Source organism: Pipistrellus hanaki (assembly GCF_964339955.1).
Source record: "Pipistrellus hanaki genome assembly, chromosome: X".
Classification (NCBI taxonomy): Eukaryota; Metazoa; Chordata; class Mammalia; order Chiroptera; family Vespertilionidae; genus Pipistrellus; species Pipistrellus hanaki.
This window is the reverse complement of record NC_140524.1, coordinates 30,029,051-30,101,139: the sequence shown is the minus strand read 5'-3', so window position 1 is coordinate 30,101,139 and position 72,089 is coordinate 30,029,051. Positions and strand designations below refer to the sequence as shown.

Below are 72,089 nucleotides of genomic sequence, written 5' to 3'. Positions count from 1 at the left end.
ACAGAGGTGGGTTCAGAATAGTTAACAGTTAACAATTAATACCATAACAATAGCAGTAAGGAGATTTGTGATCTCTGCTGTGGAGGGAAATTATGCCAAAAGGGGTCTGGAAAAAGGAAATTACCCTGATTTTCCAAAGGTATGTTATTATAGATGCAAAAATACTATAGACAGACTGAGTTTATGTAAAGATTGATCTTTGTCAAGGAAGATACTGGCCTAGGACATAACTACCCTCCATAACTCACTTTTAGTTAGGACTTTGTTTTGTTTTGTTTATCCTCATCCTAGGATACTTCTTTCCATTTATCTTTTAAAGTGGAAGAGAGAGGGAAAGACAGAAACATCAAAGTGACAGAAACACATCTGTTGGTTGCCTCCTGCATGTGCCCAGACCTGGGCCAGGGCCAGGGAGGAGGCAGCAACCAAGATAAGTGCCTTTGACCAAATCAAACATGAGACCCTTTGGTCTTTAGGCCAAGGCTCTATCTCCTGAGCCAAACTGGCTAGGGCTAGTTAGAATGTTTTGACATCAGACCATCTTAAAATATATATTTTATTGATTTTTTACAGAGAGGAAGGAAGAGGGATAGAGAGCTAGAAACATCGATGAGAGAGAAACATTGACCAGCTGCCTCCTGCAAACCCCTCACCAGGGATGTGTCCAAACCAAGGTACATGCCCTTGACTGGAATCAAACCTGGGACCTTTCAGTCCGCAGGCCGATGCTCTATCCACTGAGCCAAACTGGTTTCAGCAACATCAGACCATCTTATGTGGTTACTTTAAGTCTCAGAATTTGTAAGACCCACTTTTGCAGGCCTCCCATGAGTTTGTCAAGGTTAGTATGCGACCCCTTTTTCATCCATAGACCATTTGGTTATGTTCTTTTGTGAAGTGTCTATTCAAGTGTTTTATCCATTTTTCTCTTGGGTTGTTTGCTTCTCTTGTTGATTTGTAATAGTTATTTATGTATTCTAGATACAAGTCTATTCTGAGGTACTTGAATTGCAAAAGTGTTTCTACTCTTTTGATTACCTTTGTATTCTCTTAAGAGTCTCTTAATAAATAGAGGTTTATTTTTTTCTTCTTGTTTCACTCTTTTTGTATTCTTTTGAATAAATTATCTAATATATTTATGCTTCACATTTAGTAACATAATCCATATGCAATTTATTTTTGTGTATGACATGTTGGAGGTAAGATTAATTTTTTCATATGAGTAATCAAGTTTTTTGTTGAAAAAATTTAAATATTTTTATTGATTTCAGAGAGGAAGGGAGAGAGAGAGAGAAAGATAGAAACATCAGTGATGAGAGAGAATCATTGATCGGCTGTCTCCTGCACACCCACACACTGGGGATTGAGCTGAAACCTGGGCATGTGCCTCAACTTGGAATCAAACCCTGACCTCCTAGTTCATAGGTTGAAACTCAACCACTGAGTGGCACTGGCCAAGCCTATTTGTTGAAATTTTTATCTTCTGCACATTTTATAGTTATTCATGTATATGTGGTTCTCATTCTGGACTCATGTTGTTCCACTGTTCTATATTAGTAATAGCAGGTTGTCTTAATTATTGCAGCATTATAATGATTTTTATATATAGTAATGCAAGTTCTCTAGCTTTGTTTCTCTTATTCAATTACTTGACTATGCTTGTTCCTTTTTATTTCCACATAGATTTATAATTAGATTGTTGATTTCCCAAAAAATAAATCTAGGATTATTATTGTGATTCATTGACAAGATCAATTTGTTGGAAAAGTGACATTACTTTCTATATAAGAACATAATGAATTCTTCTACTTATTTGGGTCTTTAATTTCTTACAGAAAATGTTTTCTAATTTTTGTTTTTAGAGGCCTTACACATATTTTATGATGTTTTCCGAGGGAACTGATATTTCTGCTTTACTAAAAATGGTTTATTTTCAACTTTATTTTCTATTTGTAGTTGTTATATAATACAGTTTTTAAAATTCCAACCTTGTATCAAGCAACATTGTTCAATTAACTTATTAATGCTAATTATAAATTATTTTGGATTGTCTGTGCAATCATCTGAAATTAATTCTTCAAATAAGGGAAGATTTATTTTTTCCCATCTAATTCTTATTTCTTTTATTTTTCTTCTTGCCTAATAGTATCTATTAGGATCTCTAGTACAATGTTTAATAGAAATGATAAGAACATCCATGTAATGTTCCTGTTTTTAGGAGAATTGAGTTTGATTATTCATCACTAATTTTAATGTCTGCTGTGGTTTTTATTGTAGATTTTTTTTTTAGATTTTAGTAAGTTCTTTTCAATCCCTATCTAAATAATTTTTATCAGGAATAAGGATTGAATTTTATCAATTATGTTCTGCTTCAATTGAGATTATCATAGTGCATTTTCTCTTATTTATATTACTATAAGAAATTATCATTACTCTTTCTTTTATCCAGTGATAATTGATTTTTGAATTTTAAATGCATCATGCACACCTGGCACAAACCTCATTTGTTTGTGTTGTATTATCTTTTTTCATATATCAGATTCGATTTGCTAATATTTTGTTTAAAATTTTTGTATTAATAGATAAAAGAATGATTCAAATATCTGGTCAATAGAAAACACAATTTAAACACACAAGTTGTTTTATTATAAAAAGATGTAAAGAGATATACTATGCAAAGGGTATTCAAAAAAAGAGCTGAAGTGGGCATAACAATACAAAATAAAGTAGACTGGAAGGCAAAAAATATTCCTAAAGACAAAGAAGAGTGCAATTTTATAATGATAAGAGAAACAATTTTTCTACTAGACATAACCATTAAAAACATAAATTTACTTAACAAAATAAATCCAAATATAAGAAGAGGAAGCTGAAATAATTTAAGGGAGAAATAGATAATTCAGTAATAACAGTAGGGCACATAAATACCTCACTTTGATAAATGGATAGGAAAGCTAGAAACAGGGAAATAAGAAACTTGAACAACACTATAAACCAACTAGACCTAATACACATCTATAAAACAGTCCATTCAATAACAGCAGAATAAACATTCTTCTAAAGTAAAGATGGAATATTCTCTAAGATATATGATATGTAAAGTCATAAAATAAGTGAAATAAATTTAAAATGATTTAAATAACATGTTCTCTGACTACAATTGAATACTGACTTTACAGATATAAAAAGAATTGCAGGAAAATACTATGAACAAGTACATGTAAAAAAATCAGTTAACTAGATAAATGGACAAAAGTCTAGAAGGATAGAAATGACTAAAACAAACTCAAGAAGAAAGTGTGAGAGGAAAACATTAAGAGGATCTAGGATAATCAGTTCAGGTGGCCTAATATCTAATGCGAATCTACAAACAGAAGATGGGTAAGATAGAAGAGAGGAAACTATGAAAGTAATAACCAAATTTCTAAAACAATCAAACAAAAAAATAGTCTTCGGATTTTAAGGGCTCATTATATATTTAGCACAATAAATAAAAGAAATGAATAATTGCTAAACAAAAACAAACAAAAAGATTTAAACCTAAGTGCACCCCATTTAAAAGTTTGGAATCCAAAGATAAAAATAAGCTTTCAGAGAACAGTATACAAGACAAAAAAGCAAACAGATCATTTACAAAGAAGCAGTACTCAGACTAGCATCATACTTTTCATCAGCACTACTAGACAGTTTAACTAGACCAGCTTACATGACCAGCTTTGTATAAAAGATCCCCCACAATGAATAGACTTTGGGTCTCCTGGTACCAAAGAACTTTGCATCCAGCTGGTTTGATATCTGGAGTCAAAGTACATCCTTGCATGATCCAACCTCTGAAAGAAAAAAATTCAGCACCTAATATCTTTAGACATTTTTCAGTGCATATACTCAGGCTAGTGCTGTATCAGATCCATTGCCTCTTATGAAGCTCTGTGTAAGTATAAACAGGATGAATATCATGAGTCCTTTCAAGAGCTGAAACCTAAGGTGATTTATGTACAAGTAATACAACATGAGATTTAGAAAAAAAAAATTCTAATCTTCTACCTCTTCAGTTGTTAACTGTGTAGATGTGTGACAGACCTAGAGTTCAACCAGTAAAGCTTGAAACAACTGGATAAATTGAAAATTCTGGAAGTCAAAGAGGATTAAATAATGTGTTAGTGAGTGCATTAACTTTCCTATTGCTGCTTTGACAAACTACCACAAATGTGATAGCTTAAGATGACACAAATCTGATGTATTATAAATCTGTAGTTCAGAAGTCTGATGCAGATATCAGTGGGATGAAATTAAAGGGTCAAAATGGCTGTATTTATTTTTGGAAGCTCCAAGGAATAATCTAATTTCCTTCTTTTTTCATCTGGTAGAGGCTTTCCACATTTCTTATATCATACACCATTCTTCTACTTTCTTTTATTGTTTTTGTAGTAATTTAAAAAATTATTTTAGAGAGAAGAAGGGAGAGAGTGTGTGTCTAAGAGAGAGAGAAACTTTGATGTAAGAGAAAAATATTGATTGGTTGTCTCCCGCATGCATGCACCCCAAACTGTCGGTAGAACCTGCAACCTGGGTATGTGTTCTGACCAGGAATTGAACCCACCACCTTTTGGTATAGGGGATGATGCTCCAACTACCTGAGCTACACCAGCCAAAGATCCATTCTTTCATTTTCAAAGCCAGTAATGGCTGGTTGAATCTTTCTCATATTGCATCAATCAGACACTGACTTCTCCTCTGCCTTATAGTTCCACTTGTAAGGACACCTTTGATTACATTGTAGCCAAAGATAACCCAGAATAACTTTCCTATCTCAAAATCTACAGATTGGTAACCTTAATTCTATTATTATACATAAAACATCATATATATATATATATATATATATATATATATATATATATATATATATATTACAACAACAATTATTTCACATCTGAAGGCATAGGACAAATGGGATAACAATCAAGGAAATCCACTAAATCATAAGAACAATGAGAATCTAGCATTTGAGTTAGCAGAAGATAGAATAAAAAAACTTGAAGTTAGATCAATAGAAAATATATACAGTCAGAAGAATAGTGAGAAAGCATAATGAAGAAAAACATGTCCTCAGATAAAAGTGGGACACATATGCATAATGAGAATACCAGAAGGAGAGGAGAGAATAAGAAAGAGGCAGAAAGAATATTTAAAGAAACAATGACTGAAAACTTGCCAAATTTGATGAAAAATATTCATAGAGTCATCCAAGTGATACATAAAATTCAAACTAGAATATAAACAGAAAATGATCCACATGTAGACACACCATAGTTAAAATGTTGAAAACTGCATGAGAAAAACAACTCATGACATACCAGGGAATCCCAATTGATAAAATAAACAGCTGAAGTCTCATTAGAAACAATGGAGGCAGGAAAACAGTGGCGTGACACATAACAACTTCAGGGGAAAAAACTGTCAAACAGAACATTGTATTCAGCAAAATTATCTTTCAAAAATGAAGGAAAATTAAGGCACTCTCAAGTAAACAAAATCTGATATAGAATCAGTCACTAGCAAACATGCCCTATCAGAAATACTAAAGGGAATAATTTAGGCTAAAATAAAATGAAACTAAATATCAACTTGATCAAGTGAAGAAATAATTAGCACCAGTAATGTTCACTACATAGAGAAATATAAGACGGCATAATTGCATATTTATTCCCTTTACTTCTCTTAAATGATTTAAAAAGTAGTTGAATAAAATGATAGTAAATGGTTGCATTGTTGGGCTTATAACACATTAAATGTAATTTATTTGACAATAACAGAATAAAAATAGCAGATGGGAGAAAAGCATTATTGGAGTAAGTAAATGATACTAAATTGTAACTCAAATCTATGGAAAGAAATGAAGAGAATTAGAAAAGATAAGTAAGAAGGTTAGTATAAGATGGGTGGCATCAGCAAAATGGCAGAACAGGAGTTTTCTACTATCATTCCCACAAAGAACACCAGTTTTTTTTTGTTTTTTTTTTTAAAATATATTTTATTGATTTTGTACAGAGAGGAAGGGAGAGAGATAGAGAGTTAGAAACATCGATGAGAGAGAGTCATCGATCAGTTGCCTCTTGCACACCCCCTACTGGGGATATGCCCTCAACCAAGGTACATGCCCTTGACCAGAATCGAACCCGGGTCCCTTCAGTCCCCAAGCCGATGCTCTATCCATTGAGCTAAACTGGTCCCGGCAAGAACACCAGTTTTGATCTTAATCCATAGATGAGAGTACATTTGTAAGAGTCTGGAAGTCCACTGTAGAAGTTTCAGCACACAACTGGAGCAAAAAATCTGAGAATTATTCAGTTTCACTTAATCCACATCAGCCCTCTCCCAAGGTGCCACAATTTAGTGACAAGAAAAAAGCCTTTGGCTTGAGATTTCTTCAATGGGGTAAAAAGCATAGTGAGTTTCTACCTTTTTTTTAGCACTGTGGGATACTTCCAAAATTGTCCATTTCTTTTTCATTTCACCCAGAATAGTGAGATTATGTGCACAAATGAGGGGCTATAAAAGGCTGGCAGTACCACAGCAAAGGTTCCAAACTCATTAAAGGAGCATATATTGTACTAATTGCTTTATAGACTTCCATCCCTAGGTGCTGAGGCCATTTTGGGGCAGCCCAACTGGGTCCCAGATAATCCTAATATGTAAAAAGCCAGGGGCCATCACAACCTAAACAACCAGATGCATGACCAAACAGCAGGCTGCATGGGGCAATCAGGCCAGCAGGGGGGTTAGTGAGGGACAATCAAACAATTGAAAAGCAGGCTGCATGGGGTGACCAGGATGGCAGGTGGGAGCAGTTGGGGGTGACTAGGCCAGCAGGGAGGGCAATTGGGGGTGACAAGACTGGTGGGAGGACAGTTGGTGGTGACCAGCCCAGCAGAGGGAGGCAGTAAAGGGTAACAAGGCTGGCAGGGGGGAAGGGCGGTTGGGGATGACCAGGTCAGCAGGGGGGAAGAAAGAGGAGACCAGGCTGGGATGGGGGGCAGTAAGGGGTGACCAGGCTAGTGGGGGGCAGTTAGGAGCAACCAGGCTGGCGGGGGGCAGTTGGGGGCAGCCAGGCCAGCAGAGGGGGAAGTTAGGGGTGATATGGTCAGCAGGCAGAGGCAGTTAGGGGTGATCAGGCTGGCAGGAGGGGGAAGTTAGGGGCAATCAGGTAGGCAGGCAAGCATTTAAGAGCAAGCGATCCCAGATTGGGAGAGGATGTAGGCTGGGCTTAGGGGAGCCCCTCCCCCATGTACGAATTTCGTGCACCAGGCCTCTAGTAAATTTATAATTCTTTACCCTTTTGGCCTCCTGTACTCCTCCTTTGGTGACCCTAATCCCCCCCTCCAACAAACCAGCTGCATATATTCGGTAAGACAAAGGTAACATAGGGAAGTAGGCAAGAGGAATAAGAATGGGTATAATGGTTACAGATTACAGGCAATGCTGGCTGGGGGACAGGAGCCTCTGGGACTCCATTGTTTGGGCAACAAGACTGTTAATTGTTCCATGATACTAGATAGTTCTTAACTCCCAGGTACCAGCCAGATCAGAACATGCTTTTTAAAAATCAGAACAAAACAAACATGGTTAACAAGCATGATTAATATTTCTTATAATTATAGTTAGTCCCCAGTATTCTATTTCTACCCCTAATAGTTACAGCATACAGCTTGGTTGATGTCCTTTATGTTCCCATACTAATGTAAACACTATCTCTTATTTCTAACTTTTAGAATAATGTATAGACAAAGTCTGGGCAACTTAATTCTGTTACTGAAAAGTTTGTAAATGCTCTAATCATTTGTAATGAAGTATAGGCATAGAAAACAAATGTAAGGTAATGGAAAGGAGTAAGAGAACTGAAGTGGAAATACAAGTATTAATGTCCTTATCCTAAAAAGTGCAAATTGAGAGGTCCTGTTTATATTTGATGGAGGAAGACATGAGAACTTAAGTATATTATTTATAAAAACAATAAATAGAGGTATTAAAAATAGACATCTATACTAGTAATAGAAGAATATGCAAATTGTCCAGGACACCATCACAGTTATAGTAATGACTGAACAGCAGGCTGCTTGGGGCGACAAAGCCAGCAGGGGTGTTAGTGAGGAATGACTAAACAATTGAGCAGCGGGCTGTGTGGGGCCACCAGGCCAGCAGAGGGGTTAGCGAGGGATGATCAAACCACTGAACAGCAGGTTGCATGGGATGACCAGGTCAACAAGGGTGTTAGTGAGCAATGACCAAACAACTGAACAACAGGCTGCGTGGGGCAACCAGGCCAGCAGAGGGGTTAGTGAGGGATGACCAAACAACCTAACAGTAGGCTGCATGGGGTGATTAGGCTGGCAGGGGGGACATTTGGGGGCGACCAGGCCAGTGGGGAGCCAGTTAGGGGAGAGCAGGCCTGCAGGGGGTAACCAGGTCAGCAGGGGGGGCAGTAGGGAGTGACCAGGCGGGCAGGAGGGACAGTTAGGGGCAACCAGGACAGCAGGGGGGTGGGCAGTAAGAGGATACCAGGCCAGGGGGGGCAGTTGCAGTTAGGAGTGATCAGGCTAGTAGGGGGGCAATTAGGAGACGATCAAGCTGGCAGGGGCGGGGGGGCAGTTGGGGGCGATCAGGCAAGCAGGCAGGTGAGCAGTTAGGAGCCAGCAGTCCTGGATTGGACCTAAGCCGGCAGTCAGACATCCCCCAAGGGATCCTGTATTGGAGAGGGTGCAGGCTGGGCTGAGGGGACACTCTCCACCCCACCATGCATAAATTTCATGCACCGGACCTCTAGAGTAATTATATTTTTATGGTATTTATTTGGTGGGGTATAAGTAAGCTTATTTCTAATCTATTAATATTATATAAGGAAGTCAAAAGATTAATGAGCCAAGATTTAGCAATATAAGCATATTGCTTACTAGTAGAGACAAAGAAGTAATGATCAGAATGAGTTAAAATATTTAAGAATGGTTCCTTTAGGGGAAGTTTAGAGCCTACGATTGTTTTTATAATAAGTTCTTCTCTATTATTTGATTAAAACGTACCATTTGGTTTAAAAACAAATTTTTATTATATAAGTTTGAAATTTCTTTTAAAAAAGAAGCCAACAGTCATTATTGAAATTTTATCATTACAAATAAAATTAAATGCTGAAACTACTTTGAACAAAGAGAGGTTCCAGAAAGTATGTACTGTAGTACCACCTCCATGGATGGTGCTAAATGTATTTCTTATTTTTCTTTTCTTCTGAGGTAGAAAAATCTGAGTTCTAATAAGAAAAAAATTTTAAGACTTAAAAAGTACCTTGATTTACACCCCCTCAATTATGGATAAGTGAATATCAGTAGCCACAATTCCTCAGTGACTTGAATATATTTAGAAAACCAGGAGACAATTGATGGGAAGGAAAGGCAGCTAATTTGAAAAGCATAAAAGGAATTGACTCTTTACAATGGATATGGTTGACCTGTGAAATTCTCTGTCATTCCTGTGTTACTAAGAAGAGTCATTTGCGGCTGAATTGAAACTGAATTCTAAATTTTCAGTCATGTTAGATAGCAGGAAGGAAAGTAAGCCTTGAAAGGAAGTGTACCAATATATAAGCTTCTTCTGTAAACATTGCTATTTGAAAGTTATTTAATATTGGGTATAGAAACCTTTAAATTTTTATTCCAAAAACTAATACATATTGAGGTGCTCTGTTTCTCCTCCCTCAGACTTAGCCACAATATGTAGAAAGGTACCAATACACAAAAAACTAAATATTTTCCATTTACTAACAACTATGCTTGGTAAATACAGGAAATACTAACAGGGAGGTTATGTGTGTCTTATTAGACTATACAGTATTTTAAGGTAGTTGCTGTGGACCTGTGTCCTTTTGTAGGATTTTATAATAGGTCCTCAAGAAAGAATTTATAGCAGTGCACCCTCTGAAGACCAGCTAGATCTGGGAGGACTGTAATGCTCTCTGAATATGCAGTGCTGGGGGGATAGGGTCCTCTGTGCTGAAATAGGTCAGTGACTAACTGATTAGATTGTGATCTGTGTACTCAAAACTGAGGTGTTCTGAGTGAGAAGAAATCCATGGTCAGGTTCCACAAATATTATATCCATCAGAGAAAAAATTTCCTCCTGAACCTCATATCCTTCCATTTCTTACAGGAAATTCAATTCCATTATAAATTTATGGAATTACCATCATAAAAAATTACCATCATTTGTCATTGACTGAAATGTTGTTATGTGGCACATGACTGTATATAACCCTGTAATTTCACCCCTAATTATATACCCAAGATAACATATGAACATATGTTAGCTTTGAAAACATGTGCTAACATAAAAACATATACCTGAATATTTATAATGGATTTATTCATATTAGCCCAAAAGTGAAAACTACCCAACTATCCAGAAATAAATGAATTATTGATGTTGCAACTTAGATTAATTTTGAAAACATTATGGTAAGTGGAAGAAGCTAATAGAAAAAGATCACTCATTGTGTAATTCCTTTATAGGAAATGTATAGAATAGGAAAATCCATAGAGACAGAAAGCAGATTAGTACTTGCCAGGAGCTGGGAACAGAGGGTAGGGGGAGTGACTATAGTTAGTATAGGGTTCTTTTATGAGTGATGAAAATTTTCTAAATTTAGGTACTGGTGAGGTTACACAATTCTGTAAATGTATTAAAAACCATTGAATAGTACACTAAAATGGTGAGCTTTGTGTTATGTAAATTATATTGCAATAAAGATATTATAAAACAAAGTGAATATTCAATATGTATATATATGGATTAGTAAAAACAAGTAAGGGGCTATGTATTTTAAAGCTAAGATCTGAACAAATTAATAATATCGTTTCTACCGGAGCAATCTCTCAGGGCTAAGATAATTTTATGAATTACCAGTGTGTTAGCAAATTATACTAAGAAGGAATTTGTTTATGTGCAGAATATATTCACTGGCAGATAAATGGTATAAAGCAGCAATAGCTGTTAGAGGAACAAATTGCAGAATTATCTATTTATAAATGCATATCTTCACATACATGCAAACACATTCTACTCTGCAATTAGAAATCAACAGATTTTACAATATATCCATTATACAATTTAGGGGATAATTGAAGGATGTAACACATGCCATGTGATTACTTAGAGCCATCCGAAACATTAATTAAAGCATCTATATAATAAAAGCGCAGTGGTTGTGATGCCGTAACGACCAGTCACCAGGAGGCTGAGTGCATGGCGAGGCATGCATGGGTGGGTGGGGCCAAGTGATTTTGCACACTGGGCTTCTAGTCAGTAATGTGTTTTTGAGATACCAACCTAAAATAAATGATTATTATAATGATAATATGAAATTATAGAACTTGGATCAAAAATACTATCACACAGATATCTCAGTTGATCAGATAATCACTAAGGTGGAGTTATGGGAAACATTAAGAACATAATGAAAGTTGCTTCACAAAAAAATGTCATTAGAGAAAACACCTCAGATGGTTAACAAGTAAAACAAGTTATATTTTGTTATTACTTTTAATTTGGTGCCCCAACTCTGAAATCTTCATTTTATTATCAAGTTGTAACTCAACATCAAAAGCTCTGTTTTTTAAAATGCTAATTACTATAATTTTAAAATTATTGATACTCCTTCTTGCATCCTGCCCTAGTCAGGTGTATATGGCTAATCATATACTTTCTCTATTCCAGTCAAGCAATAAACCATTTTAACAGGGAGACATAGTCCTTTTAAATTAGCAACCAAGTTGTGGGGACTAGGTGTGCACATTGTTACTGGTGTCATTGATTTGAGGCCTTCAGTCCTGAGCAAGCTAGGCAATATATTGACAGCAATAAAGAAAGCCATAAGTTCTCAAGTATATTCTCAATTAAAATTAAACATAAAATTAAACATTACATCAATTATTCTCTTCTTAAAATGTTCATTTTTTTTTTTTAATTCTCATCCTAGGATATGTCTTTATTGATTTTTAGAGAGAGAGAAGGGAGGAGAAACATTGATGTGAGAGAAAAACAATTTGACATGCAGTTAAGTTTGCTTATTTAGACCTATATTCAATTTTAGATTTCTCTGTTTCCCTGATTTAATTATAATTTGAATATATGAACTATTTATATGGTTCAAAATTAATAATACATGAAATTGTGTATTTATCACCTCAGTTCCATATATATTTCATAAACTCCATTCCTCCAGCTGAAATGTAAAAGTGACCATTTATGGATGACTAACAGAGATCCAGATATAATGTCTAAGTATATTGAAATACCCTAGTCACATAAATAGGAGGAATCATTGATTAAATTAATGCAGAAACAAGGGAAGAATCATATATGTCAAAATAGGCTGGAAAAAATCAACAAAATTTAGGGGTATCAAGTAGATATACATGATCCCCTTTTCATTATATAAAGTCCAGTTGATATCATAAAGATTAAAATGGATTTCCTGTTCTCCATTAGCCGTTCTAAGTGATTTGTTTCTTAATGTTTCATAGTGAAAATGCATAAGAGATAACAAGTGACCTGATAGTAAAGCAAAGTCTATCCATGTTCTGTCTGCTGCTTTTAGGTATAAATAGATCTGGGCCCACAAAAGTTATTTGTTGTTAGAGAAATCTGAGATCCATGTGAATATTAATCTGCATCAGGAAAAAGAGATACTGTATTTATTGAATATTATTTTTTTCCAATTAACAATAGAGGAGAATATTAACAAATATTGGCTACATGAAATGAGAAAAATGAAAATGTTTTTTAATGATTAAATATATGATGATCTAAAGTATAAGACAATGAAAACAAAGAGGTGGGAGCAGTAAAAAGGACCTTAAATTTTTGAGAAGTGATAAAAACACTAATATATTAATACTCTAATAACTCAAATATACATTTTGTTATTTTTATGGTAAATAACAAAACAATAGTAAAAGGATGTATAAATAATAAAAATATTGACACCAAAGAAGACAAATATATTTAAGAAGAGAAATAGTCAAGGTGGTACAAATAGAACATAAAGATGAAGATGATGGCTATACCTAATTATTCCAGTAAATATGGTGATAGGTGGTTACTATAAATGTCAGGGGAAACACTTTGTAAAGTATATGATTGTCTAACCACTATGCTATCCACCTAAAACTGATTCAAGATAATATTGAATGTAAATTCTAATTGAATAAATATTCTGATTATAAAAGAAAAATTGTCAAAATGAGTTTTCAAAAAGGAAAAAACACACCTCTAATATTATACTTTTAAGAATCACACTTAATATAAATACACAGTAAGAGGGTGCAAAATGATATACCATAAAAACACTAACCAAAGAAAAGTGATCTTTTATTTTATTAAAACCAGACAAACTGGAAGTTGAAGTTCTTCAATGACAGTTAACATTTAATATATATATATTTTTATAGAGGAAGAGAGAGGGAATAGAGAGTTAGAAACATCGATGAGAGAGAATCATTGATCAGCTGCTTCTTGCACACCCCCTACTGGAGATGTGCCTGCAACCAAAATACATGACCTTGACCAGAATCAAACCTGGGACCCTTCAGTCCACAGGCCAATGCTTTATCCACTGAGCCAAACCAGTTTCGGCAACATTTAATATTTTATATAGGTTTCAGGTGTACAGAATAGTGATTAAATATTTATATAATTTACAAGGTGATCCCCCAGATACGTCTAGTACTCACCTGGTACCATACATAGTTATTACAATATTAGCGATTATATTCCCTGTACTGTACTGTATCAGAAGCATTATTAAATGTGAAGTGGGATTCTACCTAATAAAAGACTAATATGCAAATTAACAATCACTCCACTACACCAACAGCCACACCCACCAGCCAATCAGAGTGAATATGCAAATTAACCCAACCAAGATGGCTACAGCTGCAGGGGCCTGAAGCTGCAGGGATCTCCCTTTTCTGTCTCCCGCACAGAAAGAGAGATGAATGAACCGGTTCTAAGTGGAGGTGGCCAGGGATTGCGAAATATTAGAAATAAAGAGAGAGACGTAGAAACAAATTTTAAGCTGGGAGGGCCGCTGACCTCCTCTGCTGGAGAGACAGACTGATGACCTTCTAAGCCACGCAGCATATCTATTTATACTCCAATCCAACAAGGGGTTTCACAGGAAAACAAGGAGCCTAGAAGAGCCCTGGTTCCACGCCCTCCTTCCTCCTGGACAAACACAAGCCAGGAACTAAAAGCATCTCCTCACTCCCAGGGCGGGAGTGCAACTGACATGATTCTGCCAATATCCTGGGCCCAGTCAGCAACAATCTAAAGAATATCCAGGTGTCTTCCCATTTGGCCCTCTACATACAGCCACAGAGAGCAGGAGGGAGGTTTGGGTTTCCCAGGCAACAGAGGAAGCCCAGCTTTCCACCTGCCCTTGCTGGCCTAGGTCTCCACTCAAGGCTACAAAGTTTCAATTACAGAAGGTAAACAAATCCAAACAGAAATGGCTGCTGGCCAAGGAGCAAGCAGGAGGCTTGGCTCCGCTCCAGGCTACAAAGTTTCAATTATATCAATAGAAGGTAAATAAATTCCAGATACAAGGGCTTCCACTTGGGTCACCAGGGGATGTGGCCAGCCTGCAAACCACCACAGGCTCCTCATTCAGGCTTCCTCACACCCCAAGGGAACCCCCACCCTGATCTGGGACACCCTTAAGGGCAAACCAGCTGGCCCCTACCCAAGCTCCAGGCCTCAATCCTATCTAATAAAAGAGTAATATGCAGATTGATCATCACTCCAACACACAAGGTGGCTTCCTGCATGTGGTCAAAGATTCTGCCTCCATGTGGACACAACATGGCCACCACAAGATGGCCAGCAGGGGAGGGCAGTTGGGAGGCATCAGGCCTGCAAGGGGGGGCAGTTGAGAGGGACCAGGTCTGTAAGGGAGGGCAGTTGGAAGCGATCAACCCTGCAGGGGAGGGCAGTTAGGGGTGACCAGGTCGGCAGAGGAGGAAAGTTGGAGGCAAACAGGCTGGCAGGGAAGCAGTTATACATCAATCAGGCTGGCATGGGAGTGGTTAGGTGGTGATCAGGCTGGCAGGCAGAGGCGGTTAGGGGCAATCAGAAAGGGAGGCAGGTGAGCTGTTGGGAGCCAGCAGTCCTGGATTGTGAGAGGGATGTCTGATTGCCCATTTAGACCTGATCCTACCAGAATTGGGTCTAAATGGGCAGTTGGACATCCCTCAAGGGGTCCCAGATTGGAGAGGGTGCAGGCTGGGCTGAAGGACACCCCCCAACCCCATGCATGAGTTTCGTGCACTGGGTCTCTAGTATTTCATAATGACAAAAATGTTAACCTACCAAGAAGATATAAAAATATAAATTTTTATTGACCTAATATACTATCAAAATATATAATGTATAAATGGGAATAATTAAAATGAGAAATAGACAAATTTCAATCACAATAGGAGACTTTAACACATATCTCTGTAATTGATAGAAAAGCATACAAAGACAGTATGGATATTGAAAATTTGACATTTTAATAAGTTTTACTTAATTGATATATGTATAGAAAGTGACAGTAACAATTAAAGAATACACATTATTTTCCATTCACATGACCATAGTCCGGCCATAAAACATGTGTCAACATCTTTAAAAATCTGAAGTCATACATAGAGTATGTTCTCTTACAAGGAATTAAACTAGAAATGAATAACATAATAATTATAAAAGACTTGTTTATAAATTAGGAAATAAATTTTATTTCTAGATAACTCATAGCCAAAATAATACATTTCAATGAATATTAGGGTATATGTTTTAAAATTATGATAATAAGATTAAGATGAATCAAAACATGGGCTACTGTTAAAATATATGTTTAGATTTATCATATATATACTTAAGAATAGAAGAAGGGATACAAGTCAGTTATCTAAGTTCCCATCTTAAGAAGGTAGGAAACCCAAAATAAAGTAGAAGAATAGAAATATAATGATAAGAGCAGAAATAAATGAAATAATCATCAGTTGAATCAACAAAGCTAAATGTTGGTTAACAGGTTAAGTACAATTAATAATATCCTGGCAAGAATGATCAGGAACAATATAGAAGGGGCATCAATATTAGAAATTAATAGAGAATGTTGCTACAGATATATTTAAAAAAATTTAAACAACATTGTAAACAACTACAAGTGAATATATTTGTATATGTGAACACATTTCTTGAACAGTACAAAACACAAAAACTTACACAAGAATCAATATAAATGTGAATAGTCCTATAGCAATTAAGGAACTCAATTTGTATTTTCAGCAGCATATGTCTTAAAACTAATTTATACTAAAACTCTATGAAGATATAACACCGATCATATGTAAAACTTTCTAGAGAAAAGAAAATCATAGGAAAAATCCTAACATATTTTGTGATGTCCAAAAAAATTGATACCAAAATCTGTCAGGGCCACTAGGAAAATAGAAAATGACAGGTCAGCCAAAACAGGTTTGGCTCAGTGGATAGAGCGTGGGCCTATGGACTGAAAGGTCCCAGGTTCAATTCCAGTCAAGGTCCTGTACCCTGGTTGTGGGCACATCCCCAGTAGGGGGTGTGCAGAATGCAGCTGATCGATGTTTCTCTCTCATCGATGTTTCTAACTTTCTATCCCTCTCCCTTCCTCTCTGTAAAAAAACCAATAAAATATATATTAAAAAAAAATAAAATGACAGGTCAAACTCTCAAACATAAATGCAAAACTCCTAAACAAAATATTAGCAATGCGAATTGTAGGGTATAGAAAAAGGATAATTAATTACTATTGATTTAACTTTATTCCAGAAATATGAAGTTGTTGAACATTTTAAAAATCAGTGTAATTCACTATTATAACAGAATAATGGAGAAAGCAATATGAGCCTCTCAATGGGTATGTAAAAATATTTGATAAAATTTATGATACAATTCTTAGAAAACTAGAGATATTAGAGAACCCATTCATCTAATGAAAACTATAAGAATAAAATAGGTAACATCAAAATAAATGCTGAATGATTGAAAACTCTCCTTAGGCTCAGAAACCATACAAAAATAACTTTTATCATCACTTATATCAAATTATACTGGAGCAGTTCTGATTCCAGGGAAAATAGAACAAGCATATTTTTTCCTTTTTTCTTCCACTGAACACACCTATAAAACATGGACAGAATGCATGCCACAGATTTTTGAGAAAATGTAAGTTAATAGCATGCAAATTGGGGAAGATTGTCAGAATTTGAAGTACCACCTAATTGGCAGTGAGTTTACTATCGTTTTTCTTCAATCTAAACTCACCACAGCAACACACATAGAAATAATAAGCACTATAGCACAGACAGAGATAGCTCCGGCAAAGCCCTCTAGCTTTAGATTGAGAGCCAGAAAAAGGAATCCCTAATGTGCAGAGAATACAGAAATGACAATGTCAGCATCCCCCTCCCCTGTTCTTTTGTGCACCAACCAGGAAATCCCATGATGGCAAAGGCAATAGCCAATAATAAGAGACTGCAGGAGCCAACTTTTGAAGAAGGGTAACCTTTTTCTTCATTTAGTGGAGCTGTCGTTCTAAGAGGGTGGGTTTCTGTTCTAGTGTCATTTGGACCTAAAAAGTACTGGGGAAATCATGAAGAGGGAGAAGCTTTGGAAAGTGGCCCCATAAAGTTTATAATGATTCATATTAACATACTAAAGTCACTCAGAACTGAGTCAACCGTACATTACTAACTAGGTCACAGACTCTAAATCAAAGTGCAAATTTTGTGCACTGGGCCTCTAGTCCTATATAATAAAAGCCTAATATGCAAATTGTTTGACCTGGAGTTCAACTGAAAGTTCATCTGCTCACTATGTTGTGTGTTGACCACAAGGGGGTGGTGTGGAACATGGCAGGTGTCCGCAACACAGTGCTGGCAGCGGGCAGTAGTGCAGGCAGTGCTAGCCCTGATGGGCTCCAGCAAGAGTGGGATCACAGTGGGATGGTGGAGCTGGTAAGCAGAAAGCACCAGGCCAAGGCAGGTGTGAGTGGGGGCCCAATTGTCCCGCTGATCTCCCTGCAGATGGTGACCAGCAGTGGTGGCAGGGGGGGGGCGCTGCCCAGCTCCCAGGTGCTGAAGGAGCTGGGAGTAGGCTGGCCTTGATTGATCACCCCACAGATGGCAAGCAGCAGCCAGCAGGCCCTGATCATCATATCGGGGCTGGACCCTTGGCTGGGACAGGGAATTGGACATGGGAGGTGATGACCAACCTTCCTTGGTGCCCAGGCAGGGAGGGGTGCAACTTCTCACTAGCTACCTGGGGGTGGGGATGATGGGAATGGAGGTGCAGTAAGAATGCAGGGTATCCGCTGATCTCACTTTCACTGCTCTGCTACCCTCTTCCAGGATGCTAGGAAGCCTCTGTGCTCAGGTGCTGGGTGCCCATGAGGAGCCCTCCCCATACCTGTGCAGTCTCTTCAGGTTGAGCTAGCTGCAACTGCAGGACTGCAGGGGCCAGTCGGGCTCCCTGTGGGTTCATGCAGGAGTCAGTCTGAAAGGCCAGCTGGGAGAGGATGTGCTGCCCACCTGGCTTCTGTGCAGCACTGCTGGGTGGCCCAGAGGCCCATACTGCACACCGACCCATGGTGTCTGGCCATGTTCACCATATCTCTGTGTGGGGACTTAGGCGGAGGAGGCATGCGGGGCCCATAGGTTAGCTGGGACCTGTCATTCCATGCCAGAAGCTTGTGCTTTGATCACCAGCCAGGCCCAGGGACTGCACCCATTCATGAATTTCGAGCACCGGGCCTTTAGTGTTACATATAATATAATATATGGCCTATATTATGTAATACTAGTGACCTGGCGCATGCAATTCATGCACATTATAAGGAAATTAGAGAAAATATTTTAATATTGCTATTTGCCCTTTCTCTGTAATAGAAGTGTCAAAGATGAAAGAAAATTAGTAAAATGTATATGAAATCTCCTTCCTGTCAGAGTCTGGGAATGAGAGTCAAGTCCAAGCCTACCCACATGCACCTTGAAATGGTTTGAGACCCAGACCCGGCCGGCCCCACCCCCATTGGGCTTGTTCCAGACTCCACTGGCCCCACCCCTATCAAGCCCCGTCAGGTGGGGATTGCAGCCTCAGGTCCCCAGCCCAGCACTGAGGTAGTGCTGCATGCCTGGAGGTCCCCTGTCAAGCCCTGCAGGTGGGGGACACAGCCTCAGGTCCCACAGCCTGGCACTGGGGCATGGAGCAGTCTCAGGTCCCCTGATCCGGTGCTTGGGCAGGGGTCACTGCCTGAGGTCCTCTGTCAAGCCCTGCCAGGCAGGAAGTGCAGCCTGAGGTCCCCGAGCCTGGCCCCAGAGCAGGGGCATGGGGGGGAGGTGTGTGCACCCTCAGAAAAGTGCCAAACAGCCTCAGGTCCCTGTTGATTGCTCCTTAAAGCTTGTTACAGGAATTTGGCCTCCGCTGTGAGAGCAGCCATTTTATTACGGTGTGAAGGCCAATTTGTATATTCCCTCTTTATTTGATAGGATATGTACTGTATATAATATTTTATGAGACAGAAGGAAATTCTATCATTTGTGACAACATAGATTGATTTTGAGGGCATTATGCTAAGTAAAATAAGTCAGATGGAGAAAGACAAATACTCTATGACATCACTTATATGTAGAATCTAAGAAAGCCATCACAGAAACAGAGTGGAATGATGATTACCAAGGGCTGAGAGATACTGATGGGGTACAACCATTTCAATAATTTCTGATTTCTCATTTGAAAATATGGAGACTGGAAGGAAGTGGAATGACACACTAAAAGTGCTGTCAATGTAGAGTTATATATTCATTGAAAATATACATCAGGAATGAATGAAGGTGTAATAAAGACAAAATCATGGTGCATAAAAGGACCTAAAAGAGTATAAAATTTCTACATTCTAATACTATATAGTTAAATATATATCCTAAGAAGTCTGTGAAAAAGTAAGCATATGTTTTTTAGTTTCTAGAGATACAGAAAAAAAACCCCAAAACGATATAAAGTGATATAGTAAAAATCATAATATATAAATTAGAATGAAATAATATACAGGCAGTAAAAGGGAAAAATCATAACAGCAACAGCTCCAGACACTTGTAAACCAAGCAACACATTTCTTTCTTTCTTTTTAAAAAAATATATTTTATTGATTTTCCACAGAGAGGAAGGGAGGGGGATAGAGAGCTAGAAACGTCGATGAGAGAGAAACATTGACTAGCTCCCTCCTACACACCCCCTACCGGAGATGTGCCCTCAACCAATGTACATGCCCTTGACCGGAATGGAACCTGGGACCTTTCAGTCCACAGACTGATGCTCTATCCACTGAGCCAAACCGTTTCGGCCCAAGCAACACATTTCTAAAGAATCCATGAGTCAAACAGGAAACCACAGAAAAAAAAATTTTTTAATTGAACAAAAGTAAAAATAAAAAATACAACATATCAAAATATCTGTGCAGTTAAAGCTGCTGCTGGAGAGAAATTTATAGAATTAGATATAAATGTTATATTTAAAAGTGGGAAAGATCCAAATCAGTAATGGAAGATATCACCTCAAGAAACTAGAAAAAATATGGAGAAAAAAAAAATACATATCAAGCAGAGTTAAGGAAATAATAAAGATAACAGCAGAGATTAATGAGATTAAAAACAGAAAAACTATACAGAAGATAAAAATCTATGAAACCAAAGCTCTTTATTTTTTATTTTTTGTTTTTTTATTTTTATTTATTTTTACAGAGAGGAAGGGAGAGAGATAGAGAGCTAGAAACGTCGATGAGAGAGCAACATCGACCAGCTGCCTCTTGCCCGCAACCAATGTACATGCCCTTGACCGGAATCGAACCTAGGATCTTTCAGTCCACAGACCGACGCTCTACTACTGAGCCAAACCAGTTTCGGCCAAAGCTCTTTCTTTATGACAATTTGATAAAATCAAGAACCTCTAGCAAAACTTACAAAGAAAAAGAGAAAAAATAAAAATGACTAATATCAGAAATGAAAGAGGGGATATAATAACAGACATTGCATATATAAATTAAACAATTTACATGAAATTTTGTAAACCTAAAAACCATTGTGGTTGGTCTTCAAATATACCTCCCAAAATATTAGCGGAGGTATTTGGTTGCTATACTTCTGGCTTGAAGATTGAAGAAAGTGTTCTGAGCCAAGTACTGCAAGGCGTGTAGCTCAGAAGCTGGAAAAAGTGAGGAAATGAATGACCCCGTAGAGTCTCTTTAAGAATCACAGCCCGGCCTACACCTTGATTTGAGCCTATTGAGACTCATTTAGACATTGTGACCTCCAGAACTGTAAGGAAACAGATTTGTGATAATTACAGAAACAACAAGAAAATTAATGTAACTACAAACAAGTCACCTAATGTGAAGTAGATAGTCTAAATTATTTTATTACAATTAAAGTAACTGAATTAGTACTTAAAAACCATAAAAATTATAAATCTCTAGAGTCATATAGTTTCCTGTATGAATTCTATCAAACATTTAAAGAAGAAATAAACACCATTTCTAAAATAGCCAAACTCATAGATGTTGCAAATGTCTTGAAATACTTTTATACATATCACTAAATTGAAATTATGTCATTTATTAATCTACTGCTGGATTTTAATATATTGAATATTATTAAGTAATTTTAGTAATTATTAAATATATTAAATATAAATGAACACATTGCATTACTATATGGGTCATATTATGTCTCTCTTGGTTAGTACTGGGATAGAATTTTATAGCCAAATTAGACTAGATTCTGGGATTTTAACTTAAGTGTTATGAAAGGACTTTGGGAGTTCTGTAACCTTTCTTGAAATTATATGCAGAATTGTATAGCATTGTATATATAAGTATTTAATCAAATTCATAAAGAATTAAAATACTCCTACCTCAAAAATAAATTAAGAACAATTAGCCTAGACCATAGAACTTAGTGATTTTTGCATTGCCACAGACCAGGCTATCCAAGTGGAAATATTGAAATTGGTTATAGGTTTAAAAATGCATTCAATTAATACTTACTGCATGCCTACTCAGGTAGCAATTAGTATTGTTGCCACTTATTTCCAGTAACAAATTATTTCATGGCACATCTTTTTGTGACAAGCAGATATAGAAGTGAATGGTCAGATTCTGATGAATGGATATTTCACATTTATAGACTCATGTAATTCATGTCAGTGTCAGTCAAATTAAAAACTTCTATAATGTCTCAAAAAGAGAATTCTGCAGTATAATGAGAAGAGAACACAAAAGAATATTTCCTGATGTGGAACTGAAAAGCACTTGGGTTGAAACTTGAAGAAAATGCTTTTAAAATAACACAACCCAGAGTTCACTATGCTCTATTCTTTTTGGAGTGCTTTTACATACATTGCCTCATTTGCCCATTTGATTTTAACTACAAGACTATGCACCTAAACAAGGCAGATAGTATCACTTCCACTTCGTTTAAGTAGCAGACTGGCTGACTCCTAAAATGCTCAGGGGGGAGCTTTTTAAGCTCAGCAACAAAAGTAGTTGCAACCTTAGTTTTTTCCTTTCCCCTAATGTCATTTCTTTCCTTTCGTATTTGTGAAAATGCCCTTCCATCTGCCTGCCTCAAAGCCATTCACTTACTTTCTCAACTTTCTTTTTAGCCCTAGCTCTAGTCTTAGATTTGCTCCAAAGATAGGCATATGAGGGGAAGTTCCTCTGAAGAACCACAAATGGGAAGTTTTACTCTACACAGAGGGGTTTACTTTTCTAGAAACAATATGATAGGTATTGGAGTAATAACATTGACATCAATGCTTTTTTTTTAAACTAGAGGCTTGGTGCACAAAATTCGTGCATGGAGGAGGGGTGTCCCTCAGCCCAGCCTGCACCCTCTCCAATCTGGGACCCCTCGAGGGATGTCCAACTGCCCCTTTAGACCCAATCCTGGCGGGATCAGGCCTAAATGGGCAGTTGGATATCCCTCTCTCAATCCAGGACTGCTGGCTCCCAACTGCTCGCCTGCCTGCCTTCCTGATTGCCTCTAATTGCTTCTGCCTGCCAGCCTGATCACCCCCTAATCACTCCCCTGCCAGCCTGATTGCCCCTAACTGCCCTCCCCTTCAGGCCTGGTCACCCCTAACTGCCCTTCCCTGCAGGCTTGATTGCCCCCAACTGCCATCCCTTGCAGGCCTTGTCTCTCTCAACTGGCCGCGCTTCCCCCCCCCCCCACCCCCTGCTTGCCTGATCGCCCACAACTGCCCTCCCTTGCTGGCCATCTTGTGGTGGCCATCTTGTGTTCACATGGGGGCAGGATCTTTGACCCCATGGGGGCAGCCATCTTGTGTGTTGGAGTGATGGTCAATCTGCATATTACTCTTTTATTAGATAGGATAGAGGCCTAGTGCATAGGTGGGGGCTGGCAGGTTTGCCCTGAAGGGTGTCCTGGATCAGGGTGGGGGTTCCCTTGAGGTGTGGAGCCTGTGGTGGTTTGCAGGACAGCCACGCCCCCTGGCAACCCAAGCAGAGGCCCTGGTATCTGGGATTTATATATCTTCTACAATTGAAACTTTGTAGCCTGGAGTGGAGTCAAACCTCCAGCTTGCTCCATGGCTGCAGCCATTTCTGTTGGAATTTGTTTACCTTCTATAATTGAAACTCTGTAGGCTTGAGTGGAGGCTTAGGCCAGCAAGGGCAGGCGGAAAGCTTGGCTTCCTCCGTTGCCAGGGAAACCCAAGCCTCCCTCCTGTTCTCTGTGGCTGTAGCCATCTTGGTTGGGTTTATTTGCATATTCACTCTCATTGGCTGGTGGGCATGGCTGGTGGGCGTGGCTTGTGGGTGTAGCGCACTGATGGTCAATTTGTATATTACTCTTTTATTAGATAGGATATACAAAGATACGGGCTAGGATGTGTAGAAAATTATGTGATGCACTGCCTAGAACCTCCCTTTGGTGATAACAGCCCTCATCGATTAGTCATATATAAGAGCTTTCTCAGCTCAAGATCATGCCCCCTTCCTTAGGTGGCCTACATCTAATGACTGATTGATATCACCACTTGGTCATCTTGCCCCAACTCAAAACAGCTATGGAGGACCATTTCATGTTCAAAGCATCCTGTGGGATTAGCTGAGGTTTCCATTGAGACTATTTTACAGATCACATTTTTCTTTGGCAAATCCTTCTTCTTGACTTATCTTCACTTCCAGTTTTTTACCCCTAGAACATTTTCTAATGAGGCTGCTGTATTCTAATACTTTAAGTATCTGGTTTCTGGAGAACTAACCTGCTACAGCTGAGGCCAGAAGTATCTTAGAAAGCAGATAAGGGGCCTGACTGTGGTGACTCAGTGGTTGAGCATTGACCTATGAACCAGGAGATCACGGTTTGATTCCTGGTCAGGGCATATGCCCAGTTTGTGGGCTCAATCCGCAATTGTGCAGGAGGCAGCAGGTCAATGATTCTCTCTCATCATTGATGTTTCTATCTCTCTCTCCCTCTCCCTCTCTGAAATCTATATATTTAAAAGAAGATATGGGCATAGGGTTTTAAGTTTGGATCACAGGCTGCCTGGCTGGTAATGCATCCTCCATCATAGATGGTGCTCAGGTGACTCCTGACACATGTTAGTGGTATAATTGTTAATATTTTTACATGTAGTAAATTGGGGTGGCATGCTATTGGAAAATCATGTAGTGAGGTGTATCAGGTTTTTGAGAAATGGGGCAGAGATAGTAACTAAGTACATTGAAATTGGTTTGTCTTGATAAGCTCAACTGAAACTTTGGGGAAAAATACAAAAAGCTGAGTATGAGTTAATTCAAGGTTAAGTGTGTAAGCCAGAAGGTCTCCTTAGTAGCACATAAAGATACTCTTTTCCTTAAGCAGAAGGGCAGAGAATGCTGCAGATGAGGCCTAGGACTTAATTGTAAGACTAACTGAGTTCCAAAGAAGTTAATTTTCCAACCAAGGTGGGTCTGCTTTAATAAGGGGGCTCCTGCTGGAAAAGAATGGGGCATTGGCACATTGGATAGAGGTATGTGGATCAGGCTCCCTGAAAATTTGAATTTGCTGAATCCTCTGACCATGTAGAAGAGAGTCACTCCTTCCCATAAAGGGCTAGTATGCCCCCCTTTGTTTAGAGGGTATGTGCTGATGAGGAACCGTTTCTGTACTCAATTTCAAATAATAATTACTATGTGCCCTCAAAATTCCTGGTAATTTATACAGAAAATTAATGTGATTATCATTATTTTATCAATAAAGAAAAAGACTTAAGATTAAACAACTAAACAACTAGTTGGTCATAGATCAAACTAGTGATCAAACTCAAGCCACTAGTAATTTGTAGAACTGGAAATTAAACTCAGAACTGTCTGACTTTAGTCCAGTGCCTTTTCTGCTAGCCCACAATTAACTGCCTCAGTTGAACTTCCCTTACATTTTGAGTTTGGGTTTGGTGGACATTAAGCTGAATTCACTGCTTGATTGCAGGTCCAATTACTAAAGTTCTCAAGGTGTGTGGTAGAGAGGTGTGTAATATATGAGCTCCCCAAGGAATATTTCAAAATACGTATTCAAAGCTATGATACAATTTTATCTTTGGATAATGAATAAAAACATTGTTTCCATAAATGCTATAGAAAACAAAACTTCATACAATTTCCTAGGCTACTGAAAATATGCAAGAAATAGCAATTATTGTCTATGTATACAAAAGAGAATAGATTTCATAATTTTCAGAGCCAAGAAATTTCATGCTAATTAAAAGAGTAAAAAGCTTTCAAATATTGAAGAATACTCTTTTATATGATTCTGCCTTCAGTTTTAGATAATGTGGCATATCTTGCATCAAAATATCAAAAGCTAAAATTAAATACTATGTGTAAAATTAGTATTATATCTAATGTTACATCTTGTATAAGGCTAACTGCACCTCTCCATTATATAAGACTAGAGGCTTGGTGAACCCTCTCCAATCCATTTAGGCAGTCGGACATCCCTCTCACAATCTCACACGTTGAGAACCGCTAGCAGGGTCTCCTAAGACCATCGGAAAACACAGATACTTACATTATGATCCATAACAGTAGCAAAATTACAGCTATGAGTAGCAACGAAAATAATTTTATCATTGAGGGTCACCACAACATGAGGAACTGTATTAAAGGGTCATGGCATTAGAAAGGTTGAGAACCAGTGGTATAGATAGTAATTCATTTATTCAACAAATATGTATTAAGCTATGTGCCCAGGCCTGTACTAAGTAATATGGATGCATGATCCAACATGAGCTAGTTAAGTGATCCATGAGCTTCATATCATCAAGTTTTCCCTGCATTATATGATGGCAATTGTGCCTTACATCTAAAAGTCTTTACAACTAAACTCTCTTACTTCAAAGGCTATGCTTTTGACTTCTTCTGTACCCCTCATTGTGTAGTATAAAACATTCAACCTTTGGAAGACTTAGACTTACTGTTCCATGATTTCTTGAGACAGAAAATCAGGATTAGCCAAAATACTAGACAGAAATCTTTAGTAACAACTCAAAGGCCTAAGAAAACAATAAAGGCAAATGGCAGTTTTAATGAATTCCAGGGAATTTTCTCAGAAAGAAATTTAAATAATTTACTGTGATTAACAGAAACAACATGTTAGAAGGTACTCTCTTTGCTGTCAATTAGACCCTGAGAATGTTCTTATATTTTTATTTTTTTTAAATTTTCTTATATTATTAAATAAAGATGTGTGTTCAAACATGCAGGATTTCGGATAAAACAGGGTAATATAATTACAAAATCACCTAGTTTCCTGATTGTTGTTGAGTCTGCAGAGTGGGAAAGATAGAAATAAGCAAAATAAGCCAGAGAAAGACAAGTGTCACAGGTGGAATCTAAGAACAAAATAGGTCCAGAGGCATTGAAGTAAACAACAGACTGACAAATTTCAGAGAGAGAGAATTGGGTGGGAAGACATTAACCAAAGAACTTATATGCATATATTCATAGCCCATGCACAGACCACAGTGCAGTGAAAGCTTGGGAAGGGGATGTGTATAGGCTAGAAGAGGTCAATGTGGGGTGAATAGAACATCTGTAATACTTTCAACAATAAAGATAAATTAAAAAAAGATACCCTTCTGCCTTCAGAACATTTGAGGCAAGTATATTTCCACTGTCATGAAGTTCTGGAATAGCTTCAGAAAGGAAATGTATCTGACAAGGAATGTGATTAGGCAGGTTGGCACCAGCTGTGTATTTGTAGCAGCTAGAGAATTTCATATAGCAGTCCAAAATTCAACCTGCAGATGTTCTTAGAGAAGTTACTATGTCTCAATACAAAGATCTTTTTTTAGTTTATGTAGGCCTTCATGACCCACTCCAGTGATATAGTTCTCAAGTTTTTGCCTTAACAGAATACACATTTAGAGACTATAAAGATCACAGTTACTCTGTTATTTCTTGATGAGGTTTCCTAACATTCACTGCCTTTATATTTTTTACCTTAGGCACAACCCTACATGTATATAGCTGATGGTAAGATGTAGTGTTCTCTCCAAAACAAAATGTCATAGCCGAAACCGGTTTGGCTCAGTGGATAGAGTTTCGGCCTGTGGACTGAAAGGTCCCAGGTTCGATTCTGGTCAAGGGCATGTACCTTGGTTGCGGGCACATCCCCAGTAGGGGGCGTGCAGGAGGCAGCTGATCGATGATTCTCTCTCATTGATGTTTCTAACTCTCTATCCTTCTCTCTTCCTCTCTGTGAAAAATCAATAAAATATATATTTTTTAAAATGTCATAGTTTCACTAATACATTGAAACCAAAGTTCTAACTTTGCCTGCCCATATTTTCTAGTTAATTTTAACACTAAAACAAAGTTATATCTAATTATAAATATATAGAAAATAAATGCTCAGTAACTCACTCTAGAGAGGTCTTGCCACTTTAGAAGAGCTTGAGTTACATTGACTTGTTTGATATTGTAAATGGCAATTGTGTATCTACAGTTCAAAGGTAGTACTCAGCATTTGGTTTTAGATTTTAACTGTAAATAATTTATACATGCAGATCTAAAAAATCTAAAGAGAGAATATAAAATAAACGATAAGCTGTCTCATTATTTCCTTTGTCTCATTTCCTACTCATCCTAAGAGAGGAATATGCTAATTATCCCTGATATGCTAATTAGTCATGTGCTTAATAGTAAAGATCACTCATGCGGAAGGCCTAGGAGCAGCCCCTGGTGAAAGTGGCCACCAGCCCCTGGTGCTGCCCAGCCGGGAGGCCGTCCTGGCTAGAAGTCGTGAACAGGCACAACCATGCCTCCTGGCCTAGGAGCAGCCCCCAAAGGAATGGCCACAAACTGGGCTGCAAGCAGGTATGCTGTGCTCGGCTGGAGGCCGACTGGCTCAAAGAATCACTGGATACTTTGGTTAAATTCAATAGTTAATGTTGCTGGTAATCTCATGCACATTAGCTCTGGGCAGGGGGGAAGGAAGGGAAAAGGCATCAATCAGGGCAGTTCTGGTGAGCAAGCAGAAGGAAACCATGTCTGGCAGACACTCCCCTGCCACCCCTGTCAACATGTAATAAGAATCAAATAGCCGAAACTGGTTTGGCTCAATGGTAGAGCGTCGGTCGGACTGAAGGGTCCCAGGTTCGATTCCGGTCAAGGGCATGTACCTTGGTTGCCAGCACATCCCCGGTAGGGGGTGTGCAAGAGGCAGCTGGTCGATGTTTCTCTCTCATGGACGTTTCTAGCTTTCTATCTCTCTCCCTTTCTCTCTGTAAAATATCAATAAAATATATTTTTTTGTTAAAAAGAAGAATCAAATAAACCAATACAAATACCCCTTCCCCATCTTGGAGAGATCTGGGACTGAGGGGCTTCCTGCCCAGGCATGTGTACCTGTTTCCTACCCACTCTGTCTAAATAGACAGGTTAGGGAGTTAAGGGGAGAAGGAGCCTCACAGGAAGGGGATTCTCTGCAACTCCACCCCCGCCCTCCATCCGGACCTGACCACTGGGAGAGCAGGGCCTGACCCCGCCCCAGCAGATTTGAATATCCTAGACCCTCTGGTGCTTCCAGGCACTGAACATTCCAGAGTCTTCCCCTGACTCCCAGCCACTGACCCTCACTGTCTCCTACCCCAGAAACACTCTGTCCTCCCCAACTTTCGGTCTTTATAGCCTAAATGCATAGTGGATTCAGTTGATTCTCCACCAATTTTATTTGATAAGAACTCAGTGAAGTTGCTTAGCAACTGAGCTTCTCAGACTTCATCAGGGACAATGAATGACACACCTTACTTGGCTTTGAAAGCAAATCAATCTTATTTTTTATTTTTTTAAATAGATTTTTATTGATTTCAGAGAGGAAAGGAGAGGGACAGAGATAGAAACATCAATGATGAGAGAGAATCATTGATCGGCTGCCTCCTGCACGTGCCCTACTGGGGATTGAGCCTGCATCTCAGGATTGTGTCCTTGACCAGAATCGAACCTAAGACCCTTCAATCCTCAGGCTGAAGCTCTAGCGACTGAGCTAAACCAGATAGGGCAAGCAATCCTATTCTTAAAGACTTGATTTTTATAATAAACAAGTGAATTTCAATCATATCAAACCAATATACATTTTAAAATGAAGTCTCTTCATTTCTACTAATGCAATTCTACCTTAAAGCTTATGTTATATAATCTATATTAATAATAGGGTAATATGCTAATTAGACTGGACATCTTCTGGACATCCATCTGAATGTCCTTCTGCACAAAGCCACAGTGGAAGGGGCCGAAGCAGTGGCGGTTATGGGCTACCAGGCTGGCAGGGGAGGACAGTTAGGGGAAATCAGGCCAGCAGGCAGGTGAGCAGTTAGGAGCCAGCAGTCCTGGATTGCGAGAGGGATGTCCTTAATTTATTTAATATTTTAATATATATAATTGATTTTTTACAGAGAAGAAGAAAGAGGGATAGAGAGTTAGAAACATCAATGAGAGAGAAACATCCATCAGCTGCCTCTTGCACACCCCCTACTGGGGATGTGCCCGCAACCAATGTACATGCCCTTGACCAGAATTGAACCTGGGACCTTTCAGTCTGTAGGCTGACACTCTAACCACTGAGCCAAACCGGTTTCGGCTATTTAATATTTTAATGTATCTACTATAGAACACTTATTATATGCAGACACTATTTTAATTGCTTTGCAAATATAAATCCAGTTAGTCTTCATAATAACTCTTTGATGTAGGTATTACTATCCATAAGCATGCGGTTGTAAGAAAATTTCCAAATTTCATATACCTAATAAGTAGAGGAGCTTGTATATAAATCTCACTCTAGAATTGATGCCCTTAACTGTTATTCACTGTGCTAACTTTAAAGGGTTACTATTTATCAATTTCAAATCACCCAATAGAGCTTCTTATTCATAGGAATAAAATTAGGAAAATAAAAGAGAATCTTCTTTCTGTAGTCTCAGATTTTTGTCAGAGACCTCAAAAGCTGAAACCAAAACAAAGAGGGGCAAGAAGTATCTCCACTTCCCATAGCAAGGTTTTAGAGCATGTTTGCAGGGAATGCTAAAATGCTACATAAGTGGTTAAGGTTGGCGAAACAGAGATAATAGGAGAAAACATTTGGAGTGGGTACTGAATGTTTAATGGAAGAAGAAAAAGCACTGTTTACCTTCATTTAAGCCAACTGACAAAGGGAGCTTTAAGAAAACAATTTACTAGTAGAAAGGTGACCCTGGACCTCTTGGTGTCAGGAGAGTTCAGGACCTGATGTTGGAATTACACCTACAAAAGGCCAACATGTGTAGAGGCTGACAGAAATGATGAAACTAAAAGACAGATGCATCTAGAGCAAGGTGCACTTTCTCCAACATGGCACTTCTTCCAGGCAAAATGATAATGTGTAGGATTGAAAAGCTACTATCTGACAGATTGTAAAGGGGTCATAAGTAGACATGAAGAGAGGCATTGCCTATGTCAGTGGGACCTCAGAGGTAAGAGGTAGGCCCTTAAAGGAAGATCTCCAAGAAATATTTATAAGTGCCCAACTATTGAGTACAATGCTCTATAAAATGAATGTAAAATGAATGCTATATATTGATATATGTGGATATACTCATACACTTGTATGTGTATATCCACATATATCTATCATTTTACTATTCCCTTCACAAAATACAGTATAATGAAAACATTGGTCTGTATTTGCCCTGTCTTTATTTTTCGGTACTCCTAGAGATCATTCCATACCACTATGTAGAGAACTCCGACATTCATTTTTACTAGTAAATTGTTTTCATAAGGTGTCATGTCCAAACAAATGCATCATCAGTTGAAAATAATTTAAGTCAAAAATGGATTTTATACACCTAACCTACCAAACATTATAGCCTAGCCTACCCTACCTACTTTAAATGTGCTCAGAACACTAAAATTAGCCAACAATTGAGCAATATCATTTAACACAAAGACTATTTTATAATAAAGTGTTGAATATCTCATGTAATTTATATAATTATGACTTACCACCTTCATGCTGTGCAATTATCTTGAGTTTCATCTCAAGAATAATTGCCTTTCTCTTCTTCTTCCCACCAGAAGTAGGAGACACAGGTGGTTGTTTTGTATACATAATGGGATGTGCAAACACAAAACACATTATACAAAAAGAACACAATGTTTTGGCTGTATATCCTTAGTGGGTATATAGTAAAGACAACAAGAACTGCAAATAAATCCAAAAACTGAATTGGTATTCTTATATTAGTAGTGATAACAACATAGTTATTTTAAACTAATATTCATTAAACAAATAATTAAATACATTAATGTCTTTAGTTACCAAGATTTTTAGAGTAGGAAAAAGATAAAAAATAAAGCATAGAGAATTTTAAAAGCCATGTAACCTCAAAGGTAATTAGAAATGAAATTATTTATTTTACATTTACAAAGATGTATGTGTGTGTATTTCTGTCAACTGAAGGAGTCTAAAACTACATAAACAATAGGGCCTAGATAGAGGTCTCAAATAATTTTTTTAAAATAGTTGATTGCATGTCTGGGACAGGCAATGTGTAAATGAGCCTGGGAAATTCTGTCATACTAGACAACAAAGAAAGTAATAAAGGCCACTAAGTTAATGTCAAGATAATATAGAGAATCCAGTCTGAAAGACTCTCTCTGACCAAAGCTGGGCCAATTTGAGCATTATTATTGACTAGAGGCCTGGTGCATGAATTCATGCACTAATGCGGGCCCTCAGCCTGGCCTGTGCCCTGTCGAAATCTGGTAGCCCTCGGGGATTTCAAGGACTGGTTTTGGCCCAATCCCCACAGGCCAGGCTGATGGACCCCACTGGTGCATGAATCTGTGCACCAGGCCTCTAGTATGTATATAAGATTTTTGGTTAATCTCTTTCCACCCTCCCCCCTCTCCCCTTTCCTCTGAGATTCATCAGTCTGTTCCATGATTCTATGCCTGTGGTTTCCAGTCTTGCATTGAGCATCTGAGACATGTTAGTCAGTGCTTGTCATAACTATAGGATGGTTGGCTGGTTGGCCAGTCACTTAAAATTATATATATATATATATATTAGAAGCCTGGTGCATGAAATTTGTGCACGGGGGGGGGGGGGGGGTTCTCAACCTAGCCTGCACCCTCTCCAATCCAATACCCTTCAGGGGATGTCTGACCTAAACAGGCAGTCAGACATCCCTCTCACAATTAGGGACGCTGGCTCCAAATTGCTCACTTGTCTACCTGCCTGATCTCCCCTAACTGCCCCCCTGCTGGCCCGTTTGCCCCAAACTACCTCCCCTGCCAGCCTGGTCACCCCCAAATGCCCCCTCTGCCAACTTGGTCACCCCTAACTCCCCCCCCACCACCAGCCTGGTCACCCCTTACTATACCCTCTGCTGGCCTGGTTGCCCCCAACTGTCCCCCCCACCCCACCAGCCTGGTCATCCCATGCAGCCCGCTGTTCAGTCCTTTGGTCATCCCTCATTAACCCCCCTCCTGGCCTGGTCACTCCACGCAGCCTGCTGTTCAGTTGTTAATGTTACTGGGATGGCAGCCTGGACAATTTGCATATTCCTTTTTTATTAGTATAGATTAGTGGCTTGGCGCATATTCCTTTATTATTCCTTTATTATTAGTATAGATTAGTGGCTTGGTGCAGGAATTCATGCACATTGAAAAGAAGAAATATTCATGCAGCAATTACATTACTAATTAGAAGAAATATTCATGCAGCAATTACATTACTGCAAAAAATTACATATCTCTCTCTCTCTCTCTCTCTCTCTCTATATATATATATATATATATATATATATATATATATAATATCTATCTATATATAAAAACCTTAGTGACCCTTATGACTGGTCAACTGAATAACTGGTCAGCTGGTTGCTATGATGATGCACTGACCACCAGGGGGTAGATGCTTAATGTAGCAGCTGCCTCTGGTGTTCAGTGTGCTTCCACAGCCAACCTCCCACTGCTGGCTAACCTCCTGCAGTCCCTCCCCACAGACTGGGAGAGATGGCCCGGATCAGCTCCAATTGCTGGCCAGGCTGAAGGACCCCACCCATGCACAAATTCATGCACTGGACCTTTAGTAGTATTACAAAATGAAAATAAAAAATATTTTAATGTTGCTATTTGCCTTTCTCTATAATAGAAGTGTCAGAGATAAAAGAAAATTAGTAAAATGTATATGAAAATGATATGTAAAGTTGATTAGCAAATAAACAATAACATGATAAAAACAACAAAGACATGATATAAAAATAACAAAAACATTGATAAAAACAATGATTGAAAAATTGATTAATAAATAAACAACAACATGATATACCAACAACAAAGACATAATATAAAAACAACAAAAACATGATATAAAAATAATAAAAACAGTGTGCATCATATGTACTGACCGGTAGGTAGCATGTTATTGGTGTGAGAGCTTTATATGTATCGTGCATGTGCAAGACAACATTTATTTTTAAATTGCCAGTGCACATCATATGTACTGGCTGGTCGGATAGATGGTCAGTCACTTAGCCTTTTATATATATAGATGTTGCAAATAGTGGGTTGATTTGTTACTCTTATTGGGGGAAAAAATCTTACACTACATCCTAAGTATCTCTATTGAAAAGGGGTAGCATATGCTTCCTATTTTGAAGTTATGGATGATTGCTCTAAAATAGAATGTATACAGCACCTGCAAGGGACTTCCTGCATATACGAATTGAATCAATAAGATACAAATTACTATTTTAAAAAAAAATTTCACCTGAGAATATTTAAAAAAAATTATTTTAGAGGGAGAGAGAGAGACACACACAGAGAAAACATCAATGTGAGAGAGAAACATTAATCAGTTGCCTCTGTACCCACCTCGACATGGGTTCAAACCCCCAAGCTAGGTATGTACCCTGACCAGAAATTGTATCTGAAACCTTTTAGTGCACAGGAGGATGCTCCAACCAACTGAGCCACCTTAGCCACCTTGCCAGGGCCAGATTGCTATATTTATTTATTTATTTAGCTTTAATTTATCTTTATCATTGAAAGTATTACAGAAGTCCCGTTCCCCCTTCTCCCCCCCATTGACCTCCTCTGCCCTGAACCTGCCCCTGACCCAGGTCTTCATTGCACTATTGTCTGTGTCCATTGGTTATGCATATATGCATGTAAGTTCTTTGATTAATCTCTTCTCACCCCTCTCTACCCACCTTTCCTCTGAAATGCATCAGTCTGTTCCATGCTTCTATGTCTCTTGATATATTTTGTTCATCAGTCTATTTTATTCATTAGATTTCACATATGAATGAGTCTTTCTCTGACTTATTTCACTTAGCATAACATTCTCTCAAAGGGTGAGAGATCCTTCCTTTTTACTGCTGTGTAGTATTCCACTGTGTAAATGTACCATAGCATTTTTATCCACTCACCTATTAATGGGCAGTTGGGCTATTTCCAGATATTAGCTATTATAAATTACACTGCTATGAGTATAGGGATGCATATATGTCTTATGACTGGCCTTTTGGGATTCTTAGGATATATTCCTAGAAGTGGGATCACTAGGCCAAATGGCAGCTCCACTTTTAATGTTTTGAGGACACTCCATATTGTTTACCATAGTGGCTGTACCAGTCTGCATTCCAATCAGCAGTGTATTAGACAGTCTGATTTTAAGAAGTGCTAGTGGCAGCCCAAATGATCTTTTGATTCATAGATGTAAGCCCTTTCCAACAAGAATTTTAACTATTTTTAAATATTTAGACTATTCTAAAGATTCCTCACTGTTTCTGAAGTCCTATTGAAACCAAGAAGGGCACCTTCCAAATCTAAACTTAGAGAAACTCTGTGTTTCTCTTCTTGCTCTCACTCTCTGACCTGCTTTCACTCTCTTTCTCTCTTGCTTTCTCTCTCTCTCTATCTTTGTCCTATTATTCCAAAGAACCCTATAACTTTGGCCAGTCAGTTGTACAATTCTTCTACATATAAATCTGAAATTCATAAAATGATTCACTTCCAATAAACCTGCTAATAATACTTGTCTATTATCTGTCTTTATATATATTTAATTTTATTGACTTGTATAAAGAATATGCATAGAATTATGCAATTAATTACTAAAAAGTTAATTCATCTATATAATCACTCTCCAGATCAGGAAATAGCACATTGCCTGCATACTAGAGCCATTCTTGCATACCTCCCAGTGACTACCTCTAACCTATTCCCCAAAAGCAATCACTGTCCTTCTAACACAATAAATTCAATTTTTTGAACTGTATATATGACAATGCATCAGTATAAACTGGTGTGGCTTGTTTTCTTTCCCTCAACATTATGTTTAAAATATTTAGCCATGTTGTTGCATGTAATTATTATGTATTTTTCTCATTGTTATATAATGAACCATTTATGAATATATATCAATATATTTATCCAGTGTTCTGTTTATAAGCAATTATCAATATTTTGATCCCTTGTGGAATCAAACTAGAAATCGATAACAACAAAAAATTTGGAAAACTTTCCATGCAAATGCATGGAAATTAACACACTCATAAACAATCATCAGGTCAAATAAGTAATCAAAAGAAGACATACAAAATGTCCTGAGATGAGGCAAAACAAAAATAAAATCACAACATATAAAAACATATGTGAAAATCAGTATTTAGAGGGAAATTTATATTGATAAATGCCTAAATTAAATAAGGCAGAAAGATCTATAAACAATCTAATTTTCAAATGAAGGGACTAGAAAAAGAAGAACAAACTAAACCAAAAGTGAGCAGAAGAAAGGGAATAATAAAAAAATAAAAATCATATCAGAAATAAATGATATAAGAAGTAGAAATACTCTAAAAATTTGGTGAAACTAAGATTTGGTTTCTTGAAAAGATAAAATTGGCAGACTTTTATTTAGACTAAAAAAAAGAGAGAAACTCAATTACATTGTCAGAAGTGAAAAAAAAATATACAACATACCAATCTTCCAGAAATAAAAAATATCAATAGGGACGATTCTGAACAAACCAGTAGTCCATATCGCATGCAGTAGGCCGCTCATCGCTTCCCTGGGAGCCAGCGGGAACTGGAGTGAGCTGCCGGGAGCCATGCTGCTTCCATGGGAGGTGGGCCTGCCATCTCCTCTCCTGACCTGTGCTTGGCCACAGAAGCTGCGGGCCGATCCCCAATCCTCCAGAGGCCCTCTGTGGCCAGGGCATTGCCACAGTGATGAAGCAAGCATCCAGCCTCAGCTGCTCTGTGCCCATTGCCCAGAGGTCCTCCGTCACCAGGTGACGAAGTAAGCATTCTGCCAGGCCACTCATGCTCTCAGGGGTAGCCCTCCCAGGACTGGAGGACTCAGGCAGGGCTGAAGGGACTGGGCACCACCATCTTTTGGCTATGGGCACCACCATCTGTGTAATGGAGTGATGGTTAATTTGCGTATTACCTTTTTATTATATAGGATACACACTAACATATTTGACAACTTAAAAGAAATAGATAAATTCATAGAAACATATGACCTACCAAGACCGAATCACAAAGAAACAGAAAGCCTGAACAGACCAATAACAAATAAGGAGATTGAATTCATAAATAAAAAACCTCCTATCACAAACTCTTAAGAACAGATAGTTTCACAGGTAAATTTTTCAAATATTTAAAGAAGAATGAACACTTACTCTTCTTAAACTTTTCCAAAATATAGAGGAAGAGAGAACCTTTTCAAACATATTTTATGAGGCTAGCCTTACAGAGTTATGACCAAAGCCAGCCAAAGACATGGCAAGAAAACTCTAGGTAAGTATCCCTAATGAACATGGATGTAAAAGTTCTCAACAAAAAGCTATCAAACTGAATTCAAAAGCACATTAATAAGGAACATGTGCCATGTTCAAGTGAGATTTATCCCTCATATGCAAAGATGGTAAACACACATAAATCATTAAATGTAACATATCGCATTAAGGGAATGGATGACAAAAGTTATATGATCATTTCAAGACATGCATAAAAATATCTGAAAAAAAAATCAACTTCCTTTCATGGATAAAAATGATTTGGTACATTTACACAATTGAATACTATGCAGCTATAAAAAAGAATGATATCTTACCCTTTAAAACAGCATGGATGGACCTGGAGACTATTATGCTAAGTGAAATAAGCTAGTCAGAGAAAGACAAGTATCAGATGATCTCACACATATGTGGAATCTAATGAACAAAATAAACTGAAGAACAAAATAGATCCAGAGACAAAGAAGCATGGGACAGACTGATAAATCTCAGAGGGAAGTAGGGTGGGAGGTGGGAGTCGGAATAGATCAACCAAAGAGCTCATATGCATATATGCATAACGCATGGACACAGACAATAGTGAGATGAAGGTCTGGGGTTGTCCATGGGGTGGAGGGGTTCAGTGGAGGGAACATCTGTAATACTTTCAACAATAAAGATAAATTTTAAAAACTATCAACAAATTAAGTATGGAAAGAAATTACCTCAATAAAATAATGACCAAGTAATGTCTATATATGAAAAGCCCACAATTAATATCATACACAACAATGAAAAACTGAAAGGTTTCCTCTAAGGTCTGAAACAAAGCATAGTACTGGAAATCCAAGCCAGAAAAAGTAGAAAAGAAAAATAAGAGGAATCCAAATTGGAAAGGAGGATTGTAAGTATTTCTGTAGATAACATGCTCTTATCCTATATAATAAAGATGTAATATGCAAATGGTTGTTAGGCTATGAAGTGTAACGATCGACCACATAACAACCAGATCACGGATCAGCAGGAAAGTGGGGCAGCGAGCTACAAGCTGGAAACAGAGAGCTACAGGAGGGGGCAGGGCAGCAAGCTATTGGGGGCGGGGGAGGGGGTGCAGAGGGGCAGAGGGAGCTACAGGAGGGAGGGAGCTACTGGCTACAAGCAGGCTGTGCAGAACTACAGGAGGGGGCAGGGCAGCAAGCTTTGAGGGGGAACAGGGGAAGGGGGCCCGGGGGAGCTAGAGGAGGGTGGGATATCGGGCAGAGAGCTACTGGAGGGTGGCAGAGCTACTGGTGAGGTACTGATGCACAAATTTGTGTGCAGGGCCATATATATATACTCCACCAAGAAAACTCTTAAAACTAATATAAAAATTCAGTTCTTTTTCAGCAAGCAAAATCATACAAAAAACAATTGCATTTCTATTCACTATCAATAATCTAAATATAAAATTAAGAAAATACAATTTACAATAGCATGAAAAAGAATAAAATATTTAGGGATAAACTTAACCAACAAAATGAAACAGTTTGGCTCAGTGGATAGAGCATCGGCCTGCGGACTGAAAGGTCCCAGATTCAATTCCGGTCAAGGGCATGTACCTTGGTTGCGGGCACATCTCCAGTGGGGGGTGTGCAGGAGGCAGCTGATCAATGTTTCTTTCTCATCAATGTTTAAAATAAAAACTACAAAACATTGCTGAAAAAAATTAAAGGAGACATAAATAGAAATACATCCCATGCTTATGGATTGGAAGACTTACAATGTTAGTATAACTCAAAGTGATTCATCGAATCTCTCAATTCCCAATGACATTTTTGTAGTAATATGAAGACCCATTCTAAAATTCATATGGAATGTTAATGGACATGTTTCAAAGACAACCTTGAAAAAGACAGGCAAACCTAGAGGTCTTGCACTTTCTGATTTCAAAACTTACTGCAAAGCTATCCTATTCAAAACAGTGTGCCTACTGGCTTGAAGACAGACCTAGAATAGATTGGAGGCCCAGAAATAAACCCTTGCATAATATTCTACTGACTTTTGAGGAGTGTGCTAATGCATTAAATGGGAAAAAAGAGAATCTTTTCAACAAATTGTGCTGGGAAACTGGATGCTCACAAGCAAAAGAATGCAGTTGGACATTTACCTAATACCATATACAGAAATTAACTTAAAATGGACCAAAGATCTATATGTAAGAAATAAAACTCTAAAACTCTTAGAAGAAAATACAGGGTAAAAGCTTCATGATACTGGATTTGGCAATGGTTTATAATGTAACACCAAAGGCACAGGCAATAGAAGTAAAAATAGACAAATCAAATTCATGAAAATAAGAAATATTTTTAGCATCAAAAGAGAACATCAGTAGAGTAAAAGGCAACCCACAGAATGGGATAAATATTTGTAATTCATAAATCTGGTTAGTAGTTAATAACCAGAACATATAGAGAATACAAAAAACTCAACAATAAAAATACAGACAACCTGATTATAAAATGGGTGGGCTTGAATAGACATTTCTACAACAAAGATATATAAATATCATCTGGCTGGTGTTGCTCAGTGGTTGAGCCTCTACTTAGGAACCAAGAGGTCACAGTTGGATTCCCAGTCAGGGCACATGCCTGGGTTTGGGGCTTGATCCACAGTTGGGGACATGCAGGAGGCAGTCAACCACTGATGTTACACTGTCGTCAATACTTCTATCATTCTATCCCTTTCCATCTCTCTCTAAAATCAATAAAAGCATATTTAAAAAAGATATAGAAATGTATAATAAGCACATGGAAAGATATGTAACATCACTAATCATTAGGGAAATGCAAATGAAAGCTATAATGAGATACCACTTCAGAACTGTTAGAATGGCTATTGTAGAAAAACAACAACGTAAAATGAGAAGTGTTTGCCAGAGAAATCAGAACCGTTGTACACTATTGATGGGGGTATAAAATTGTGCATCCAATATGAAAAACAGTATGGCAGTTCCTCAAAAGTTTTATATTAGAACTACAGTATGATTTAGAAATTCTGCTTCTGGATATATATACAAAAGATAGAAGGCAAGATCTCAAAGAAATATTTCTACACACATTTTGATAGCAACATTAATTCACAATAGATGAAATGTGGAAGCCACCCAAATGTCCACCGAGGGCTACTTAAATAAGCAAAATGTAGTATATATACACAATGAAATATTACTCACCCTTTAAAAGGAAGAAATTCTGCCAAAACCAGTTTGGCTCAGTGGATAGAGCATCGGCCTGCGGACTGAAAGGTCCCAGATTCAATTCCGGTCAAGGGCATGTACCTTGGTTGCGGGCACATCCCCAGTGGGGGGTGTGCAGGAGGCAGCTGATCAATGTTTCTCTCTCATCAATGTTTCTACCTCTCTATCCCTCTCTCTTTCTCTCTGTAAAAATCAATAAAATATATTTTTAAAAAGGAAGATATTCTGACATTCTACAACAGGGATGCACCTTGAAGACATTATGCTTAGTGAAACAGTCCACTCATAAAAAGACAAACACTATATGATTCCACATTATATAAGGTACTTAGAGTAATACAAATCATAAAAATGGAAAGTAAAATGGTAGTTGTTTAGGGTTAAGAAGAGAGAAGAATGGGGAGGTATTGTTTAATAAATATAGAGTTTTAATATCTATACTTATAAAAGGGTAATATGCTAATTAGACCCAGAGACCTTCCTGATGTCCTTCCAGATAAAGTCATGGTGGCAGGACCGAGGTAGAGACAGTTAGGAGAGATCAGGCCAGCGGGGGAGGGAGGCTGTTGGGGGCAATCAGGCCAGCAAGGGATGCCACTGGGGGCAAGCAGGCTGGCAGGGGGGACAGTTGGGATTGAGTAGGCTGTGGGGGGGACAGTTGAGGGTGAGCAGGCCTGTGGGGAAGTGAGAGAGGGCAGTTTGAGCAATCAGGCCAGCAAGTAGTGTTTTGAGTCGATCAGGTAGGCAGGCAGGTGAGTGATTAGTAGCCAGCAATCCAAGATTGTGAGAGGGATCAGGCCTAAACCAGCAATTGAACATGTCCCGAGGAGTTCCAAATTGGAGAGGGTGCAGGCCACCTGAGGACACCCCCTGCCCCCTGCACAAATTTCGTGCACCGGGCCGCTAGTTAAAAGATAAGAGTTATAGAGATGGATGATTCTGATGGTTGCACATTATGAATGTATTTAATACCAATGAACTGTATACCTAAAAATGATTTAGGTGTTTTTTTTAAAAAAAGTAAAATCAAAACCTACATGTGTGGGAGGTTATATTTGTGGTTCATGTAATTGTATATTTATGATTCATCTACATGCATGGGTAATTTTCTCTGATTTGGAAACAAGACTAAGAAATTAGTTGTAAAATCAATGTATGATTTATTGCCATTAATAGTGAAAGTAATTTTTCTTTTTCCTGACATCTGAACTGAATATACTCACATTTTAAAATGTAACAAAGTATTACAATAAATAACTTGAACTCCTCCATTGCAAGACCATCTTTTCCTTTAAAAGCACATAGTACTGTCATCATGTAAATATAGCTTTTTACAAATATTTACATGAAAAGTTATAACTATTTGATATAAACGTGCTAGATATTATCTCATCATAGAAACATTCAATGAATTTTTCACTTCTTCTGCAGCATTTAGCAAGAGCACACAGTATTGCTGAGTAATATTCCCTCTAATTGTTTTAACTCATGAGTGTAGCATTATACTTTGTAAGTAATAAGGATTAAAAAATGGAGAATACAATAGGATTTACTATAGTAGTAAAATTCACAACAAAGTAAAATTGACACATGTGTAATGATATGAAAAATTATTAATGAGCTGCATGGTAATTATTTTAAAAATAATGTAGAAAATGACAGTAAAATTGGCATTGCTTCCCTCTGACCAAATCACTTATTTGTAGGGTAGAGGATATTGTTGGACAGCTCTAATTAGTTGAAAGTACTTTGTCATATTGAAACTTAACATTTCCCTTGTAGCATTCTAATAATTCATATCTGCTTTTTGCAGTTACACAGATTCCAAATCACAACTTCCCACATAGCAGCTATGAAATATTTGAATATATCTATTTTTACCTTATTTTATCCTCATGTTTTCTTTATTCCAGGATGAGCAATTCAGTTTCTCTCAATTGTTCATCATAGGATATGTTTTTCAAACTACTAAGAATCTTGATTGCATTCCTTTGCATATTTTGTGGTTTCTTTTTTCTTCTCCATAGAGATACCTTAGATGTGGTATGAAATGTAACATTTTTATATGCTTATTTCATTCTTTGATCTACTAGTATGTAATCTATTTCTTTACATTTCCAGCTTGAATTACAATTTTTTTCAAATAAACTTTGAGGCATTTTTTACACATAGTAAAATGTACCCACTTAAGAGTACATTTATGAGGTCTGACAAATTTATAAACCTGTGTAACTACCATCATAATAAAAATATAGCACATTTTCACCACTCCAAATGTTTTCCTATACCCCTTTATGTTAAAACCCCCTTCCACCATTAGGTTCAGGCAATCTTTTATTTGATTTTTGTCACTATAGTTTTTTTTCCATATTCTATAAGTTCATGTAAATGGAATCACACTATGTCTTCTCTTGTATATGGATTTTTTCCAAGCATTGTATTAGTCTGCTCAGGTTATGATAGTAAAATGCCACATACTTAGTACCTTAAACAACAGAAATTTATTTTCTCATGGTTCTGGAGAAGACTAAGATCAAGGCGTTTACAGGATTGGTTTCTAGTGAAAGCTCTCTTGGCTTCCTGACAGTCACCTTTTTGCTGTATCCTCTCAGTGCATGTATGAAGGAAGAGAGAGAGCCGGGGAGAAAGAGAGAGAGTAGTCTGGTGTCTCTTGTTATTAGGGCACTAATCCTATTGGGTTAGGTTCCTATCCTTATTATCTTAGATAACATTAATTATTTCCTTAGAGTCCCTATCTTCAGATACAGCTACATTGGAGGATGGGGCCTCAACATATGAATTTTAGGGAGACACAAACATTCAGTCCACAACAGGCATAAAGCTTTATAGATTCATTTATGTTTTTGTGAGTTTTAGTAATGTATTCCTTTGTTACTTCTGAGTAATATCCCATTTATAGAAATACCACATTTGATGTATCCATTCACCAGTTGATGGATATTTGTGGGGGGTTTTTTGTTTTTTTTTTTCAGATTTAGGGCTATTGTATATAAATCTCCTATAAACATTTCTATACAAGTTTTTGAATGAACTTAAAAATGTATTTGGGGATAATATAATAGCTAGCAGGATTGCTGGGTCATATAGTAAGTGGAAATGTATGTGTCATTTTGTAACAAACTGCTAAAATGGAAGTCTCATTTTACACTCCCATCAGAAGTGTGAGAGCTGAAGCTGTTCTACATGATCATGAATACTTGACTTTGTCAGTCTTATACTTTTAGAAATTTTAGTGAGTGTGTAATGATATTACATTGTGATTTTAATTTGCATTTCTCTAATGACTAATTATATTGGACATTTTTATTTACATATCTGAGATGTTTATCTTTTATTGTGCAGTGTCTGTTCAAATCATTTGCTTGTTATTAATAAGAGTTGTCTTTCATATATTTATTATTTTGTATGAGTTATTTAAATATTCTTGATGCCTATCTTTTAACTGATATGTGCATTTTTAATACTTTTTCAAATTATAGCCTGTTTTCTCATTTTCCCATTGTGTCTTTCTAAAAGCAAACATTTTAAATTTTGTTGAAACCCAATTTACTATTTTTTCTTTATCATTTTTATATTCCTGCTCTATCTAGTAAACCTTTGTCTGACATGACAAAAATTTTATCCTCATTTTTTCTAGATGTTTTATAAATTTACTTATACATTTGTGTTTATGATCATTTCAACTTTCTTTGGGCGTATATAAGGCAATGATCAATCTTCATTTCCCCCCACATGGACATCTAATTATTCTAACACCAATTTTTTAAAAAGCCTGTGCTTTCCACATTTATTACCTTGGCATTTTTGTTGTCAATCAATTGATCATAGATGTGAGGAACTATCTCTAGATTTATCCTCTTCAATTGATCTATAGGTGCATCTTTGAATCAATATCTCAATCTTTTGATTGTTGTAGGAAAATAGTAAGAAACAGAACGATTTCTCCATTTATTCCTTTGTTTTCAAAATTGTTTTTACTATTATGTTCTTTGCATTTCCACATATATTTTAGGATGAACTTGTTAGCTTCTATTAAAAATAACTGCTGGAATATTAGTTAGGATTACATTGAAACTACAGATCAACTTAAGGAGACTTGATATCTTCACATTGAATCCTTCAGTCCATGAGCATGGTATATTTCTACATTTATTTAGGTTTTCTTTAATCTCAGCAATATTTTATATTTTGCAGTGTACCAGTGATCTTGATCTTGCATATCTGATGTTAAAAGAAGCTATAAAAAGGAAGACTCTCTTACCCTTTGAGACAGCATGGAGGGACCTTGAAAGTATTATGCTAAGGGAAATAAGCCAGTCAAAGAAAGACAAGTATCACATGATCTCACTTATATGTGGAATCTAATCAACAAAATAAACTGATGAACAAAATAGATCCAGAGACATGAAAGCATGTAACAGACTGTGGAATCTCAAAGGGAAGGTGGAGAAGGGTGGGTGAGTGGGAAGAGATCAACCAAAGACCTTGTGTGTATATATGCATAACCATGGGTATACAATAGTGTGGTTGGCGGGGGTGGGGTGGAGAGGGTACAAGGGGGAAATAGAGGACTATGTAATACTTTGAACAATAAAGAAAAATTAAAAAAGAAAATAATCATGTTTCCCCCCTTTATTATGTTAATATGAAGAACTACACTGATTAATTTTTAAATGTTAATCAAACTTGAATCCCTACGATACATTCACTTGGTTATGTTGTATTATTTATTTAGTATATTTTCTACATTTCATTTGCTAATATTTTGTTAATAATTTTCCAGTCTGTGCTCATGAAGAGTTTGGTCTATATTTTTCTATTCTTATAATGTTTGATTTTAGTATGAAAATAATATTGAACTCCTAGAATTATTTGATAAGTTTATTATCTTCTGCTTTCTGTGGAAAAATGCAGGCTTGTCATTATTCTTCCTAACTTTCTTACTTTTATATGCTTTTATAAATCATTTTTCTTTTATTTTTAAGGAATATTTATTTGACAAATTTCACTTAGTGCAATACACCTAAAAGTAAATCCCATACAATGAAATTTAAATCAAGGCCTTGGAATTTCATACAAATACCAAGACTAAAATCCTAAAGTATTGGTATTGCATCTCAAAATTTCCCCAATAACTTTAAAAAAAAGCTTAAACTTACATGCCTTAGAGAAGTTATGAAATAAAACTAAACTTAACAAACAGGCCAAATGTTTCAGTTTTAATTTGTAGACCCAGCTCCTGCATTGAGCTTTACAAGAAAGCATGTCTTTCAACATGCTTCCAAACAGTGTTCAATATAATGTGATGTAAGAACAACATTTAACATAATGCAGCTGTTTTCGCCTAAATATACTTACTGCTTAAGTACATACTAAAATATAACTAACTTTAGAAAAGCTAAAAATTGTTTAACAGTCATAATTTATTGAACTTAGTTGTTATATCCTAGATGAATATTTATGTTCAAAAATACTAAACCTTAAATCTTTAATTTAACCCTGATTTCCACTTAGAGTAAGCATAAATCACAAGCTGGTACTGCAAGACTGTTGTTTTGTTTTTTTTCTTTAAAATAAAGTTGACCAAGAATCGCTGATAAGGATCAATTACATTCCCTATCTAACACTCATACTAGACATTCTAGACATCCCTCTTATTCCTTTCACTCCCATACATGCATGGCTTGTACTGCTATAGTAGCTGCTGTTCAATGCTCCTTAACTGCATATACCATGTTTGATTGAAAATTACTGGAGTTTTCCTCTAAAACTTGGTCATACCCACTCATGCTCCTCTGGCCACCATACCCACTTATGCTGCCTCTATACTCACCACTCAGCTGCTGGCTGGTTGGGCCACCATAACTGGACTGACTGGTTTGACAAGTCCGTGCCTCCCATCATTTGGCTACTATAAGCACTATCACTTGTTCCTCTGTAGAATTCAAGAAGAGTTCTACATATCTCTGTTGCATATTTGCTTTGTCTTTCAACATAGCTGCCATAGCATCTTCATGAGTTGCAATCTCAACATCTACTTCACCAATTACTTTGCCATCAGGACCAATTTCAGTACTTACTCTCACAGGGTTGACAGTGAAAAAAAATATGTTATCTTCAGTAGGACTGTAAGGTAATCCCTGCATGTGTGCACAGTGTCTCATGATTATGCTATAGAAAGTAAAGTCACCATCTGATCTGTATCTGTGGTCAGCCATTTCTGTAAAACAGTAATTGAGATATCTTCCAAATCCATCTGACCCAAAACCATAACTTTCCTTATAGCCATTAAAATAATCATAGCCTCCACAACCTCCACCATAAGCACCACACTTCCTCCTTTCAAAGCAGGCTCCCCTGTCAATGATGTTATACTCTCTGCCAGTCCCAGTTCTGTCATAGGGACCTGGCTCCTGCATGGCATATGTTTTAGTGGTGGATTATAGTGAATTCTAACTTCAGCTTGACTTCTCTTTAAATTTTCAATATACCTGTGCTCTATTTTTACTTTGTATTTCTTTAGAGCCCTTTTGGCTATTTCCTGTGAAGCAAACTGCACAGAGGCCTTCCCTATTCCTCACATGGAAGTCCACTGGCAATTTTATCCCATTTGACATGATTTCCAACTCTGAGAAGAATTGAACAATTTCTTCCTTGCTATATCCAAAGAGGAGTACTCTAAATTATATAAGACCATCATTGACTGTGACAGAACTATTTGGAACTATTATACTTTGACACCCAAGCCTTTGCAATGTTGTTTGACTTGCATACTTCAACATATCTGTGTCCCTTAGTTTCTCTATTTTCAGGGCCAATTTGACTTTATCTTCTGATTCAAATTCAACAAAAGCCTCGCTACTTCGTCTGCCTTCTCTAGTGTAGATGAAATGAATACCTTGAGCCCCATTTTGAATTTTGCAGTCAGAAATGACTCCTACATGACTGAGTGAAATCTCATTTTTATTTGCCAATTACAGTTTGCATGTATTATTTTATTATCGATAGTTTCAGGTATACACCCCAGCGGTTAGATATTACATAACTTACTAAGTGATCATCCTGATAAATCTGTCATCCAGCTGACACCATATATAGTTATTAGAATACTAGAGGCCTAGTGCATGAAATTTATGCATTTTGGGGGGCCTTCAACCCAGCCTACACCCTTTCACAGTCTGGGAGCCCTCAGGGGATGGCCAACTGATGGGGGAAGGCATAGAGGTTAGGGGCAATCAGGCAGGCAGGCAGAGGCAGTTGGGTTGATCAGGCAGGCAGGTGAGCAGCTAGGAGCCATTGGTCCCAGATTGTGGGATTGGGCCTAAATCAGCAGTCAGACATCCCCTGAGGGGTCCCAGATTGGAGAGGGTGCAGGTGTGCACAATTTTCATGCACCAGGGCCAGTAGTATAGGATAATTGACTATATTCCCTATGCTGTACTTTACATCCCATGACTATTCTGTAATAACCAATTTGTACTTTTTTAATTCCTTCACTTTTTCACCCACCCCTTAACCCCCTCCCATCTGTCAATCATGTAAATATTCTCTAAATCTCTGAGTCTGTTTCTATTTTACTTGCTTTTTTTATTTTGTATTTTCTAGTCAATTGTTGATATGTATTCATTGCCATTAATTGTTCATTTTTTGTTTTCTTTTTCTTTTTCTTCTTAAAGAAGGCCCTCTAACATTTCATATAATACTGGTTTGGTGCTGATTAACTCCTTTAACTTTTTCTTATCTTGGAAACTCTTTATCCATCCTTCAATTCTAAATGATAGAATAGAGTAATTACCTGGTAGAGTAATCTTGGTTGTATGTTCTTGCTTATCATCACTTTGAATATTTATTGCCAATTCCCTCTGGCCTTCCAACTTATTGATGAGAAGTCAGATGACAATCTTATGGGAGTTCCCTTTTAGGTAACTGACTGTTTTTCCCTTGCTGCTTTTAAGATTATTTCTTTGTCTTTAACCTTTTGCATTATAATTATGGTGTTTCTTGGTATGGGCTTTTTTGGCTTCATCTTTTTTGGTATTTTTCACACTTCCTGAACTTTCTTTCACCATGTTAGGGAAATGTTCCATCATTATTTTTTCAAGAAGCTTTTCAAATTTCTTGCTCTCTCTCTTCTCCTTCCAGCACTCCCATGATACAATGTGGTAATCTTAAAGTTTTCCCAGAGGCTCCTTACACTATTCTCGTTTTTTGGATTCTTTCTCCTTTTTGTTATTCTGATTGTGTGTTTTTTGCTTCATTATACACTGAGTGGCCAGATTATTATGATCTCTGAACACATAATAATCTGGCCACTCAGTGTATTACGTATTGCTGATTTGATTATTGAATTCATCTACTCTACTGTTGTTTTATTAGAAATCTTCATTTCAGTTAGTGTGTCCTTCATTTTTTTTTTACTGGCCCATTTATTTATTTTTATTTTTATTTTTTGCTGTTGATGTTCTCACTAAGTTTATTGAGCATCCTTATAAGCAGTATTGCTTGTTTCTCCTTTGTTTATTTCTTTTTCCGGAATTTTGTTCTGTTCTTTCATTTGTGACATGTTTCTTTGTCTCCTAATTTTGGCAGCTTTTTTGTGTTTGTTTCCATGTATTATTAGGTAGTGCTGCCATGTTTCCCAAGCTTTGTATAGCCTAATGTAGTAGGTGTTCTGTAGGGTTCAGTGGCATAAACTCCTTGATTAACCAAGCTAGGCACTCAAGGTACACCTCCCAGTGTGGGCTATGTAATCCTCCTCTTGTAATTGAGCCTTGATTGTTGTTGGCAAGTCAGTGGGAGGGTTTTACCCACAGGCCAATCAGATTCAAGGATTGGCTTCAATCACTGACCTCCAACCACCTTGGATTATCATCTGTGCAAGCACCGACTCTACAGAGCAGGACTTATTTCAGTGTAGTTCTTGTTTTCCTTTGGAAGGTGGTTGGTGGTGATGTTTTAATGTGGTGAAAAGGTGTACACTTGGTGTGATGGCTCAGGGGCCTTCTCAAGGTGCAAGGTAAGGTCAGACACCACCAGTGTTCTTTTTGGGGCCATCCAGCATGAGCTACAAGGTGATCTGCAGATGGATGTTCCTTGTACTGGGCTTGGAGGTGCCCAGTCTAGGCCAAACTATTAGCTGCTGCTAATGCTGGGCATGGGTCACTTAGTGAGAGGTGCCAAACTCCTTGAGGCCAGGTGTTTCTTGTTTGTAAAACTTTAGGATAATCTGAAGCATGAGACAAGACATACTATTGGTATGGAAAAGCCACTGAAAAGAACTTGGGTGGGCCCGCAAGTTGGGTGGGGCAGTGCTTCAGGGAATTACAGGGTTGGGTAAACAGTGTGAGCCAGGTTGATGGAGTCTCAGATATGGCATCCTAGCCTGCCAGGGGGGAAAGCTTACCAAATGAAAAGTGGCTTCTGCTAACACTTCTGTTTGGGAGAAAGCTACCAGCTCAGCTCTCACCCTGATGCCAGTTAATTCAGTTCCTCCATGTATGTCTCTGGTACCTTTCAAGCCACTGCCCCAGTGCTTGAGCTCAGGCAGTGTGAGTCTATGACTATGCATGGGCTCTTTAAGGCAGTGGTTACCAACCTTTCGGACCACACTGACCACCAGTGGTCCATGGACCATCAGTTGGTGACTGCTGCTTTAAGAGGAACTGCCTGTGAGTTCAACATCCCTTGTTTCCCTCAACCTCAATCCCCACTGTTTTATCATAGATGTTATTGGGATGTCTCTTCTTGGCACTGGAACCCTGAGCTATGGGCCTGGGACCCCTCGCTCCTCAGGGAGTACCTCTACATTCAAGAGATCCCTCCCAATTTTTATCCACTACACATTGTTGGACCAGCTGTTCTTCATCTCCCACCCCTCCTTGATGTAACTTCTTTAATTATTGGTTATTGAATTCATATACTTGTCTTGATGCAACTTCTTCTTTAATTCCCTAGATGTAGGATTTCCATTCAGCCAGATTTCAAGTGGTTTTGAATGACTGTTGTTCTGGAAGAACCATTTGATGTGGTTGTGGGAGTAGGTGAGTACCATGTTTACTTATATTGTAAATTGGAAGAGATTTTTATTATTTGAAAGAATTCACCTGTGAAGCAATATGGACATGGAGTCTTGTTTATAAGATTGCTATGAATTGTGAATTCAGTTATTTGATAAATATAAGGCTATTCATATTTTCTATTTTTTCATCAGTTTTAGTGATTTAAATCTTCTAAGGGTGTTTATTTAATCTAAGTTGTCAAATTTATTCTCATAGCTTCATTTTTTAATCCTCACCCAAGGACATATGTTTTTTTTTAATTGATTTTCTTAGGAGGAGAGGGGGTGATCTATATGAGAGAGAAACATCAATCTGCTACCTCCCATATGCGCCTTCTCTGGGTATCAAACTTGGAAACTATGTATGTGCCCTGACTGTGAATTGAACCCATAACCTTTTGGTGTACCAGATAACACACTAGCCAACTGAGTCATCCCCCGCCCCCCACGCCTGTCATAATTTTTATAATGGTGTAATTCTTTAAATTCAACATGATGGATAATTGTGCTTTCTTATTTCTGATATTCCTAGTTTGAGTCTTTTCTTGATCATTAGCTAGAGGTCTATCAATGTATTTATATTTTCAAAGAGCCAACTTTTGATTTTATTAATTTCCTCTATTTGTATGTTTTTCTATTTCATTGATGAACATTCTTTAAAAAAAAATACATTCAATTGATTTTTTACCGAGAGAAAGGGAGGGGGATAGAGAGTTAGAGACATGGATGAGAGAGAAACATTGATCAGTTACCTTCTGCACACCCCCTACTGGTTATGTGCCTGCAACCAAGGGACATGCCCTTGACTGGAATCAAACCTGGGACCCTTCAGTCTGCAGGTTGACGCTCTAGCCCCTGAGCCAAACCAGTCAGGGCTGATCATCATTCTTAAATTCATTTTCTCCTTCTTACTTGGGTTTAACTTGCTATTTTATTTTTTAGCTTCCTAAGATAGCAGTTTATATTGCTGATTTTAATCTTAAAAAACATAAGCATTTAAAGCTATGGGTTTCTTGCTAGGTATTGTATTAGCTGCATTCTACAAATTTTTATTTGTTGTGTTTTCATTTTCATTCAATTCAAGACTTTTTCTAATTTCTCTTGGTTTATTTCAAAGTGTTTTGTTTAATTTATAAGGGTTTGAAAAATTTCCAGATATCATTTTGGTATTAATTCCTAATATAACTTTTCTGTGGTCCCCAGACATATACTGTATAACTTGCATTTAAATTTATTGGGGTTTTCTGGTTTAGCATATGATCTGTTTTGATTAATGTTCTATATATATTTTAAGGTAATGTTTATTCTGCTTTCATTGGATACAGTATTTTATTTTATTTTTTGCTTTATAAATGTTTATTTGAAATGAAAAAAGAATGTTTTGTTACAATATTTATCAGATGCACAACATTATTTTCACAGCATAAGTAAATATATAAGGCAGAAGTCAATTTACAATACACAGTCAGCATCATGATGTAGGGATTTTGGTGACAGCAACATGATTTATTACTTATAGTGCATGAAAAAAAAATGTGACCATAGCAACATTCTTGCTTGTAATTCCTCTTCTGCACACAGGACAACTATACTTCTGAGCTGCCATTTGTACTTCAGGTTGGCACCAAATAAAATAAATGATTGAATAAATACATAACTGGGGATGAAGTGACAAATTTTCCTCACAGAATTCCAAATAACATATGTAGATATCCACCCCTACCCCCATAAAGTAGAACATAAGTGATTAACCCATTTCCCTGGCCAATCACCCTAATTAATCTGTATCCTTTGAATCATGGTCATTTAAATATTTACTTATTCACTTATTTACCCTATTGTAAAGACCATACTTCTCAATCTTATTCTAAGGATAACCTGAAAAGCCTAGTCAAATTCCTTTTGAAAAAAAAATGTACTGGTTTTCAAGTACATTTGAAACCAGTCAGAAAAAAAGAATAACATAATGTGACAGATTTTTAATGAACCAATGTTGGCTTCCGGGAGTCTCCATTTATTTTTCTAAGTGATTTGACTCTTTATACGAATAATATAAAATATTACTAAAGATTGATGCCAATCTCTTGAGACTTTTTTTGGGTTTGGGGTAAAGTGCCATTCCTAGTCTTGAAGCATCTTTCAAAGAAACAGATCTGGGTTCACTTGAGACTTTCTTGGTTTTGGACTAGAGCACATGTGTCAAACACAAGGCCCGCGGGCCAAATCCAGCCCGCCAGGCCTTGCAATGTGGCCCGCACCGCGCTGTCATCACTGCACTCTGCTGTCAGTTTATGACATTGTCAGTTTATGACTGTTCAGTAAAGCATTCGGCCCGCGATTTAGGCTGGATTTTAGATTTTGGCCCCTTCTCTGATTGAGTTCGACACCCCTAGGCTAGAGTGTCATTCCTAGTCTTGAAGCATCTTTCAAAAGAACAGATCTGGGTTTACATAATAACTGATGTTTTTGGATGTGGAATGGCAACTAAATTACCTTCTCTGAAATTTGTGTTTTCTTTGTGAATGCAGGAAAATAATATTTATGCACTTTTCAGGGTTATTGTGAAAATTAGAGTTTATGTAAAATGTTTTGCATATAGGAAGCGCTCAATAATAGCTTGCATCAGCATCGTCACTATCACTTGAGATTTACTTCTTTCTTATGTATGTTTCTTTAGCCACCCTCAGAACACATGAAAAGGTACAATTAAAAATAAGACTGAGACTGTGGGTCAAAATTTTCCCTTTTTAAAAAATTTGTCAGGACAGGAAAGATTCATTCATCTTCTTCACTTACCTTCTATCTCCTCTTCTCTCTCCCTCACTCTCAGGTGAGTCTTCTTTCCAATTTAACTGAGAAAATAGAAGCAATCTGAAATGAATTTCCACCTATACCAGTAACGTTACCCAGATGCCTTTCTATTCTCTAGGAGAAGTATGTTTCTAGAGATGATTAAACTCTCTACTTGTCCACTAGATCTTAGTCCCTCTGGCATGTTCAAAGACAAGCTTTCAGCAGTTTTCCAAGTTTTCTTCCCATTACTAATTTCTCCTTTCGATTGTATCATTTGCTTCAAACTACAGATGTTCTTTTATCTTGAGGAAGAAACAAAAATTAAAAACCTCTTTTGACACCACATCCGTTAACATCCTTTCAGCTGCCATCACATTTTCCTCCTGACAAAAACAAACAAAACACTCTTTAAATAATGTTATTTACTTGCTGTCTTCAATTTCTCTCACTTCATTCCAGATTCCAATTCAATGAGACATTTGACCCTTTCACTCCACTGATATGTCTCTTATCAAGGTCAACTATGACCACCATTATATTAAATTCATTTTTGATACATAATTATTATCTCTCCTAACATATCAAAGGTGTATGACACATCTGATCATTTGTCTTGAAGCACATTCTTCACTTGGCTCCCGGGGAAACATACTTTTGGTTTTCCTTCCACTTTAGCAATTGCTCCTTTTAATACCCTTTGCTGGTTCCTTCTCAACACTCTGGCCTCTACACTTTGGACTTGTCCTGAGCTTAGTCCTTGAAACTATTCACTTTTAAAAAATGTATCTTTCAATTACAGTTTACATTCAATATTATTTTGTATTAGTTTCAGGTGTACAGTATAGTGGTTAGACAACCATACACGATACAAAATATTCCCCTCGATATTTCCAGAATCTGCCTGGCACCATACATAATTATTACTTTTTATGTTTTATTTTATTTTTATCCTCAATCTGAGGATATTTTTCATTGAGAGAGCGAGAGCGAGAGCGAGAGCGAGAGCGAGGGCGAGAGCGAGAGAGAGAGAGAGAGAGAGAGAGAGAGAGAGAGAGAGGTCAGCTGCCTCCTGTACACACCCTGACCTGGGATCGAACACCTAGGTGTGTGCCCTTTGCAGGAATTGAACTCACAAGCCTGATCAGGGCATAGTTATTATTTTTTATTTGACCTCATTCTTTCAGTGACCTCATCTGATCTTAGATTTACATGCTATCTATATTTCTACCCCATACCTTCATCTCTCAAATCATATTCCCAACTTCTTAGCTGACTTCTTCAATTTTATATTTGTTAGGCATTATACATGACATATATTTAAAATACAACTCTATATAGTCCAAACCTGCTGCTTCTCAGCAAATGATAGCTTCTCTTCTATAATTGTTTAAATAAAAAACTTATAGTCATCTTTGACTCCTCTTTTTCATCCAATGTCCTATAAACGTTTGCACATCTTATTGGTTTTGCTTTCCAAATATATCATAATTGAACAACATCTCACTCTCTGTACTATCTCCACTATGATCCAAATCATCATTATTTCTCATTTTTTTTTTATATTGAAATAGTATCATGGTCTTGCTACTTCTACCTTTCCCACCCATACTCTAGTCTTTTTACAGTAGCCAGATCATGCCATTTCTGTCCTGAATATACTTTAATTATTTTTCCGTAGCAATGAAAACAAGGCCATGACCAATCCAGCTCCTCTTAACTTCCTTACATAATCTCCTATTCTTCCACTCTAATTCAGACACCCAGACCAATGTATTGTTCCTTGAACATGCCTGCTGTACTCCTGTCATAAGGCCTTTGCCCTTGACTTTCCTCTTCCTGGAATACAGAAAAATGCATATCTAGCTCTCTCATATTCAAATGCACCTTCTCAGTAAAGCTTTTCTTATATATGTTATTTTACATTTCAGTCCTCCACTTTTGACACCATCAAGTCCTTGCTTTCTCATTTTCTATAGAACTCTGACTTCAGTGCTCGCTTCGGCAGCACATATACTAGAACTCTGACTTCCTATGTATTTTACATACAATGTGGTCATTGTCTGTCTCCCCCTTCACATTATAGAATATAGGTTCCATAAATCTGGGGATTTTTTGTTTGCTTTATTCCCAACTGCATGCAATCTCGTTGTTTAGAATAGTATCTGACTTATAGTTGGGATTCCATTAATATTTGTTGAATAAATTTTATCCTAGTGTTGACAGATTGTCCACTTTTTGTCCCAGGCAAAAGAAAAATAATTACATGCTGGATTTCTCTATTATTGAAACATATTCCCCATATATTCCTAAGAGTATAATTTACATACAGGAAAATTTGCCTTTCTAATTGTAAAGTTCTGAGAATGCATAAGAGTGTACACATATGTAACCACCACCACAACCAAGATAGAAATTCCCATGTCCTTTTGTTGTCTACCACATTCTGGCAACCAGTAGTTTTTTGTTTGTTTGTGTGTTTTGTTTTTGTATCTATAGTTTTGTCCTACCCACAATGTCATATAGAATCCTATAGTGTGTATAGTAGGTAACCTTTTGACTCTGGCTTCTTTCACTTAGAATAATGCACTTGACATTCATCCAGGTTATTGCATTTATCAGTATGTTGTTTCTTTTTATTGGGAGGATTATTCCATTCCATTGTATAGGTATCTACTTCCTAGTTTAACAGTATTTGCCCTGGTTGCATATTTTGGTGATTACTAATAAATATCTATGTGCAGATTTTTGTGTAAATGTAAGTTTTCATTACATTTGAGTGAACATTTATTGGTTGTGTGGTAAGATTATGTTTAACTATATATGAAATTTCCACTTGGAAAAATATTTTGAGATCCATCCAATGAATGCAAATTCTAGTTGCTTCCACATCTTGCACTTAGTTTGCCATTTTTAAAAAGTCATTATGTTATGCTTGTAGTAAATATCATTGTGGCTTTAATTTATATGTTCTTAGTGGTTAATAATATTGAATATAATTGTATGTGCTTATTTTCCATTTGTATATCTTCTTTAATAAAGTGTTTTGCTTAAATCCTTTGCCTGTTGTTTTAATTGGGTTGCTGATTTTTCTATTTGTTGAATTGTGACAGCACCTTATAAATCCAGGATACAAGTCCTTTATGAAATTTATGATTTGGAAAGTATTTTCTCTTAGTCTGTTTGTTGTCTGTGTCATTTTCCCAACAATGTTGTTCAAAGAACACATGTTCCTAATTTTAGTGAAGTCTGATTAATCATTTTTTTCTTTTAAGGATGGAGCTTTTTGTGTTATTTTTAAAAACTATTTGCCTATGCCAAGGACACAAAGATTTTACTCTTAGATTTCTCTTATAATTCAATTTTAAATTAATTAAACTTTTATAAAAGCACATAAACATATTATATGAGCTGAATATCATCTGTGGGAGGCATTCTGACATCTACTCTATAACTCTAATATGGACACCCTCAATAGAAAAGATTCTCTATTCTATGGCATTCAAATGATGATATGAAAAGCAAGTTCTTTTACTATTTTTTTTTACTTATAAATATACATAAAATTATTTTATAATTAAAGTGATATAATGTGTACTTCTGTACCACTGAAAGAAATATTCAAAGTCAGTAAATATAAACTAAGCTAAGTAATGATCAGATAGAAAAATTTATTTCAAATATAGCCTTCTACTTTAGTTGTGTTTCAGTACTGTTTAAGTTTTAGTTTTCATTTTTATGTGAATTATTTCAATGGTAACTTTTGTTTATTCTCCAAAAAACTGAAAAATATAATTATGTATACCCAATTTATATCTGTAAAATTTTTCTCTAATAAAGCATGTAGATTTGAAAATCATTCAGTGAAGGCATCAGTCACTGCAGAAGTCGTCAAAATAATAGTTTCTGATATGTTACACAGGCACATGTTAAACAGGGGAGAAAATATTGTAACTGCAATTAGGCAGTTATTCCGTTGTTCATATTCTTTCCTGTGGAGTTAATGACTAGCTCGAAGGACCATGAAAAGCAGGGAGTGAATGATGTTTAATGATCCAATAAGTCATTAAGTGTCTAAAAAGGAACCACAATGTCAGGTATCATTGCCCTTATGAATGTCCACTGCTGCAAGAATAACATTGGAAGTTTTTCTCATACAGTTTCAAGTTAATGTAACTCATTCTTTTGGAAAAAATATTTCTGGAGCTCTGATCTGTCTGTTGATATCTTTGTTCCTCACAATACATCAACCAGTTTCACTAAGATTAAAGTGTCATCTTATAATTAAACTAGAGGCCCGGTGTATGAAATTTGTGCATGGGGGTGACGGGTGTCCCTCAGTCCAACCTGTATTTTCTCTTAGTCTGTTTAGGCCTGATCCCTTAAGGGTCCCTCTCAAATCTGGGACCCTTAAGGGATCTGGCCTAAACAGGCAGTTGGACATTCCTCTCACAATCCAGAACTGCTGGCTCCCACCCACTCGCCTGCCTGCCTGCCTGATTGCCCCTAACCACTTCTGCCTGATCACCCCATAACCACTCCCCTACCAGCCTGATTAATGCCTAACTGTCCTCCTCTGCAGGCCTGGTTGCCCCCAACTGCCCTCCCTTGCAGACCTGGTCCCCAACCCAACTACCCTCTCCTGCTGACATGATTGCCACAACTTCTTTCCCCTGCTGGCCATCTTGTGGCAGCCATCTTGTGTCCACATGGGGGCAGCCATGGTCAATTTGCATATTACTTCTTTATTATATAGGATTTTAGGTAACACAGCACAATTAGTACTGAATCTGAGGTAGTAGAAACTCTACTTTCAAATATTAAAGGACTAAAATTTAATTTTAATTGTGTTCCAGAGATTTGAAAGATATATTTTGTTTGGGGGGACAAATAATGACTAGTTTAAACTGAAGATATCTCTAAATAAAAAGTAATGACTCAGAGATAGACATCCAGTCATAATATATAAGTTCCCTCCCTTGCTCACCCTTAAACTCTCAAATATTTTTAGGAGAATTAAAGAGACAGTTCTGCCTCAGTTAGGCTAGATTTGGAAGTGGATCAAAAAAGATATTCCATTGTGTCTCGAATGTGACATAATTATAAATATTACATTGTTCCAAGAATGGGAAGTTGTGATCTAAATGATAATTTATAACCTTTTATTTACATTAAATATCACCATTTGTGCATAAATGTTGAAAATGGCTAGACAAGCAATAGACAAAGCACATTATATAAACTATGCTTATTGGTCCCCTAAAAATTCAATAAAATGTTGATGTCATAATAATTGGTATGGGTTCTCCTTTAACCGCATCTTATGTCCTTTTTTAGTAAGATTCAGTCTGTTTAAAAAAAATCTATAATTTATTAATATTTATTTGAAAAATGCAAGACAGATGGAAACAGAACTGTTCAAAGAAAACCATCATCAGGATACGTTGTAGATGGGTATTAGCCTACAAGCCAGGACCATTCAAATGATTCAAATAAAGGCAGGGAAGAAAAGAGATGAAATTTTTCATTCTTCTTTTACCAAAACTACCTGTAAATAATTTAGACAAATTGGAATAAAATTTTAATATTCAATGTTATTTAAAAATGGAGATAAAAATTAAAGCATAGTGGGATAGTTTATTTTTACCAAGATATTATCAAGCCAGTAAAATATTTATAAAATGTTATAAACCAAAATAGAGTTATCTCAGAGAGTAAAATAGAAAGCTGTGCAAGTTAAAACATTTGGATGGAAATATAAAGATGTGGGTAGACAAAACTTAAGTATAACAATTATTTTATGTTGAACCCTATTGTATATTGGCACTCTGGTTATGTACATAGACAATTTTTAATCCAAATTTCTTACTATTCTAGGACTGTTTTTTTTTTCTCATGTGAAAAAAAAATGAGGTTCATATTTGCTAAACAAATTGCTCAAGTTCATATGGGCATATACATAATTTTGGTCCCAGATCTGTGTTGTCTTTACTATTTCCACTATGCTGTATTATCGTTATACAGATGGCACTCTAGTGAGATATACTTTAATTATCCCAGTAGTTTATTATTCAGAAATTTAGAATATTTTTCCTTGACAATTAGAAAGAACAAAATGCATCTGAGAAATCAGTATGTCTGTGCAATACAAACATTTTTTTCCTTCGAATGAAAGTTCATTATCATTACGATTTTGTTCATAGCCCCTTTCCTATTACTTTACACACTATTCTAAGAAATCAAGTCATATATTTTCCTAATGTATATACTGTTAAATGTAATGCTTTAAAAACTGGAGTGGATGCAAATGCCATGACAGACACATTAGTATTAACTGATGTAAGGAAGAAAATAGGAAAAGGATACACAAGGATTTTGGAACTTTAGCAGTGTGAGGTCATTTAATATAAGGACAATCATTCTTACATATCTTGGTAGTGTATTACTTTATTAAAGCACAGCATAAAACCAAGACTTGTGCTTTTGAGTCATCAAGAAAATGGTGAAGATAATACCAAATAGCATTTATTGAACACTTACTTAGTGTCAAGTAATTTTTTAAGCCTTTTTTTATTTATTGACTCATTTTGACTTCTGAATGCCTTGTATATGTACTCTATTATTGCCATTTAAAGATGAGGAAAATGAAACTTAGAGGGGTTAAGATCATGCAACTAGGAAGTACAGAATAAGGACTCAAGCTCAGTAGAGAATACTGAAATATAAAGATCATGTGTGAATCAGTAAGCTTATTAATAATTATAGCAAAATCAAGGGCATGTTTAACTCAGACTAGTAGTAAGGAAAGCCTGAAAAGTTCCCCAAAGCAACGGACTTCAGTAGGGACAGTCAGTCTCTGTGGTGCAAGAGAAATCCAGAGAGAGAGAGAGGAAAGAGAGAGAAAGAGAAAGAGAGAGGGAGGGAGGGAGGGAGGGAGAGAGAGAGAGAGAGAGAGAGAGAGAGAGAGAGAGAGAGAGAGAGAGAGAGGCACTCTTACTTTCTCTGATCCTGAACCCTCACCACCACAACGACTGTTAAATTGTCATTTTGGATATAATTCAATATACAGGCTGGACGAAAAATGCAGGGGTGGAGAGGGTACAGAGAAAGGGAGAAGAAGAAAGAAATGAATGCAAAGGAAGGGAAGGGTTACTATAGAAGTATATTCTCATATAAGAATTGGAGATTCATATTAAGTTGATTCAAAGGAGAATGAGAACGCTTAATATTTGTTTGATTGATTATTCACTTTGAGATAAAAATGGTTTTGTTTGTGTTTGTTTTTAGTATTCAGTGGTTTCTCAGAAAGCGACTGTCCTTCAATTAAGAAAGAAGTCTTAGTTCAGATAATTTGTTTCAGTATTCATTCACTCACTACTGGCTGCCCTGTGAAATTGCTGGCCATTTCAGAAAGCAGTGCAATCACATGAAACATGAGAACTAATATTACCTCAGTGCTAATAGTGGCATTGAACCAGGCCCTGTGCCTATCATGCTATCGGGTCTAGTAATAATTAATGTCGTTTTAAACATTCGTTCAAAATCTTGCTTGGCGTTGACTTGTATTGACATAACCTTCAAACACGTGGTATCTACAGAACGTGTGAAGTGCAATTAACAAGTTTTGCTTGAAAAAGTTTGTGTTTGGTTTGGTTTTTGTTGCAAAACTAGGGCTAAGAAGATGGCGGATGAAGAGCAGGCTGCAAAAAAACATCTGTAGTGCTCTTGGTCAAGATGCAGTTAGCGCCAGAAAATGCCAGCGTTGGTTTGAGAAATTTCGCGAGGGAAATTTTTCGTTAGATGACAAGAGTGGTCGAGGCCGTGTGTCCAATTTTGATCAAGAAGCTCTTCAAGCTCTTTTGGTGCAAAATCCTCAAATTACCCAACAAGAGCTTGCGACAACTTTAAATTGTTCACAAAAAACAATTTCCAATCAATTGCGTGCACTTGGCAAAGTCCAAAAGTTTGGAAAATGGGTTCCTCATGAGTTGACCGATAACAACCGTAATCAAAGAGTCACAATTTGCAGTTCGCTCCTCTCTCGTCAAAACCGTTTGCCGTTTTTAGAGCAAATTGTTACCGGAGATGAAAAATGGGTGCTGTATGTTAATTTGAAAAGGCGGCCTCAATGGTTGGACAAAAATGAGGCTCCGCAGCCCACGCCAAAACCTGACTTGCATGCGAAAAAAGTGATGTTGTGTGTTTGGTGGAATTTTAAAGGAATTCTTCATTATGAACTTTTACCATCTAACCAAACCATTACAAGTGCAGTGTATAGTGCCCAATTGGAAAGGTTAGCCCAAGCTTTAAGAGAAAAAGAACCCGAGCTGATTAATCGGAAGGGTGTAATTCTTCACCACGATAACGCACGACTGCATACTGCAAGAATCACTGCTGAAAAACTGCGCCAGTTGGAATGGGAAGTTCTCCCTCAACCTGCATATTCTCCTGATATTGCCCCTTCCGATTACCATTTGTTTCGTTCTTTGCAAAACTTTCTTCTTGGAAAAAAATGTAATAATGAAGAATGCCTCAAAAATGCATTGACCGAATTTTTTGCATCAAAATCACAAGAATTTTACAACAGAGGGATTAAAATGCTTCCTGAGCGTTGGGCACAAGTAGTAAAAAACAATGGCAACTATATTGTTGATTAAATTTTGTTGTATTGTTTAAATAAATTCGATTTAAAAAAGTATTAGAAAACGACATTAATTATTACTAGACCTAATATTATGGGCTCTTTGGGGTCAAGGAACAGAAAACTAAACCTAGTGCAAGTCAAGGCTAAGGAAGGATGAGAAGTATACCTAGGGAGGTCCCAAGGTAATCCAGTAAGAGAGAACTGTCCAAGTGACAGGAAAACTAGAAATCAAATTGCCCACATGGCTTGTGTTCTTCCCATTTCTACCTGTATCTTTAAGGGTGTCTCACCTCTCGAGTCAGCTTCAGTTATCTTTGTGTCTGTGCCTCTCTTTTTGTCTCTCTCTGTTTTTTTGTTTTGTTTTGTTTTGTTGTCGTGTGTGTGTGTGTGTGTGTGTGTGTGTGTCTGTCATTTTCTGTTCATGTGGTCACTCTCTCAGTATATTTTTTTAATTTTTTATTAAATTATTATCTCTGTACATATACCATTGCCCCTCCCCATACATGCCCTCCCTCCCCAGAGTTTTGTGTCCATTGGTTGTACTTATATGCATGTATACAAGTCCTTCGGTTGATCTCTTATCTTCTTCAGATCTCCCTACCCTCCCCGCTGTAATTTGACAGTCTGCTTGTTGCTTTACTGTCTCTATATCTATCTTTTGGTTCATCAGTTTATCATGTTCTTTATTATCCATAAATGAGTGAGGTCATGCGGTGTTTCTCTTTCATTGACTGGCTTATTTCACTCAGCATGATGTTCTCCAATTCCATCCAGGTTGCTGCAAATGATGAGAATTTCTTCTTTTTTATGGCAGCATAATATTCAATTGTGTAGATGTACCATAGTTTTTTGATCCAATCGTCTGCTGATGGACACCCAGGCTGTTTCTAAATCCTAGCTATTGTAAATTGTGCTGCTATGAACATAGGGATGCATATATCCTCTCTGATTGGTGTTTCTAGCTTCTTGGGATATATTACTAGGAGTGTGATTACTGGGTCAAATGGGAGTTCCATTTTCAGTTTTTTGAGGAAGCTCCATACTGTTCTCCACAGTGGTTGCACCAGTCTACATTCCCACCAGCAGTGCACAAGGGTTCCTTTTTCTCCGCAACCTCGCCAACACTTGTCCTTTGTTGATTTGTTGATGTTGGCCATTCTGATAGGTGTGAGATGGTACCGCATTATTGTTTTGATTTGCATGTTTTCATGTGCCTCTTGGCCTTCCTTCTGTCTTCTTTTGAGAAGATTCTATATAGATCCATTGCCCATTTTTTAATTGGGTCATTTATCTTCCTTTTATTAAGTTGTATAAGCTGTCTGTAGATGTTGGAGATTAAATCTTTATTAGTGATAACATTTGCAAATGTGTTCTCCATACAGTGGGCTTTCTTGTTGTTTTGTTGATGGTTTCTTTTGCTGTGCAAAAGCTTTTTATTTTGATGTAGTCCCATTTGTTTATTTTCTCTTTGGCTTCCATTGCCCTAGGGGCATTATCAGTAAAGAAGTTCTTTTGGCATATGTCTGAGATTTTGTTGCCTGTGGATGCCTCTAGTATTTTTATGGTTTCCCATATGTTTAAGTCCTGTATCCATTTTGAGTTTATTTTTCTGTATGATGTAAGTTGGTGATCTAGTTTCATTCTTTTGCATGTATCTGTCCAATTTCCCCAACACCATTTGTTGAAGAGACTGTCTTGACTCCATTGTATGTTCATGCCTCCCTTGTCAAATATTAATTGAGCATAGTAGTTTGGGTCGATATCTAGATTCTCAATTCTATCCCATTGGTCTATATGTCTGTTCTTGTGCCAATACCAGGCTGTTTTGAGAACAGTGCCTTTGTAATACAGCTTGAAATCTGGTATTGAGTTCCCTTCTACTTCATTCTTCTTTCTCAGGATTGCTGTGGCTATTCAGGGTCTTTTATTGTTCCAAATGATTTTTTGAAGATTTCTTTCTAGGTCAGTTAAATATGCCGTTGGAATTTTAATGGGGAGTGCATTGAACTCCCCAAATTGCTTTGGGAAGTATGGACATTTTAATGATGTTGATTCTACCAATCCATGAACATGGTATGTTCTTCCATCTGTTTACATCTTCCTCTATCTCTTTTTTCAGTGTCATGTAGTTTTCTTTTACCTCCCTAGGTATCTTAATTTTTTTGTTGTGATGGTAAATGAGATTGCCTTTTTAATCTCTTTTTCTGTAAATTCACTATTGGTGTATAGAAATGCCATAGGTTTCTTGGCGTTAATTTTGTATCCTGCTACATTGCCAAACTAAAGAGGTAAAATAACAACAGACCCCACCGAAATACAAAGGATTGTTACAAAATACTACAAACAACTCTATTCCAACAAACTGGACAACCTGAAAGAAATGGACATATTCCTAGAAAAATACAACCTTCCAAAACTCAATCAGGAAGAATCTAAGAATGTCAATAGACCAGTGACTTGGGAAGAAATTGAAACAGTCATCAAAAAGCTTCCAGCAAACAAAAGCTCAGGACCAGATGGCTTCATAGGAGAGTTTTACCAAACATTCAAGGAAGAACTAAAACCTATCCTCCTCAGACTATTCCAAAAAATCCAAGAGGGAGGAACAGTTCCAAACTCCTTCTTTGAAGCCAGCATCACCCTAATACCAAAACCAGATAAAGACAACACAATGAAAGAGAATTATGGGCCAATATCCCTCATGAACACAGATGCCAAAATCCTCAACAAAATTCTAGCAAATCGGCTCCAGCAGAACATCAGAAAGATCATACACCATGACCAAGTAGGATTTATTCCAGGAAGGCAAGGGTGGTACAGTATCCGTAAATCAATAAACGTGATACATCACATAAACAAATTGAAAGATAAAAATCATATAACTATATCAATTGATGCAAAAAAAAGCATTTGATAAAATCCAACACCTTTTCCTGATAAAAACTCTCAACAAAGTGGAAATAGAAGGATCATACCTCAACATAATAAAAGCTATATATGACAAACCCACAGCCAACATCATACTCAATGGGCAAAAACTAAAACCATTCCCTCTAAGATCAGGAACAAGACACGGATGCCCACTCTCACCACTCCTGTTTGACATAGTACTGGAAGTACTAGCCATTGCAATTAGACAAGAAGAGGAAATAAAAGGCATCCAAATTGGAAAAGAAGAAGTAAAATTATCCTTATTTGCATATGACATATTGCACATAAAAAATCCAAAAGACTCCATCAAAAAACTAATTGACTTAAATGAATTTGGCAATGTAGCAGGATACAAAATTAACGCTAATAAATCTCAGTATATTTTTTTGTGAGAATGTATTTTCTACTTTCTCTCTCTTTCTCTCCAGTTCTCCATTCTTCTGTATTTTACTCTGTGTGCCTCTCCCTTTGTCTCCTTCCTCTGCCCTGTCTTTCTCCTTTCTCTCTTCCTGTCTCTATCTCTTTCTTTCTCTCACCTCTCTCAACACACATACCTTCTGTTTTTCTTTCATCTGTGTATCTTTATGTCACTCTCTATGTTTCTGAGTGTCTCTATATGCTTCTGTTTCTTTGTATTTCCATCTCTCTGAGTCCATTTTTCTCCAAATGTCTCTCTGGCTATTTCTCTGAATCTCACTCTGTGTTTGTGTGGTTATGTCTCCCTCTGTTTCTGTCTCTCTCTCTAGGTATATGTAGATATGTATGCATAGATATACATGCCTTTCTGTGTATTTCTGTCTCTGCATCCCCTTGTTTATTTTTAATATGGTCCCAAAATGACTACTTCTTTTGCTAAGAAAAATACCATAAAGTTTAATTTTCTATAGCTAATTGCTTATTTCTGCTCTTCATTCAACTTTCTCAAAAATATATCTTCATAAACTTAATTTAACTTCTTAAGGCAGTACCCATGGATAAGCCATGTTCACTCTTGGCAAATAAAGGATTGGTTATGGGGCATGGCCATATGGAACACTGATTGCTTAGCAAAAGACTGTTGGAAAGAGTAAATTCCCTGTGAGGGAATCACAGGGTAGGTTCTCCTAAATGCATGTAGTATTCCATCAAGTGGGAATCATAATTTTTATTTTATTGATCAAGAACCTGATTTTAAAAGAGGTTAACAACTTGTCAATAGTTACAAAAATGACAAATATGGAATAGAAATTGAAGTCAAGTTTGTTTGAATCCAATGGCCAAGTTCTTTCTATTAGATTATGCCTATAAAAAGTCATAAAACATTCTTAGATTTTAACTCAGTGATTCTACTAATAAGAAGTTATGATTAATAAATAATTTATCTGAACTAAAAATTATTCATTTGAACATTATGTATGCTATCCAAATGACTCCATATGCTCTGGTCAACTTTTCCTTTAATCCTATATAATAAAATCATAATATGCAAATCAACTGAACAGCAGAACAACTGTCGGCGGGGGGTGGGGCCAGCAAGCAGGCAGGGCCAGTCCAGCCAAGACACGTGCCAGTGGGTGGAGGGAGGGAACAGTGATGGGGGTGTGTGTGTGGCAACGAGCAGTGGTGGGGAGGTGATGGCTTGGGGGGAGGGGGGCACAGTCCCCTGATCAGCCCGTCCAGTCACATTCCCACAGAGAAAGGCTGGGCAGCAGTGGTCAGGTGATGAGAGTGGTGCCATCCCCTGATTGGCCGTGCCCAGTTGCCTCCTGTAGAGGGAGGCCAGACTGCAGCTTAGGCCTGCTTTTACAGGGAGCAGGCCTAAGCCATCAGTAGGACATCCCCTGAGGACTCCTGGACTGTGAGAGGGTGCAGGCTGGGATGAGGGACCCCCTCCCCGTACACAAATTTTCGTGTACTAGGCCTCTAGTATCCAAATAAACATATTTGAATCATCATCCCACATTCTTTAAGAAATAAAATTCCCTCTCTAATATCATTGAGAATTTTCTACATGGTTATCCCCACTCTGTTTTCATATTCTCACTGAATGTTTCATTAGGATGATCAACCTTACAGTTCATAGATTCTTCATCATACATTTTGCATTAATTTTGACTTTTTAAAAAATTACATTAAAATTATTTCTTTTTGATTACTATTTTCTGTCCCCTTAGATTAACCACCCAGTACTAATGCCTCATTCATCTCACTACAATCCTAGCTCTGATGACCATTTAGTTTTAGCCAGAGAAGCAACGGTAATAGGAAGAAAACTGTAGATATGTATGCATAGATATACATAGATATACACTTGATTACAAGTATTGATTACAGATAATACCTGCCTGTTCTTCATCTATTTATAATCTATCTATCATCATCTATCATATTCTTAACCTTCAACACATGTGAAGTACCAAAGCCCAGAGAGAATAAGGGAGTAGGTCTTATAGAGGCTGACCACTTCAAGGTGAAGAAGAGATATTGGAGAAAAATGTAAGATACATTTCTTCCCATTTTAGGTTCTTGTGTGTCCACAATCCTGGTTAACAATAGGAGGAAGATCTGAATCATTTATAAACCTGTCTAAACTGAGCTTTAATGACCACATATGACTCCATATGACTCAGAATTGTGTAATGCACTCAAGGTGTCATTAACGGACAGGAAATTGAGATGCAACATAGCTCATGTGCAGGCAAAGATTGGAGAAAAAAATATGCAAAAACATTTCACATTTATACTCCACCAAATTGAAACTATTGAATCAACTGGTTACATTGGCCTATAAACAAGATGCCATTTTATCTTCTTTCAATAACATATCATACTACTAGTCATATAACAAGAGTCACAAAAACCTGCTACTTTTATATAATCTAGTTCAGAAAGAAGAAATAAACATGTATAGTTATCAGAAAGATTTTTATTTTGAATTAAAAAATGACAAGGTAGGCGAAAGGGGTGCATTAGATAGTCCAGGTATGTTACTCAGTACACAGGGCAGAGTGTTGTGGGAGGAGAGCAACAACAAAGAGCAGGTGAATTTACTCTTGACTTTTCTGACCTAACATTAAAATCAACATGAGATTAGTAAATAGTATCACACCTAGAAAAAAAATATCAAGAGATAATCATATCCAGTCCTGGGCCTTCATGCAGGTGAGGATCTTCAACACCCAGGACAATATATTATAGATTTTAAAAAAAAAAGATTTGCTTAAGGATTTTCTACTGCACACATGTGTCAAACACAAGGCCCGCGGGCCAAATCCAGCCCGCCAGGCTTTGCAATGTGGCCCGCACCGCACTGTCATCACTGCACTCTTCTGTCAGTTTATGACATTGTCAGTTTATGACTGTTAGTAAACCATTCGGCCCGCGATTTAGGCTGGATTTTAGATTTTGGCCCCTTCTCTGATTGAGTTCGACACCCCTAGCTTAGAACATCCACTTAGTAAGCATTTTTCCAACATTTTTGGACATTTTTTTCTTATACCTATAATACCACTAATATTCTGCTTTCCCTATAATTCAATTAATGTTACTAAGATAATTTTTTCTTAAATTGTAGGAAATAATATTGGTTTATTAAAATACAAGGACTTTGATTAATAGGTCAAAAGGCACAAATGAAAGTTTTTATTAGGTACAACTAATACCTGTACTAGTTCTGTGGCTCTGTCCTTTTTTCAAAGGGTAGGCTAATTGAATCACATCTCACAAATGGCTTATTTTAATGATAAAGCTACATTAAAGAAAATAGCTAATTTACTCAGATATATTGTACTTTCAAAGGACATTTTCTCTACTGAATTTTTGAGCATGGTAGTCAAGAAAATTCGTGTGCCTCAAGTCGAAACCTAACATGAATAAAAAATACAATAAGCAGTATAATATCTATTTGTATTCCTTGTTTTCTCCAAAATCACTATAAGAGAGGAATTAATTTTTAAATCTTAGTAAAGATGTAGTCGTCATTTGGATCTATTTAATATATAGGCACTATTTCTTTATGTAATATATGTTTTATAGTATTCTCTGAAAACAGATTTTACATTAAAAATTTCTGAAAACAGATTAATAAATTTTAGGCACATCCATATGCCTTGAACTCATTTAAAATACAATTATTTTGAAATTTGCAACCAAAGTAAAGTGAACCGAAGGTATTTCTTATTTAGAAACTGTCCCTTAAATCCCTCACTTTTATGTTCTATGTTCATGAACTTTGGAGGGTTTTAAACCAAATTCAGAATACTATGGCAAACCTGTTTTTACTTGGGAGGACTAAAATACTGAAGAATAAATTTGGAACTATCTAGGTAGGTGACAAAACATGGAGTATAAAATTACCTGATATAACTAAGAGTGATCAATTAGGTGCTACCTTATTCAGATTTTCTTTGAAAAGAGCCTGTTTTTCTATTATTTTATCTATTTAGATTTTTTTTCTGAAGAGGCAGGTTTCTTAACTGCATTAATGAATAGTTGATTTGAGCCAATCACACACCTCTTTGAATTTCAATCCACATGATTGGAGAGGGCTGATCTCATGCTCTGGTCTCAGGGTTGGGCATAACCTTGATCATTGCTCTCTTCTGGTTGGAGTAATTAGATTGAAGAAGGGCCTGTGTCTGTGTTAGGCTAATGAGAGACAAGACTAGAAAATAAATTCTCTTTTCTTTGGCATTTCTAAGTATAAAGATAATGTACTATTCCTAGGGCTTCTGGTAGATATCTTTGCTACTACATGGCAGAAGCGAGTCTGAGAATAAAGCCAAGAGGGAAAAGCAGAGCCAAGGCATAGAAAGAAAACTTGAACCCTGCTGATCACTTTTTATCCGTGTATTTTTCAGTCATGTAAGTCAATAACGTCCTCTGTGATTATTTCCATGTGCAAATTATTATAGCTTAAACTAATTTGAATTGAATGTCACTTGCAACCAGTAAAATCCTGACCAGTACAGTTGTTAGAATCTATTATGTTATAGATATCATGATACATTCTTCATATACACTCTCTCATTTTATCTGTCCAGTGTCTTAGGTAATTTACTATAAGTTGGATCCTAAACTCAGTCTATTTGGATTTAAACCTCAACTCTACCTCTTTCTTGGTATATAACTTCAATTTACTCTAACTGGCTGTGCCTCTGTTTTGGGATGGGGGTAGGGGAATAATAATAGTACTTACCTAAAGGTTTTTGTGATTATTGTATTATTTCTCTCTCTCTCTCTCTCTCTCTCTCTCTCTCACACACACACACACACACACACACACACACACACACACACACACAATTCTTAGTACGGCTTCTGACTCATACTAAGGACAAGCTGTTATTTCACATTTTAGAAATGAGGGAACTTAGGACTAAGGAGGTCAATTTATCTAAAATATCAATAATATATTCAGGAAGCATCAGAGCACTGATTTGAACTGAAGTCTGCCTGGTTGTGTCCCTAATTCTGGTTTCAAACTAAGCCAGGCTGTTTCCACTTCAGTGTTCTCTCAGCTGCACTGCCTTTACCTGTCACTTTTTTTTTTTGTCTTTTAGTCATCTGCATGGCTAAATTTTTCACCATCTTATAGGCCAATCATTTTTGACCCAATGCATGAAGACTTTTCACATTGATGGGAATAACTTAGAGTTTATACAATGCAAAATGAGATAGTAGGATCCAGAGTAACTGATTCATTACATTTTGAAAGAGTTGTACCCTAGATTACCCCATAAATTTGTGACAACGTTTATGACATACAGTATATTCCAAGTTTTAAAGTTAAATTTTATGTTATAAAATGTAGAGTTCATAAGGCAATCAGCATAATTTTCTCTTAAAATTGAAAAGATTATGTAACCTCTAGTTGTGAAATACTTTAGATTGCACAATAAATATTATCAAGCAAATAATTTGAGGAACATAATGAAAAAATAGTCACAGCTGATCTGTAAATACAAATTGTCAATGTAAGAAACATTCAAACCTGTGAAGAATTTTTGTGAGTTTATTTGAACAAAAATGGTTGACAATTGTTGGGAAACAAAGTCTCAATGGATTGAGAAAATGCTGTAGAGAAGGGCAGTTTTTCACCTTATTTTACTAGTATATGTTACTATCAAAAGAGAAGATGTATACAGGTGTTATGAAATCCAATAGGTCAAAGAGGTGGGATAAAGCAAAGCGGGAAAACCTCTGGGACTGAATAAAAAGTAAAATAGGTGTGTACAGAATAGTTAATAGTCAACAATTAACTTGATGACAATGATGGGATTTGTGGTCTCTGCAGAGTGGTGCCTGTGCCTTGAGGTATCCGGAGAAAGGAAAATTACTTTGACATTTCAATGATAGGTTATCATAGATGCAGAAATACAATAGGCTCAGTTAAGGTAAAGATTGGCCTTTATCAAAGAAGATATTGACCTGAGACATGTCTACCCACCCTAAACTGCTTTTAGTTAACAAAATCTTTATCCTTTGTGGTTTCTTAGGTCTCTGAGTTTTCAAGGGACACACATTCCAGACTAGACGAGAAGTATTGATATGTTGTATTATTCATTTTCAGTTTTGTGTCAGTTCTAATGGCACTGCTAGCCTTTTCTAGTAAGCTCTAAGTATTTCCATGTCATTCAATTGTCAATTATAGTACTGAGTTCTTAGCAGACACTTCACCTCCTTCACCAGCCTTCTCCAGGTACCCAATAATTAATCACTTTTGCTCTTAAAATGTGATCCTGAAGATAAAAGACATGTCCAGATGGGTAAGGTCAAACAGAGGAAAATGATGGCTATTAAGTTTTGTGATTTAGGCACTATACTCTATTAGTTTATAGCTTAATCTTACATTTGTATTGGCATTTTTTCCAGATTCATGACAGTTGGTTCTATGGGATTTATCATCAATCTACAAAGTGGCTTTACCAATTTCTACTCCAACAAGCATTATATAAGAATTTTCCCAC

General features: G+C 37.0%; 1 pseudogene across 1 annotated transcript; it reads right to left on the bottom strand.

Annotated features, from left to right (window-relative positions):
* Positions 1-46,336: 46,336 nt before the first annotated feature.
* LOC311614791 (heterogeneous nuclear ribonucleoprotein H2-like) lies at positions 46,337-48,789 on the bottom strand (annotated as a pseudogene). Its single transcript has 2 exons — positions 48,696-48,789; positions 46,337-47,657 (listed from the first exon to the last, which is right to left on the bottom strand). The product of its transcript is annotated as a heterogeneous nuclear ribonucleoprotein H2-like (transcript).
* Between the last annotated feature and the right edge of the window lie 23,300 nt (positions 48,790-72,089).